A 72,089-nucleotide genomic window follows, 5' to 3' on the forward strand; every position below is an offset into this window, starting at 1 on the left:
GTCAATGGGCCTTTGCATCTCCATTCCATTGTGACATTCTTAGGCTCTCTTCTCCTTATAGGTTGCTTTTCTTGCTGATTGTTTGGTCGTTGCTCTATGCCACATTTTGCCCCACCACTAGAAATTTCTGGCAATACTCAGGTTTCCAGTCATACCTGACTAGCTATGTGAATTGCCAGCCATTAGGATCCATAACCATTAACTTTAGAGGCAACTCTTTAGTGATGTTTACTTCTATTAGCATCCTCGCAAAGGGCACTCTAGTTTTCTTTGCGGTACACTCATCTGCATAAATAGGAGTCCCAATTACACTAGCCATTCTACTTAAAGAATCATGACCACAACAGTTCATAGGAAGCTTAGGGAATTGGACCCACAAAGGAATTTCTGTAGGAAACTCCTCATTGAAATCAAAATCGGGTGTCTAAAGCTTTAAAATAATAGGTCTATTGTTGATCGTATATGGACCAGAATAATAAATTTCCTTCATGTCTGCTTCATTTTGAAATTTAATGATGTAGTAGCCCTCCTCATGTAGGTATAACGCAAGTTCAACAACATTTGCCCAATTCATCCCAATGTATCTCTTCATAGTGTTGTAACCTGGTACTTCCCCAATGATATTGATCTAGAAATGGAGAAGTGGAGAAGTGTTGTAACCTGGTACTTCCCCAATGGTATAAGCTATCACAACACTTCTCCACTTCTCCGTTTCTAGATCAATTTCAGCTTTGTCTAATTGCACTATAATTTGGCTATTAATAATTTGTGGGGGTATGTAAGATAACGACATACCATTCTCAACTGCTTTGTTCCTCTTAAATAGGTTTGTCCACGGTTTGGGCTTCACAGCAACTGCCTCATCAGGTTTATTATTCTCCACAATCACTGTTCCATTAGTAGCATGCACATGATTCACTGTTTCATTGCCAGAAATATTGTTTCCTTACTTGCATGTTGGATCTGGTGCTCCTCAGGGCTGTTGACTTCAGGCACTATTCGAGGAGTGTTAGATCTAGCCTCTTCTTAACACTAGAGCCTGTCAATGATAATCCGGCTTCACAGCTCGTTATCCCCATTGCAATTCTAATTTCCCGCACCACCTGTTTGTGAGAAGGTGTGCCTAATTGATTATTTTCCTTTTCATCAGCTTGGATTCAAGCACCCACAGAGCTACCATAGATAGCTATGGGGTTCTTCTTGGGCCTACCACGCCCACGTCCACGTCCCCATCCTCTTCCGTTCGTCATGGATGAGCACAGTCAACGCACATTAACTATTATGTGTCGAGAGCATGAGCGAGGAGAGAGGACAAACTTTCCCAAAAGGAAATTCTTAAACTTAAAAGGGACTTGCTAGGGAAAAACAATTATGGTATAAAAAATAATTTTGGGGTCACACACTTAAAAATATTTTAGGTGGTGATTACACTAGGGCTGTGCACGAATCAGATCGGATCGGATTTAGCACATTTCGAATTCGAATTTCGGATTTCGGATTCTAGAAAAAGCAATTCGAATCCGATCCGAATTATATCGGATTGGATCGGATTTTAAAGTTTGGATCGGATCGGATTTCAGATCGTATTATGCCTCAAAGTTGCAAACTAATATGTATATTTTCTTTGTAAAAGAGGCAATACATTAAGAAAAATTCATGTTTATGCAATTATGGGAGTACTATGTGCCAATATAACTAAATCTAGCAATTGTAAAGGTAATAACTTGGAGGAAGATGCAAAGGAAGTCTGGCTATCCGAAATAAAAGTGTAGTATTTATACATTACCTAATAATTTCGAATTACGGATCGGATCGGATTAAAATATACCAGTCTGAATCCGATCCGAAATCCGAAATTTTAATAAACACAATCCGAAATCCGATCCAATCCGAAATCTGAAATCCGAAATTGAATGGATCGGTTCGGATTTCGAATATCCGATCCGAATGAACAGCCCTAGATTACACTACATAAATACCCTTGTTGAGGTTGTCATTTTAAGACTTCGCTCTCATTTTCTCAACTTTAAATTCAACTGAGTGGTTGGTGAAAAAAGGGGTGCAAAATACATGCAAATTAATTGGCTTCCACCTAACAACTTCTCAAGATTAGGCCGTTAGGAGTTAAGATCCTGCATAATCATCCTTTAGTTATAAATTTCATTCGGCATCAAGCTCATTCTATTAATACGTCATTCAATTCCCAAAGCAAATAATAAAAAATAAATAATACAAAACATAGCTCACTAAACACAATTAACAAGTCAAAAATACATACAGGTATGCATGTTAAGTAAAAGGCAATCTTGAGACACTACATATCTGTATCTAAAAACAAAATAGAGCACTAGAATTCATCACAGTCAATAAAAATGAACCAAACAAATATTTTTCTCTCTCTATAATATACAATATTATATTTCAGATCAGTGTTTTAGAAGGTCTTTTGGGACTCGTCCGCGTGCACCCCTAGGAGGGGCACTATCAAAATGCCACGAGACTCACATGACGAGCTTAGTTTTGTGAGGCTTACGTCTCAAATGATCGTGTGTGCGCCCTAAACACGCCTAACGCTCAACGCTCGAGGCTCGGCCAATAGTTCCTACACAGATTATGTGTCGGATTTCATAGTTGGTGGTATTGACCTTCAAAATTCTTTAACAAATGAATGATGAAAGTTCTATTCATCTATAAAAACATGAAGATTGAGAGTAACTCAAATAACAAGCTATAATATTGCATATTTACTAATAAAGCATACTCCTTCCGTTCCAGTTTATGTGAACCTATTTCCTTTTTGGTCCGTTCCAAAAAGAATTACCCCTTTCTAAATTTGGAAACAACTTAGCTTAAACTTCCAATTTTACCCTTAATGAGAAACTTTTATAACTACACAAATACTCTGAACCCCTTTTTGACTTGTTTAGGACCACAAATTCAAAAAGTCTCCACATAATAGTGGCCTTCATGTCTTAGTTCTATGTCTCTCAAAATTATCAAACTTTTATTGCTGTTTGAAAGAAATTTTGTATTTATTCATAAAGTAGTAATATTTTAATTTATAATACTAGTAAAGCTTATTGATTATTTGTTATTAGGAAAGTAAAGTTACTATGAGATACAAATCAACTATAACATTTTTAACTTTAAAACAAACAGAAAAATCACAATTTCTTTAAAAGTGTTATCAAACTACACATTTTACCTTCAAACAACAATAACAACAAACCTAGTGACTTATTGGTTTGTGTTATTTTATATATATAAGTCAATTGTGGAGCACATGCTAAAGAGAAAAATATGGGATGTCGACTTTGTCTCTCACTCGAAGGCTTGTATGGTGCTCTCACTTTAATCGTGTGTATTCCTGGATGCTGATTTGGTATCCGGACAAACTTTTTCTTGGACACCTTCCTGTCTCGATCTGCCCTCCTCTGTATGTAAGTTATTGGTATATCATAAACATATAAAGTGAAATTTGTTTGATAGAATTTAATTTACTCGTACAACTAAGTTACAAATTTTTTAACATTGGATAATATCTTGTTTTTTGCAGCATAAATATGTACTACTATAGAGCATTGAGCAATATCCACGTGTTAGTCTACCAACCATAATGCCTTTTAAATCTTACACAATCACAAATGTTGCTTACGTTAAGTCTGTCAAAAAACTTTAGTTATTGGATTTTTCTTCTGTTAAAATAAATTCATATAGTTGATCATTAGATATTTTCAATATGTTTATGTATATTAGGCGAAGGAAGGCTAACGTGTATACTGGGGTGGATCCAAAGCATTACATACGATTATACGAATTCATCGGAATACAATAGCTTTTGTTTGTACCTTATATATATATATGGATCAAAATCCATTGACTTGCATGTACATATATTTTTTTGTTTTTGTTTTTGCAAATTTAGAAATATATTCCTTAATTTTTTTCAAATAAAAATAACATATTGAACTTTATATACTTATATATATATATATATATATATATATATATATATATATATATATATATATATATATATATATATATATATACTATATTAAAAGCACGAAGGCCCTTAGCGAAATATCGTTCGCCTTTTTTACCCTTTTTAAAATAGAGTTCACATTAGACAAAATAGTCATTTGATTATTTCCCTAATATTTAAAAATAATCATTTAATTAATTCCCTACTATTTAGGAATAATTATTTAATTACTATTCCTATAATACTTATAATTGACACACATACTAGGAAACATTTTCGTTCTCTACACAATAGGAAGTTTTCGTCCAACTCTATATTTAGGAGTATTATTAAATTTTTCTTTCTAATTTAGGAGGATCTTTTTTAGTTAATAAAAATTTGTCCAATTTACACACAATAGGAAGGTTTCAGTTTTCTTTAGTTAATAAAATTTAACTAATTCACATACTAGGAAACTTTTGATACTTTCAACTATATTTACATTTAGGAGTATTAAAATTTCTTTTGACTAATTCATGCACACACTAGGAAAGTTTTGATATAAATTTTTGACACTGAATTTTTTATAACTATATTAGATGAAGACGAGCTCTTTGAAAACTTATAAGAGTCTTTTTTTTAATAAAATTTTCACCCAATTTTATATATTCCTGTAATTCTATAAAAAGAAGTTACAATTTCACCTTCTCATCATCATAATTTTGCCTCGTTGGAACAACACCTACAAAATTAAGGGTTTTAGGTTTTCTTTCTTTGAGCATTTTTTTTACTAGCAGTTGAATTTTGCATTCATGTATTTGTATTAGTAGTTGAATTTTGCATGCACGTATTTAACCAATACATCTTATTTTGCTGATCTGGATTGTAAAGCTTGGTTGAATAGAATCCTTTTTGTATTAGACTGTATGCTTTAACCTTTAGTCAAGTTGTTTTTTTTACTATTTTTTCGTGCTCTTATTGGACCTTTTTGCTCCATTTTTAGTTGCTTTTAATAGTTATTATATTGGACAAAACTGTATTAAATTATTTTTCTTAAAATTTTAAGATTTTGCAATTAACTAAAATTTTAGTTATAATTTTTTTATTTGAACTACGTAGGAAGTCCTAATATTTAATACTCTAAGATCAATTAAGATTTTACCTTATGAAATTTTTAAAAATAATTTATTCATTGGAACTAAAAAGCACGAAGGCCCTAAACGAAATGTCGTTCGTATTTTTTACCCTCTAAATATAAAGTTCACACTAGATAAAATATTCATTTAATTATTTTTCTAATAATTAAAAATATTTTGTTTAATAGATTTCCTAATATTTAGGAATACTCACTTAATTATTCTCCTACTATTTAAGACTTTAATTTTTCTATTCCTTTTAGATCTACAAGTCGTGCTTTTCAAATCCATGTAGATTTAGTAGTATTAAATTTTATGAACTTTCAATTACCACTAGGAAAATTTCTGAAACTTTGTACCACTTATATGTTTAAGATGATCTTTTAATAAAATTGTCGTCACTTTTAAATTTCATTTAATTTTAGACTTATGATGGTTTTTCACTTTCTACCTCCACTTAAGTTTAGTAGTATTAAATTTTAAACACGATTTATCTTAGGAAAGTGACCACTTTGTAACTCCTTTTAGTTTTAGAAGGCTTTTTAAATAAAATTTTGACTCAATTAAATTTCAAGCACTTTCGTTTTATACTAGGAAAGTTTCGATCACTTTGTACTCATTTTATTTTTATAAGTTATTAGGTAAAAAATAAGCACTTTGAACTCCTTTTTGTTTTAGGAGTCTCTATTTTTTTAAAAAAAATCTTTATTTATTTTAACTATATATAATTTTACCTTACATAAATCTTTTCCTGTTTCAGTTATATATGTAATGCTTCTATAAAAGAAGCTTTACTATTCTACTATTTTTATCATCGAAACTTACACAATTTTACTTTAGAAAGTGTCAAAAAAATTGCACCGAACAAAATAGTTATTTAATTATTTTTTGAATATTTAGGACTTTAATTGTTTCTTAAATATTTAGGACGTCAAAATTAATTAAATTTATGTATTAAATTTTTTTCTATTCTGATTATGTACTATACCTTATTTGTAAAAGAAAATCACATTTTTAAATTTAGAAGCTTAAAATCCATATATTACAAATTCAAATTAGGACTTCCAAGTTCCAAGGCACGTAGGCCATATGCCTTGGAATCATACTTTTAGCTTCGAACATCAATTTTAGGTTCAAGGATCTTAATTATTATAGTTTTAAAACTTTCAAAGCGGGTAGACACAAAATATAGTTTCACCTTTCAATCAAATGTTATTCCTCTGATATTTTTATATAATAAAGCAAGTATTAAAACAAACTAAAGGAAAACTACTAGAATAGATCAAATTCCTAAACATGATTAACACAATTATCATTTAAAACTTATAATTTTTTGTTAATTCTTATATTATAACGTAAACACATCTTTTGAATAATATTTATGTTATTTTAAAAAAATTATTCTCATTAATACGAGGTAACACCCAGCGAACGTACAATAAGATGCAACGCGTACTTTTCATCTATTGATACTATATTAAAAGCAAGAAGTTCCTTAGCAAAATTTTATTTGCATTTTTTATCCTTTAAAATAGCTTTCATATTAGTCAAAGCTATAATTTAATTAATTCTATTATCTAAAATTTTAAAATCAAATAAAATTTTAATTTATTAAAACTTATTTTTTTCTTATTTTAACTATATAGAAACTCCTAATATTTAGAACTACATCGTCAAAATTTTCTTTCACATATTTGACATAAAACTTTACTCTCCAAAATATTGTTACTACAGTTTTTTTATCTAACATTAAATGTACGTACAATATTTTACTCCTATGATTAATATTTTTTTTATAGTAATTTACATGTATTTTTTCCCACAATAATATACATGCATATTTACTTTTAATATTCTTTGCTAAAATATTTGGCATTTTAGTAAATGCATCATAACAAACTTAATCAAATTATTTATCATTGTAGGTCCAATTATTGTAACTCTAACTATCGCATTAACTTAATAAACAAATGTTTGCATCTACTTTAATGTCCATTACAATTTTACATAACTTGTTCTTTTACATAAATTTTAATTGATTGACGCGATAAACACGTGCAACACACGTACCCTAAAGCTAGTATATATATAAGCAGTTTTGTATAATAGTTTTCTATCTTCTCTATTTTTCCTTCCGGAATCAATACTATCACATTACAAAAAAAAAAAAAAATAATTAATCTCATAAGTGTATGATTGTTTCGTAAAGAACATGCATGTCTATTTAATTAAGATATTTTAACAATGCAAGGAGGTAAGCACAAAAGGAAAGGAGAATCAAGCATTTTGATCTTCACTTTATCAGATTGAGTATAATAGAGAGAAACCCAAACAAATTAATCACGACTCCGAACAATCAATTAAACAATCCAAACAAATCACTGCAAAACCACCTGCCAAAGTAACCTTCCACCACAGAACAAAAACTCAGGCGAATGGAAGAAGGCACTCAAACAAACGAGGAGGAAGGCCTGCTTTCACGCAGTACTGGCCAAAAAACTGTGATGCATATACGGGAATCTAGGTAAGTTACAAGGATACAGTAATCGAAAAAGAAACCTTCACTGCCAGGGATTTTGATTGCAAAATCTTTAGCAATCTTGATTTAGAAGAGGAAAAGGAAAACCCATCAAGCCACCCTAACTTCATACCCATTATAATAGAGGAAATACTAGACTATATGAGTCCTGGAAACAGTCCCTATTCATCCAGCTATTGGAAAAACGTATGGGGTACAATTGTAACGATCTGACCGGTTATTTTGAGATCTAGCATGTCATTCAGCGATTTGAGGTCATGAGCAGCTTCACTCCAGGTATTGTGACTTGTACGCATGGTCGGAATTAAATTTCGGGAAGTCCGGAGTTGATTTGGAAAGAAAAGTCTCATTTCGGAAGCTTTAAGTTGAAAGAATTGACTAAGATTTGATTTTTGAGTAAACGACCTCAGAATTGAGATTTGGAGGTTCCAACAGGTTCGTATGATGATTTCGGACTTGATCGTATGTCCGGATCGGGATTTGGATGACCCGGGAGCATTTCAATGCCTATTGTGTAAGTTAGCATTTTGGAAAAAATTTCATAAGTTTGGGTTGAAGTGCATTTTAGTGTTATCGATGTCGGTTTGGGATTCCGAGTCTGGGAATAACTCTATATGGTGATTTTGATATTAGGGGCGCGTCCGGAAGTGGATTCGGAGGTCCGTAGGTCATTTTGGAATCATTTGGCTAAAGTTAGAAATTTGAAGGTTTTTGAGAAGTTTGACCGAAAGTGGAATTTTTGATATCGGGGTCGGATTCTGATTTCAGAAGTTGGAGTAGGTCCGTAATGTCGAATATGACTTGTGTGCAAAATTCAAGGTCAATCAGACGTGATTTGATAGGTTTCGGCATCGAATGCTGAAGTTTGAAGTTCTAAAGTTCATTAAGCTTGAATTGGGTTGTGATTCGTGATTTCGATATTGTTTGATATAATTTGAAGGCTCGACTAAGTTCGTGATGTATTTTGGGACGTTTTAGTATAATTGGTTAAGGTCCCGAGGGCCTCGGGTGGAATTCGGATGGTAAACGGATCGAGTTGAACTTGGAAGAAAAGTTGAGGTCTACTGTCATCTGGTATAACCGCACCTACGAGGTTTTGGCCGCAGGTGCGGAGCCATAGAAGCGGCCATGAGGGTCGCAGATGCGATTTTGGCTGGGAGTGCTGGGACCGCAGATGCGTTCATCTCGCCGCAAGCGAGACTGCACCTGCGGAAGAGAAGGCGCAAAAGCAGAAATGGGCTGGAAGCCCTGGACCGCAGAAGCGGTGTTTTGTCCGCACCTGCAGAACTGCAGAAGCGGTCAAGTGACTGCAGGTGCGAAGAATCGCTAGGCAGTGGGTTTGTTTAAAAGACGGGTTTTGGCTCATTTCATCTAAAATCTTTCATGGGAGCCGATTTTTGGAGCAACTTGGGAGTGCCATTTTCATCACCAAGCATGAGTCTTGGGAGCGTTGAGCATTGATTTGAGTTGATTGAATGGCTTGGGAGCCGGTTATAGAACTTTGGAGTGAGGTAAGTCTCCTTTCTAACCTTGTAAGAGGGAATTTTTTCCATAAGTGAAATAATTGAATATGTGCTTCTATTTGTGGGGGCTACTTATGCACGAGGTGACAAGAGTCCATGCGTAGCTACTATTATGCTTAAGTCTGGGTAGTCTAGGACACAAAAGCATGCTTTACTTGCCGTACTTGCAACTTTATTGATAATTTAAAAGGCTTAAATCATATCGAACTTGGTAAATAAATTTCAAAAGGGCTAAACATCACTTTCTTGGCTGTTAAAAGAGAAGTTGTCATTTCCTGGGAAATTGCTTCCCTGATGAAGTCTTGATTGACTGTTTGAGTGTGTGTATCTATGTGTACCTGCGTCGCATGTATGATTTGCGAGCGAGGTAATTCTTTTATTTATATTTGACCGCGTCGCATGTATGATTCGCGAGCAGGGTAATAGATGCATCTATGGTTCGCACCATTCTACCCTTTGGCAGTACACAGTTTAAATATTATGTTGGATCGGGCCGTACGACCTCAACATGATTTACGCATGACTTTCTTGATTGTTCTTTTGGAATTTTTGATAATTGATGTGGCCTCATTGGCCGGGGAAGTAAATTGTTAAAAGATGAAAATAAGTTTGTAGATTTCTATTAACAAAAGATATGTTTACCTACTTCATGATTAATGAAATTGCAGCCGACTTATAAAATCCACGATTTTTCACACTATTGATATTTTATTATTGGACTACTAGTAAGTGTCGAAGTCGACCTCTCGTCACTACTTCTCGATGTTAGACTGGATACTTACTGGGTACGCGTTATTGTCATACTCATACTATTTTTGCTGTGCATTTTTTTTGCATAGGCACACATATATCTAGTGGCCTCGTTGGGCACAGCGGCATGGTTGATACGGAGACTTAGGTGAGTTGCATCTCTTAAAATGACCCGTAATCAGCAGAGTCTCCTTCAGAGTATTGTATTTTCTTTTCTGTCCCATTTGTATTCCGAACATATGTTGTATAATTCTTAGTTGATGCTCATGCACTTGTGACACCGGGTTCTGGGATGACTATGGGATTATTCAGTATGTAAATCTGTTAAAGATATCATTATAAGGAAAAGAAATGGTTTCAAAAATACTAAAATGAGAATTTAATTAACTCCTTGGTGTTGTCTTGCCTGACAGTAGTGTCGGCGCCATTACGACCTTTATTGGATTTTGGTCATGACAACAATTTACTACGCACCAAAATCAAAAAAAAATTGGAACCCACCCGAAACCATCAACCTAATTGATCTAGGTAACAACTAATACCTTTTACGTTTCCAATCACTTGACCAATACCAAAAAGTCCATAATAACGGACCTTGGTTTATTAGCTCACAATACCTTAGTGTTAGGAAATAGACTCCAAAATTCAACCCCAATAAAAATCACATTAACTTTTCCACAATATGAATACAACTACAGGAATTACCTACAGAGTACTATGATTTTGAAATTCTGAAAAAGATTGGCCAGATGATTGGGGACGTTTTGAAGATCGACAACTGCACTAGGAACGTGACTAGAGGAAGTTATGCACGCTTGTGTATCCTTGCACCCCTAAGAAAATCACTACCAAGAAATTTCATGATTGGGAAATATCTACATGATATCCACTACGAAGATACCAATCCATTATACACAATTTGCAGATGCCTAGGAGTTCGGCCAAGAACACAACATCTATAAAGATAAAGGACAACTCTACATCAGACACGGCCAATGAACAGTGGAATACCGTTTCCTACTCAAACAAATGTTACACCACTACAACTCAAAATTCAAAAAATTTAGAAAAAGCAACTACTGAAAAAAAATCGGAAAAAAAAGAAGCAATAATATCAAAAAACAATGAAAAAGAAGAAAAACAGGAGAGGAAAAATCAAAACAAAACTCTTGTCGAAAATAATATTCATAAATGAAAACAAAAAGAAATAGGAAAAGAAATGATGACCCCTAATTCAATAACTTGTAGGCTATACACACCTACTTCTACCCCAAACTTAGGGACCAATAAACAATTCCCTATTCACACCTCTACCACCTCTAAAGGGTCAACTAGTTATGTACAAAGAAAACCAATTCTCTATCCTAAGTCAACTAGATTTAGAAAACAAACTGCCAAAAAAGGAAAACTCCAAACCTCACACTTCAACCCCATCATCAACGGCATCACAAGCTTACATCAACAAAAACAAAAAACCCGCCCCTTTCTATTTTCAGCCACAACAACAACATTCCCACCAACCGTATTACAAACAAAATATGCTTTTACAACAAATTACACTGTTGAGCCCACAAAATCACTGACAACAACACCCAAAATAGACACATAATAGGAGCACTTACAAGTTCTCGAGAACAGGAACAGACTTCTAAAATTAGAAAAAATAATACTACACACAGTGCGGAAATTAACGAAAATATCAGAAATACTACTCCTAAGAAACTGACACTATATGAAATCATTTCTAATTATGAAACCTACTCCATCCCTACCACCCACCCTACTAATGCCACTGTCAAACCACATCATCACACCCTTCATCACTCCACATCTATCACCCCCCCCTCACACAAAATGAAACCCCAACATACCACACCATCCGGTCAGCCCCATTATCTCACCTTCCACAATCCCGTCCAAAGACACTCTCTCCACTCTCCACCCTACTCAAAATGTATCGCCATTTTCACCACCGCCCCAACTACCATAACCACCGATGCCACCATCACCCATGCCATATCAGAGAAAACAACCACCATTTTCCATGCCACCACAATCACACACAAAAAAATAATTACTTTGTCCAAACAATAGTTATTCCAGTGCCAGTTCTAATAGTACCACAGATCTTAGTCATGCAACACCCACCACCAACCCCATGGTTGGATGTAGTGGGACTATTAAAACATGCCTAGTTCCTCTTGGACAACACACATGATCTCATCGACCAGCTACAGGACTGGAGACCTTACACAGAAGTAAGAATGGAAATGACGCAAAACCTAGAAGTAGCACCTGACCACAGCCACCCAACACCCGCCACTTTTTCAAGGCCACTACCAGCAACCTCCAGTGTAGCAACTACCAGTGCAGATACAAGAGACCTAGTAAATCCAGGAGAAACAACAAGTTCATACACCCCCACCAAACACCTGGTTGCTCTCTTCACCAGAAATGGAGGAAAACACGTTGCGGGAAAACCTAGACATAGAGCTCGAGCCACTTCCAGTGGAGTCATTGTCCCCTTTGAATCCGGAGGCATACATAATCATCCTAATGAACCCAGAAGTGCAGGCACCAAGTATCCTAGATCAAATGCTGCAACACATCACAATGCGGGAATCACTGTCGACCACACTCCACGAAAAGAGAAAAATGATACTTCATCACAGTTCCAAAAAATGTGCTTCTAATAGCAGTGAACATCCGCACCTACCCCTTCTCGATCACCCACTAGTTGCGCCCTTGCGCATGTCACTGGCCCCGGGTGGGAGCTCACGTATAACCAATGAACCCAAAATGAAGATTCTCATTTGGAACTACACGGGCTACAACAATCAGGAATTCAGGTGCAATTTCAAAGACATTGTGGACTGGAACAATCCATCCATCATATGACTCACCGAAAAGCACATGCAGAGCCATTACGGGCTCATAGAATTTATTGTTTGTACAGACTTATTTGAAATTAGCAAAAAATGGCTACTCTGGTGATGTTGTCCTAATGTGGAAGCATGAGGAGCCAGAGATGGATCCAGTGGCAGTTACTGATAAGGAAATCCATACAAATGTACACGTTAGTAGAACTTCAAAACTTTGGCTACTCTCTCTAATTTATGCCAGCACTTTATTAGCAAATAGGAAAACTCTTTGGAATATTTGTAAATAGATGCTAAAAATAACACATTCTTGTGACTATTATGTGGTGACTTTAATAAAGTCATAGCATCTTCCAAAAAGTTTGGAGGTAGGCCTATAAGCAGTAGTAGAAGTACTGCCTTTCTAAATTGTTTTGATGCTATTGATATGACTGACTTGAGTTTTGTGGGACCAAGTTTCACATGGACAAATAAAAGGAAGAAATGACATCAGTAAATTTTTGAGCGGCTGGATAGATTCTTGGGAAACTCGGACTGGGTGAAAATGTTCCCTAACGCTATTATCGCACACATGGCATATACCCACTCGGACCACTGCCAATTGGCTAAATCTGTCAAAAAATATTAGTAAACCGGCGCATGTTTTTTGCTTTGAAACAATGTGAATCTGTTACCCACTTTTTTCAAACATAGTTAAACATCACTGGAATAATAATCCAAATTATATTCATGCCATTTTTTCCTTCACAAAACATGTGGAAGAATGGAACAGGACCACATTTGGTAATATATATATTTTTAAAAGGAACCTCCTTGCACGCATTATGGGACTCCAAAACATGGACCCACTACATAAAAGCAACTTCCACATTAATCTAGAAAATAACCTTATTCACGAATATAACTTAATTCTCTAGAACAAAGAAGATTTCTGAAAATTAAAATCTAGAGTTCAATGGATAAATGACGGGGATGCCAACACAAAATTCTTCCATATTTTCGCTATCTAGAGGAACATGAAAAATAGGATACTAGGACTCAATGAAACAGTCGGTAATTGAATTTTTGACCCCAAGGGAATTCATGATAATATAATAAAACATTTCTCAAATAACTACACAACTGAACTTCAATCATGCAAATATACCCTACTACCTAACCCAAACCTGCTAAACATCCTCACAGAACATGATAAAGAAGCTCTCATTAGACCACTCTCAATAACTAAAATTAATACAGCTATAAAATCGTTTAAACTTCTTAAGGCACCGGGCCCGGATGACATACACCCAATTTTCTTTCAGAAATACTGGGCCGACACAAACTCAGCTATCACACACACATGTATTCAAGCATTTTCTACCCGAACAGTTATAACTGAAATTAATAAGACCTACGTAACTCTTATTCTCAAGGTGAAACACCCTCAGAATATCTTCCAATACAGGCCCATCAGCCTTTTGTAACACAATCTATAAAACTATAACAAAAAATTTTGTAAATCGTATTCGTCTTTTCCTCAATAATATTATCAGTCCTAATCAAAGTATCTTTATTTTGGGAAGGAGAGCAATTGATAATGCAATAATTGTCCAAGAAGCAACTCACTCATTCAAGAGTTATACGGGTAGGTCTGGGAAGATGTGCTGAAAATTGATCTTAAAAAGTCCTTTGACAGACTTGAATGGTCATCCGTTAGGAGCTCACTAATAGCTTTAAACTTTCTAGAGGACCTAATAACGCTTATTATGAATTGCAAATCTACCACTACAACTTCAATCATTGCAAATGGAAAACCTACAAATTTCTTTAAACTATCAAGAGGCATCCGTCAAGGAGACCCGCTTTCACCAGATCTTTTCATCATCTCTACACAACCCCTAACACGTTACATTGATCATGAAGTAGATGTTTTGAACTGAAAGCCCATTAAAATAAGCCATAATGGCCCATTCATATCACACCTCCTTTTTACAAACGACCTTATTCTGTTGGCTGAGGCAAACATTAATAGCGTAACTTCTATCATAAACATATTCAACTTTATTTCCCACTAATCAGGATAGACAATAAATTTCTCCAAATTCAAAATTATCTTTTCCTCTAATGTATCAGCTACGGACCAAACATCACTGTCAAACACTCTTAACGTAAAAATAAAAAATAATATGGGAACACAATTGGGATTTCCGATTACAAACTTATAACCAAAAAGTTCGGACTATCAGTTCATACTTGACATGATGAATAGTCGACTAAAAGGATGGAAAGCAAAACTACTCACTTTATCTTGAAGATTAACTCTTATAAATCAATTCTGCTAGCACCCATTTTATGCAAATAAACCTCCTTACAGCAAATACTGGGAAAAATATTGATCGCATCCAAAGAAACTTCCTATGGGGTTTTACAATGGACCAGAGGAAAGTTCATCACATCAATTGGAATAAGGTTGCATCCTCTAAAAAGAGGGAGGCTTAGGGTTGTACAAAGCAACAGAGAAAAATATCGCACTCCTATCAAATCTATTATGGAGATACCCACAAACCCAAATACTCTTTGGGCAAAAATCCTTAAGGGCAAAAATATTAGCACCCAAAAAAGGGACCCCATGATTTACAGAGCATATGACTCCTACATTTGGAAAAGCACAACCAAAACCTATTCTTTCTTCTCCAAAGGCATCACATGAAATATTGAAACTGGGACCAAAATACGAATTTGGGATAATAGATGGGTCATTGGCAATCACTCATTAAGGGAACTAATTAAGGGACCACTTACAAGGAAGATACAAATAAAAATGTAGCTTGCCTTATTAATAATAAAAATTGGTACCTACAAGACCTATTATACGGCCTACCAAATACGCTTTCCGACATTGTAACACAACCATACATTCCGTTCTCTGAGAATTTAAATAATTTATTCTTCTGGAAAGAAACGGAAGATGGGAACTTCAGTCTACAATCTCTTTGTTAAGCTAATAGAGGCACCTCAAAATTATGAAGCCTTCAGCCACTTCTGGATATGGAAAGCACATTGCCACAACAAACACAAAACCTTCCTATGGTTACTAACACACCAAAGACCGCCTACTACAGTTGTCCTAAGCCAAAGGAAAATAATTGAATACAACTCTTGCAAACATTGTAGAACAGAGGAAAACATAAACCACATATTCTTTTACTATCCTAGGAACACTTCAATATGGGAAGAGCTAAATATATAAACCCAACACTCAAACCAACTAGAATGGATAAAGGATATTTGTACCTCAATTAAGAACATCATTCTCCCAAATAACTCATCAATCCCATTGGCCATCATCACACCAATTATCCTTTGGCATATTTGGCTATACCAGAACCATAACATCTTTAATAACTGCTCAACACTAATTGATAGCACAAAAATTATTTTGCATGCAATGGAATACCTTTGCCTAACAACCCATAACTTCAAACATTTCATAACAACAAAAATCCCAATAAAACGGACACCCCCACTACAAAACCTCTACAAATGAACCAACTCCAGGCCTTGATTCATCCTCCATAGGGAAGAAATGAGTCGGTTACCCTTTTCATCTTTCGGTAGCATAAAAAAAATATATTTAGTGAGAAAAAGGGGGCAAGTGTACATTAGGCCATGTGCAACAAACAAAGTACAAGGGCATCGTACCCTCATAGTCCTCAATTTTTGGCACATCTGGATCGGGATCGGTGTAAACTCACTCGATCTGTGCATCTACTGGGGCACCATACTTGGTGCGTGCTCTCTTTATTCTGTAGATGCACTCCTGGTTCTTGAAATCTATCAATCCCCACTTCTCCCTCTCATATACGTTTTGCATCAGATGATGAGCTCATGTGAAAACTTTCTCTTTTATTGGTGCCATGCTGCTATTGATGGACTGGTGCTACCTCTGGATCTAATAATCATGGAAGACGTAATTAAAATATGCACCTGGAATTAAATCACATTGGTATAAAGAGTCAAAAAGGAAAAGATGAGGAAATAAGCAAGGGACTGAGCGACGAACCGAGGTTTGGAACCCTTCAATTACAAAGTAGAAGATGCCTCTCACAATGGGTAGGATTACTGCATTTCTTATATTTGACTCTTCTATTTGATAATATACATAGGACGTTGTAGGCACTAGAATGGAGTCCTTTATTTTGTCAAAAGCTTTCTAGCGGGCTTCATCCCATTTTTCTACTAAATTTTGGTTTCAAAATTTGTTTATCGGCTCGCAAGTGGTTTTACAAGAGAAAGTCAAAGTTTGATGGGACTATTGATCGCTACAAGGCTCGTGTGGTAGCCAAAAGCTACAACCAGCAATATGGTATAAACTATGATGAGACATTTAGCCCAGTTATCAAGATGGAATCAAGGGCAATTAGGTGTGACTTGCTTGATAAGGGAAAGAGAAGACGTTCGTTTTCTTCATCGAATAGCGTCTTACATTAACACTTGACTAGTAAGGGAAAAACGTTTCGCTAAACTAAGAAAACAGAATAGATAAGCTTTTTTTGCTTGTTCGTCAAGCTTTGAACAGCTCTTTCAACTGACGTCTAATCCCCCAACATGCTCAAGAACCGAGGCCGTCCAGGGACTGGACTGTCGGAGGGAGCTTTCTTATAGAAAGAAGATAGGCACTGTTGCCGCCATATGGATAGTAGTCTTCCTCGTTATGACTTTTCTTCATTCTTATTAGGTTCTATCTCCCTTTGGATTTAGAAGTGAAACTCTTTTTCTACTATATAACAAGGCGATAGTCCTAGTTGGAAGACAGGCGCCATCCTAAGAAGCAGATTCGTTCCCCCAAAGTGGATGATTACTCCTCTTTGGCAATCTATCCTAGTGGGTGAAAGTCGAAATAGTAGTGAAAATGAGGGTTCCGGTAGACGAACTCACATGAAGGGCAGTACCACGCCGCCCACGCCAATAGAAAGAGTGTTGCTACTAAGCTAAGCTGTTGTTGGGGAACTCGGTATAAGTGATTTTCTGTTTTCGCCTTTCTAGGCTTTACAATAGATCCCCCTTTTCTTTTCCTATTCCTTATTTTTGTTCTACTTAGGTGGAGCAATCCGAACTCTCGACATAATATAAAAGAACACCACAGGCCTGTATAAACACCTCAATGAACTCATATGGACACTCTTCAGCCCGAGGACAATCTCTCAAATACCAAAAAAGATTCACTTTAACTTATAGCTCGCTTAGCTTAGTGTAGGTTGCTTGCAAGACTTTTGATAACTGGCTCGGCTGAACAGAATCATCGATCTAGATAGAAGGGTCATTCACTCCCTATTCTTTGAGAGGTTGCTTGCGACGGTAGCATTAGCTAGGCAATGCAGGTCAAACCGATGTTCTAATATAACCTTACGATTATATGGTTCTCCCTGGCTACGAGGCCTCACACAGTTAGAGTTCGGTATTCCTTTGTCGATGGCTGACACAATTTGATTCTTTTTTCTATTTCATATTTATTCATTTTTCTCAGTCTTACAAGGAGAAAAATACGTGATTTAGAAAATTTTTGAAAAAATCTACAAGTGCAGGACTCCCCTATGTTGGGATGAAATAGGGGAGAGACAAATTCTTGGGCTAGAGATTGTACATGAGACCTCTTCCTTCGGCCCGGTTAGTACATAGTTCTGTCATTTACCTTGCGTCTTGTATGAGTCATTTAATCGAGTCCCTTTTCTTTAATAGGTGCTTTCAAGTAGCAGGTTTTGATTATCTTTTTACGATACGATTCCAGTATTAAATATCTCCGCCTCCCCATTCCTTTATCAAAGTCTGGTACTTATGGGCACAAGTCAGTCTCTTCAAGTGGAATCAATCATAGGGGGTTCGGGTCTGAGGTAAGCGTTCCTCTATCATTGGTAGGCAAAAAAAGGGTAAGCGAACATGGCTGTCTTTGTTAATAAGCAAATGGGTAAGTAAGCGCAAATAGTACGAATCTCCCTGTCTCAAGGTAAACAGGAGTTCCCGGCTCAAGCAAAATGATACCGACGCAAGGTAATTCAAATTCTTTAGTTTGTGGTAGAGAGTTTTAGAAGACTCTCGGTTATTAAGGATGTTACATAGTTGGTCCTCATCCTTCATAGACTAGAGTGTAATAAGAGCATATGTCGGCAAAAGGATCACCGTGAGATGATCATCTTGTGGCTATTGAGAACAAATTAAATCAGATAGTTCTATTTCTCAATCTTTCTAACTTGCTCCTACGAAACCAAGGTCGAAAACAGTGAGTGAAGAGATAAGGCCTCTCATTTCCATTAGGGCAGATGGATTCCCATTGTAGAGACGGCGGAGGGTGCCTCTCGGTCTCAACGGTTCTTCCGCTCAACCACTCTCGTTCTTTTATGGGGTCCCTACTTTGAGGAGCTTTCTCTCTAACCTCTTTCATGAAATTACATGTATCGAAGTTGACTATCGAAATCCATTGTGACTCTGGAGGTGATAAGGGGAGCTACGCTTTGTCATTTCCGGTATGTTAAGTCTACTAGTAGTTGGTAGGCATCAGCGGTAGGTAAATTTCTGTATGTGTTCCAGAGCATCATAGGCTTTCAAAAAAAAATCTTGTGGAATTTGTGGTCGTCCAGCGGAGCCTAGAAAAAGGTGACTCGCACAGACAACTGACTCATTTTCAACAGAAAAGAATAGCCAAACCAACCTAGTTGGCCAGTCAATCTTAGAGATTTTATCGGCTGGCAAACGGGAGATAGATGACCAAGGTCTCGGCCTTACCAGCAACGGAGGTGTACTAATCAATGAACCCATGAAACCAACTTTCTTTTATGACAAAATAAATCAGGCCTAAGCGGTTACGATATCTTGTTGATATTTATTGAGGAGTTTGATGGAATTTAGCTGACTGAATCCATCCATAAACTTAGACCGTGATAACCTTCATAACTAAAGCATCATGACAACATCCAAAGGTGACCTTTTGGATTCTTAAGTATGGGGCAAGGAGGAGCACATAGGAATTCCGACCACTACATAATCCACTAGTGGCTGAGAGAAAGCGAGAAACACCTTGTATAGGTTGGGCGGAGCTTAAAAAAGCAAGCCCCTATCAGAGAAAGCCATTGCGTGCTAGCCTAGCTAGCAAGGTAAAAAGAATTATTGATGGATAGGTAATATACCTCCTATTGATAGCTGTAATATATGGGATGTCATTGTACGTGACCTAGCCAGGGAAGACCGCTTGATTCTTCCGCGGAATTGCCACTTTAATTTTCTAGAATTTCTTCTGCTATTGCGGTTACTCTTTCAGAATCTCATCCTGAGATCTATGTATGTCATTCTCTTCATTAAGAAAGATCGAGCATCATAGAAGCCTTGACTTCAGGATTAGATCTTTTAAAAAAAAAGGGAACTAAGGAAACTTTTAAGTGTAGGAAAAGAAAAAGAAACTTCCGAGAGAGTTGTTTTTGCCTCGGTAATTACCTAACGAGAGAGAGCCGATACAAAAGTAGTCCTTTACGCGAGGAAATTGCCCCTTTTAAGATTATGTGATATAATCATTCTTATCTCAAAAGAGAAGTATACATTATCCCCACTTAAGTTATTAAGTATTCCCAAAGACGAGGCGATTTTTTTTAATGTTGAAACGTCCCTCTCGCTCTTTGATAGACATCTTGCGGTTCTCGGTTTCATCCAACGAACAAATTTAGGTCTTGATTCTGTATCCTATCCTTCCTTGCGGATTCCCGCTTTCTGAAAGAGTAGCGGCCTGTGTAAAGGTAACTTCAAATCCTCAAGCCCTTCTAGATACGTTTTCTTGGGATTTTTGCTTTCACTTTTCAAGTGATTAAATTTAAATATTATTTAATGGATTAAAATGGTTTTTTTAGTCCTGATCCATGTCGTAACATTATTTTAAACCTATTCAATTGGAATTGTATTTTCTCCATCAATATAGATAGTGCACACCAAAAAAACTCTAACACTAGAGGAGCAGGTGGAATCATTAGAGATTCCGCCAGACATTGGATTGATGGGTTCTCATGCCACGTAATGACCTCATCACCCATCCAAGCAGAAATTCTTGCCCTGCTAAAAGTATTGGAACTTGCTTTCACAAAAAATCGATTCTGATTATAATGGAAATAAACTGTCAGGTATTATTGAACCTTTTAAACGACAAATCCCACAACAAAGCTAATGCTAATTTTCTCCATGATTGTAGGTTCCTACTCGACATACTGGGCCAAGTGTATGTTAGGCATGTCTACCGAGAAGGAAATCAAGTGGTGCACACACTAGCGCAGTATGGGAGCCACTGTAACTTGCATACTAACGCTGAGTGTGACGAACACTTCCGGAATGAATCACCTTTATTTATTTTCTCTACTTTCCGCAAAGACTTACTTGAGGCTGTTTCGTTAAGATCAGTCCGGCACTGTAATAACTATCTCTAGCTTGTACTGTTTAATAATAAATCCAACGCCTTCAAGCAAAAAAAAATGCAAGTATCATATGCGGTCAAGACTTCCCGTTTATGTGTTTAACATATGCAGTTGCAGGGATTTAACTCGAGGGTTGTACACTACAATTTTCAATCGAGCTACAAATTTGATGAGGCTCAGAACATTATTAGGGATAGTGGCCGCATGCGGTCGGGTCGGTCGGATATGGATAATACAAAAGCAAATAATTTATTCAACCCGATCCGACCCATATTTAATAGGATAGAAAATGGGTTGACCGGCATATAATATAGATTTTCATATTATCCATGCTTATTGAATATGGTTATATTTGGAAGAATTCCTAGTCTCCCAAACTTGGAGAAATTTCCATTTGAGTCTTTGAAAATGTAAAAGTTAAACCCATTGATTGTTCATTTTTTAAATGGATAATTACGGATCTTATCCATATTTGACCTATTTTTTAAAAAATTTATTATCCAATCGATCTTAGCGGATAATATGGATGGATAACAATTTTTAATGCAATTTGCCACCACTAATTAGGGAGAGTTAATATATCATGTTTATTTATTTTGATTAATTTTTAGGATTGTCGTTGTTGAACACTAGAGTTGCACTACGTACTCGATATTAGATCCTAGATAAAATCGCGTATTTGACGATATAAACTTAATATTAGGTGTATTACATTTTATATTTGACGTTTTATCCTCTAAGAAGTTGTTTAAGAGGGACTATGTGATCTTGCAATGAAAATATTTCCACTTGTAAAGTCATAAAGAATCCTAAAATAAATCGATTAATCAAACTCTCTCTAGGACCCCACGAAAGATTTTTATGTATTTTTTTAGGACAAGTGAAATTATCAATCTACGTCCTTTGAAACAACTCAAACAGAGGAGTTCTGAGTGGGAAAAACTTTTTTTGCAAGTTATAATTTTTCACTTGCCTAAGTTACAATGAGTTTTAAAATTATTACTCACTATAAATATTTAATTTATTTGGAATGTTAACTTAAAATGTTAATGAAGTAAATGCTTACTGATCTTCCAAAAGAAGCGGCGGGGGAAGTAGCGCGCAGGCCACGACATATATTATCGAGAGTGACTCTGGACCCCTTTCCCTTGTACGTCTCAAATAAGCAAATCATACAATACATCATATGAAAGTTCCATTTATTCTTTTCAAATAAATCGAGAGGATTTTTTGTTTCACCCGATATTCGATACTCATATCGGGGCTCCAACTAGTATAGATTTACGGTGTACAAGGTCTTTTTTTAAATAAAAAAAATCATTCTTTGCCTAAATTTTTTTTATACTCAGAACTTTAACCCAAACTTCTGATTAAGAGTGGAGAAATCCTATTTATCTGCCACAAATATTGGTGATAGACAAAAACCAAAATAAGAGATAAGGAACCTTTGAGCACAAGCACCCTTATTTGGTCTTAGGGTAAACGTAAACACACATTATCTCTTATCCAATAATACATTAATTAATTAAAGAGCCTACTTATTTTTTCTATCTTATAAGATGTATGGGCCCTAAGCAATTATATACTGCCACACTGTGCTCTGAAAATATTTTAGAAACTCTTTAGCAGTCAATTAAATGACATATTTGTCATTCGAGATTTTTTCTTTCCTATACCATATATGAAACCTTATTATCAAAAATGTGTATAGTTTTTAATTTACCTGCACTGTCCACATTTTTTCTACAGTTATTATACCAATCATTAAATACTAATTAATAGTAGCTGAATCTTCCTAATTTGTCGAGCTAAAATTCAGGAACAGAATTTTCTAAAAAGATTTGGCGTAAATCAGATTAAATCATATCACAGAAATCCTTTATCTTCAATTTATAATCAAATTCTGTTCTTCGATATTCTCACAATCGCTACAAATCAAAATCTCAGTTTGTCGAAATCAGAAGCTCAATTTCAAATTGTAGAAATCAGTTCTGCAAATCTCAGTTTGTCGACTTTTTTCCTCAATCCACTAATCAAAAAAGCGACAAAATATTCAACAAATTCAAGTCAAATAGTAGAAATCAATTCTGCCGATTCTCTATTCTTCGTCTTTTTTTTCTTAATCCAAAAAATCGAAAAAACGACAAAATATTGAACAATACCTCAACAACGAGACGCAATCATGTCCAAAATTCCAATCATGCTACACTTTAATGGCAATTAGGATAGCTATGGCAGATTAGAGATTTTCAAGTTGATGGCATTGTACTTGATGAGGATGCAAGTTATAGTATGTTGATTTCTACAATTGCAGAGCAATTAATGATTGATACTTCGGGAAAAAATTGTAAAAATCAAATACATTATGAATGAGAATTGTCCTCCACTGTAGATGAGGAACAATATGGGGGTTAGTGTGTATATGGAGACAAAAAAGGAGAATAAAAACTTAGGATCGTATCCGTTACTCATAAGTGTATGAGATTTCAATATGGAATTGGTTATTACAAATGAGAACACAAGTGCAGGTTTGTTATGTGTCAAATTCTATGGAAGTCTGATTTTATGATAATATCTACAAAATTCCTACGTTTATCTACAAATAAACTACAAATCAGTTTTAGGATGTATAAGGCAATATTGTTTTCATGCTTATCAACAAAATTACTACATTTATACTACAATTAAGCTACAATCCATGTTGAAAAAAATTGACTACAAATTTTTTTATTCATTTACAATTTATCTACAAAGATTCTACAAAATTGTATATGACACTGTTTATCTTTATTTTCATGCAGGTTCGTTTGGGACAATACAGTTACTTGATATGCCAGCCTCTCCCGTCATAGAGGAATATCAAAGTGAAATAATAACTGAAGGTACACAAAGGGTTATCGAAGAAGGACAAGTGTATCAAGACAAGCAAACAATTGAAACTGCAATGAGGTACTATTCTGTCATGCACAAGTTCCAATTCAGGGTTAAAAGATCTAGCCACAGAAGGTATGAAGATATTAATTGTGAAAAGACCTTTATAAACAGTATTTTCCTTGTGATATGTAGATGAAAAATAGTTATATTGTATAATGTGTTACTTTATGTTAGAACAATCAATTTGTTAAATCTACATTGATAACATGTATTATAAATGTATTTTTTTGTAGCTACTGGCTCATATGCATTGCAGAAAACTGTAATTGGCACTTCAAGGCAACATCAATTAATGATTCTGCAATATTCAAGATCAGGAGTTTCAACCAACAACACACATGCACCTTAATGGACGATACATTCACACAGCGCAAATGTACTGCAGTTGTAGTTGGTAGCATGGTCATTCCAAAGTATTGTGATCCTAAGACAGTTTACACACCAAAGGACATACAAACTGACATGTTGTCCCAACACGGAGTGAACCTAAGCTACATGCAAGCATGGAGGGCAAAGGAAAAGGCTTTACAGTTGTTGAGAGGTCATCCGGCTGACTCCTACAACAAATTACCAAAATATTTTTATATTCTTGAGAAGACGTATCCTGGTTCAGTTGTTAAATTGAAGAAGACAATAGATGAATGCTTCTTATATGTATTTGTTGCTCTTTGTACATCAATAAGTGGTTAGGAATATTGTAGACCAGTAGTAGTGGTTGATGGGAGATTCTTAAAGACAGCCTACAGGGGGATTATGCTGACAGCAAGCACAATGGATGCAGCAGGTAAAATTGTATGCTAACAGCAAGCACAATGGATGCAGCAGGTAAAATTATAGTTATTTTGTAGGCAATTTATAAATTGTAGATATTTTGTACATATATATTGTAGTTTATATGTATTTGTGTTTTCATATGCATTTTCAAATCTGCCAGTTAATTATTTTTTTACTAATAATGTAGGTACAATATTGCCTTTGGCATATGCTGTGGTTGATTCGGAAAACGACGCATCGTGGAAGTGATTTTTTGAGCAATTCAAGCAAGCATATGGTGAAAGAACTTCAATGTGTGTTGATTCAGATAGGAATGAGAGTATCCTGAAGGCAACATCAATTGTCTATCCGGGCGTGCCACACTACTCTTGCGTGTGGCATATTTGGACAAATATAAGGGCAAAGTTCAAGAAGGGTCATCTACAATTAAATGAATTGTACTTTGCTACAACAGGATCATACACTCTGGATGAATTTAATGAAAGGATGTCGAAGATTGAAGGGATAGACCCACGTGTTAAATCATACCTCTATAATATTGGCTATCATAGATGGCCAAGAGTACATGCAACGGTGAATAGAACTTGGACTATGACATCAAACATTACCGAGTCGTTGAATGCTGTAACAAAAGAGGCAAGCGAGCTGCCAATATTTGATCTATTAGAGTATATGAGGACACTTCTTGAACGTTGGACAAAAGAGAAGTTATTGAAGGCAAAAGGGTACTTTCACATACCTTGGGTGCAAATTCAACAAAGAATTGGAGAAAACCAGTACATTATCTCAGAAACTTAGGGTAATATCTGTTTATTTGGTGCAGAAAATTAATTAATTAATATACATTGTTTCCAGATTGTAGATAAATTGTAGTTAATTTGTAGATTGTAGATAATTTGTAGATATAATTATAGATACATTGTAGATAAATTGTAGATAATCTATTTTTATGATTGTAAATATTTTTCTTTCTGTTTGTTATGTAATTGTAGGTGAGGGCTTTAACAGATCATATCCATACTGTGATAGATGGTGTGAAGTGGTACATTGTGTGTCTTGAAAGCAAGAAATGTAGTTGTGACCAGTTCCAACTTGATGAACTTCCATGTCTGCATGCTTTGGCAGCTCTAAGGCACAGGAATGAAACTTATGAAAACTATTTCTCTCCGTATTACACAAGGGAGAGCCTGCTGCGTACATATGAAATACCAGTAAATCCCCTTCCTGATAAAAGCGAATGGAATGTGCCACAACATATATCTGATGAAGTAGTAAATCCACCTACGGGAGAGAAAAGGCAACCAGGAAGACCTCAAAAGGAAAGATACAAAACATATGATGAACTAAAGTCAAAGAAGTACAAGGTGTCATGTGACAACTGTGGAGGTGAAGGGCATAACAAAAAATCTTGCAAGAATGCACCCAAAAAGAAATAAATATCGTGTAGTTAGAATAGTATTTCAAAATAATTGTTAGTGTGTTCAAGTTAACAGAATTTTGTGTGTAATCGTTTAAGTTTTGAAAGATCATAATGTAGTTAACTTCAATTTGTTTCTGTGTTTGTTAACATGTTTTTCTGTATTGTGTCAATCATCTACCTCCATTTTTTACATTCTTTACATAGCAGTTAATATTTATTATCTACAATATAACTACAAGTTAAAAAAAATTAATGTAACTTGAAATGATAGTTATATACAGAAAGTAAATACAACTGGAGGTATTCCCTACAAATTATATACATATTCAACTATAAAATTATATACAATCTCAACATTCAGTGTTTCCAGATTGTGGATAATTTGAAGTTTTTTTTGTAAATAATTTGTATTCTAACAATATAACTACTTTTAAGATAATGAAGAACATGTGCTGTAAATATTAAATAACTGGAGATAAAACCACCAAGTTATTTTCAAGTGAACTACTAAACTGGATAGAAATTAACAAAACAAAATGTCTGCTACAATAAAAACACAAAAGAAATGTTCAGAAAGTTGTGTACTATACTTCTCCTACAAACTAGCATCAACTAAATTACATGGACATGACACTACTTCTTCTTTCTCTGGACTCTTGTTTTCTCATTCAATGTAGGTGCACCCTTCCTCCTTGCTAGTCTGCATGTAACCTCACTTTCACTGATTGACCCATCTTCTTGCTTCTTTGTAGCATAGTCCCATAGGAGCGCTCCATAGCGTCTACGATGTTGGTCAATATCAGAAAGGTCTTCTGCGGAAATTGACAAATCTCCAAGGCTAACATACTCCGCAAATGCAGCAACAAATACACCACAATCACTGCAGAAACACAATTTTTTTTAAATATTTACCAAATAATTAGAAATAAAAAAAGAATTAAATGCATAGAAAGAGAGAATAGATCTTTTACAGTGACCCTTCTTTTTGCTGTGGAATCTCTGCAACCATCCATTGAATGTTAAGAGGGTCGATAACAGGTTTCTCGATGTATGCCTTTGTATTCATGAAGTTAATGTCCTTACGTTTCCCATAGAAACCAGTGCATGACAAATACAAAGGGATAATAACAGAAAACTTTTCGACACAGGATTCAACAACATGATGGTTGTGTGAAGAGACCATGGAATCATACGCATAAAGTTGCATGTCTGCAATGTCGATAACGACCAACACCCAATGGAATTTTTCTTTAATATTGACGGGCATGATGACATAGTCAATTTCATCCCATGCAACATTGGCAAGTAGTCTATACCCCAAAATATATTCTGCAACAACATCTTGGGGTTTAACAACTGAATACTTCTCTTGTGGAGGTGAATTTATGAACTTTTCATAAATTTGTTCTATCCTGGTCTTGAACACACAATCCGTTGTGGTAAACCTGGTCTTGTTATTGGGGCTATACTTGCCTCTTTTCCTCAAGTAATACATTATTACATTAATGTGCTGCACCCAAAAATAGTTGGCATATAAACATCAACTCAACTTCAAATAATCTACATGAAACCTACATTATAACTACAATTAACTACAAAAACAGAAACAAAAAATATCTACAATGATGTCTAAAAACAACTCTACAATTTAAACAAATTTACCTACAATTTACCTATAGTAAATGTACAATTTACCTACAGTTTAAGTACCTAATCTAAAAATAACTACAATTTACCTACAGTTACTGGGCAAACACGTAACACAACATCTACAATCATGTCTACATTATATCTATATTTTAAACTACAACTAATCTTGTAATATTCTATATAAACTACAAATAACTACAATTACACTACAAACAGTAAATACATCAATAAAACTATTCTGTCCACAAAATACATATAGAATTTATACTATAAATAATCTTCAAATATGATACATGACATGAAACCTAAATATTAATTACACTACATACAAGAAAGACAACATTTACAATCATGTCTATATAATATCTACACTTTATACTACAAGTCCTCTTCATATATTATCTAAAAACAGAAGACAAAATATCTACAAATCATATCTTGGGAATAGACTCCTTGATACTTATCGAGCCATTGAGGACTTGTCCGGGGTGAACCAGCGAAAAGAACCATTCCTTCTTATCAACCTTTTCCACTCCAAGGTCTAACCAAGGCTTAATTTGGTTATCCTTTATGGAAAACGGAGCCTTCCTCCTGTAACAACAAATAAATTACAAAAAAAATTGTAGATTGAATTAGATATGTAAAAGATAAATGCTGAAATGAAAGTGTCAAATTATGCATTACACCTCTTTGAACCTTTGTCGCTAGACTGGTACAACCACTTGTTGAAGTTTTCTAAAACATACGGATCTACATTTTCACCAATAACAGTAGTAAAAGGGTGCTTGAGGTAGAAAATTTTAGGTCCAACCGAACTGCTGCCCCTAGAACTGTATAGAGGGATAAATGGTGATCGGGCATACTTTCCCGGATGCCTTGTTCTCCCCGGATGCATAGGTGTTGCATCATCTTGTATGGGCTCGCCAAACATAACCAACTGGGATAAGTTGTCGGGCAACTCAAAATCATCTAGTGTGACCCTATTCTTCTAAACTCCTGATCCTTCTGAATCACCTAGATCCACATACTGTGCATCTGCACCTTCATTGTCATGTTCCTCAATAACCTGTTCTGGCTGAGCTGCTACTGTCACTCCGTGAATTGGGAACTGTGCATTGATATCTTCCGTAACTATAACACAATTCATATCAATTTTAACAAGAATGTTAAAATTTATAAACAACAAGAAAATATCTCTGAGTGACAGTATGATACCTGCTTTGTTTTCATCAACTGCAACTTGAAAATGTGTATATAAATCACCATGTGCTGGAAGATTTTCTTGACCAACTGCACCTTCAACATGTTCTATTTTATAATTAAAAATGGTAAATAATACTAGATAATGGTGGCTTGAAAGGTGTAGTATATGTGTAGCAAAATTGTAGATATTTTGTGGATAAGTGTAGATATGTTAATTATACACTGACACAAATTGTAGATATTTTGTAGGTATTTTGTAGATACCTATTTTGCTGGTACTTTCCTGCACTTGTTCCCCAATATTGAACTGAAAATGCTGATTGTTCAAATCTTTTTGTTGGTCATTGTTTTTGTTGAACTGCCAGCAAACTGAATGTTTTATGTTAGTTTGTATATATTTTTTCATTGTCTAAATTGTTTTGCTATAAAAATAAAAGTCAGATCTTACCTTTGCATCATTTTGCACATTTCTAATGTTTATCATTTGCAAAACAGACTGCACAGAATCATTTATAAACACTCGAAGGCTATCAAGTTCTACAAAGATAGATTTCGTAAAATCTTCAAGCTTTTTATCAACCTACATGTTACAATATAGTAAGTTGTTAACTTCATAATATGTCCTAACATACAATGCAAAAACATATGCAATTATATAAATATATATATAAGAATTTACAAATTTGTAGATATTTGGTAGACAGTTTATGAAATGTAGATATATTGTAGATAAAATGTAGATATATTGTAGTTTATATGTATTACCTGCTCAATTCCTTTTTGTAATTTACTGATCTTCTCAACAATAGACTCCTTATCCTCTTCTCCATCTGTTTGTTTGGGTTCCAACGTGGATCAGCATTAGGAACCTCAGATGTTTGTTCACCTTCTTGAACTTTGTACTCAATTTTGTCGGGCAAAATCAGCACTGCAATCTCTTCTCCAGATTCAACTATGTTGGTAAACTGAATGAGGAAAAATAAATTAGTTTGATCAAGGTAGAAAATGTAGAATACATGTAGATATGTTGAAGGTAAATGTATAAACGTAATAAAAGAAACTATACCTTTATCCACTCAGGCTTTATCATCTTCTCTTCAAAGGCAGTTAACCAAATCTGTCTCTTAGTAGCTGACCATCTTAGTATGCGAGGTATTGAGTTAGAACACCTTGTAGCTAGATCAGTGCTGACAGTAGAGCAACACTCATAAAGCCATACTTGCAATGCTAGTGAGCATCCCCGTATGAGATAAGAATGTACATACGGATTTAGTCTGTGCCTAACAGATTCCATCATCTGGGTGAAAGATTTAATACCCCATGGGTATGACTCATACTGCCCAGATTCTACCAAATAGAACCTAAAGTGATCTACGAAAGAAACATGATCTTTGTCCGAAGGACAAATGAAAAATTCTAAAAGATAAAGGATGCACAACTTCACCGCATCCTCATCGTTTACCCAGGATGTAGTGGTTACTATCTGTTTCAAATAAGACTTCTCCACTCTTAATTTGTTACGAAAATAACTGCTCATTATTTTGCTAACATAAGTAGGATTATAACCAAAATCAGTAACCTGGGTAACACATCTTAGACCGGTAATTAATGCAAACTCACGCAATCCAAAATTTAATGTTTCACCCTTTAACTGTACAGAAAAATATGATTCATTGGATTTGGTCAATTCATACTTCATTAGAAGATGAATGGCTTGATTTTGCATGCATATGGTGGGAAGAGACAATAAGTATCCAAAACACGTCTTTTTGAAAGATTCAAACCATTTGAGGATAGAAACTCTTTAATCTGACTAGAAATGCTAGGATCACATAAAGTATGGAATCCAAGCACCCCATAATCAACATTATGTGGGGCAAAAAACTATTCATTCTGCACAAATAATAAATTAATTCACATTAATAAAATGCATAAAAAGGATAAATTTATCTACATTTTATCTACAACATAACTACAAATGATTACATAATATCTACAATTTAAAACATTTTCTACAAAAAGGCAGCAACAAAAGATAACTACAATTCTGCTTCAAATATTACAAGTTACCTAACAGTATAACTACAAAAAAACTACAAAATATCTAAAACTATAAAAGCAGAACATCACAACTACAAATAATCTTCAAAATTAAGACAATTAATCTACACTTGTCTAAAAACGTAGAACACATGTTTAACAACATAACTACAATTGATTACATAATATATATAATTTAAAGCATTTTCTACAAAAAGGCAGCAACGAAAGATAACTACAATTCTGCTTCAAATAGTACAAGTTACCTAACAGTACAACTACAAAAAAACTACAAAATATCTAAAACTATAAAGGCAAATATCACAACTACAAATAATCTTCAAAATTAAGACAATTAATCTACAATTGTCTAAAAACGTAGAACACAGATTTTACCATCCTAAACTAAATAAAAAAATTAGAAACGAAACTAATAAATGTTTACCTTCGCCAATGATTGGTTCTGAACAATTTTAGGGTGTTTTTTTGAATGTTTCTTCATTTTTAGATTTTTCGAACTGGGAGACACCTTTGCTTTCTTTCCTGTTCGAAGATTAGGGACCTCTTCTACAAAGTCATCGTCTACAAAAATCTCTTTTCCTTTTCGTTTGACTTGTTTGACTGGTGTAGAAGTTTCTCCAGCATCTACATCGTGTTTTTGTTTGGTTCCCATCTCAGCTCTGATTTGTTGGGGAGATGAACTATGAGTAGTCTCTGCAATTGCATGTGGAGATTTGCCTTGCTTTTTGGGTGATTTTGGGGATAAAACACCCAAATCAAAGGAGGGTATATCAGCTACTGCTGATTTTTTAGGAATCTTTTTAGAAGCTTTGTTGTTCTTCATTGATGAACTTCAACTAGAGTAAAATGGGGAACCAATTTGTTTGAAGGGTTTCTTCAATTTTCTGTGATTTTAGAGGGAGATTGGGTGGTTTCAGAAGATGAAAAATGGTAAAAAGAACGTGGGTATGGGTAAAAAGAATGTGGGTACGGGGCAGAGGGTTTAGGAGAGAGAAAGTAAGGGATGAGTGGAGATACTGGAATTAAACGGAAATCCTTTAATTAAGGAGTAAAAAACATCTCATTAATTATACCCTTAATTAATTATGGTATAAAAATGGTAATTTGGTATACTAAGTGTAATTAAGTCAAACCTTAAACATTGAGGGTAAAAATATTTCCTATGTGGCATAGAAATGTAAAAATTCCTTAGGATATTAAACACGGATTCACACAATCATTTTGATATATTATTATGAAGCATTCCGACTTTTCATTTTTGAATTGGCATACATATGATTTTTCTATTCGCTGGCATAGTATTAAGGGATAAGGTAACTTTAATAAGTTGAAAAATTTCTCGTCTAATAAAGAAAATGGATGGGATATTCATAACTATGAATTTCTTATAAAGATCATTGACAAAATTGAGCATTATCGAAGAGAGTGTTTGAGCTAAAGCTCATCCGCCATGACTATGTGCCATGAAGCTCAGAGAGAGAAAGGAGAAGAAGGTTCGAGATCTTTTGGAGTAAGAGTAAACATTCTCATTGAATTGAATTAGAAAAGGTAGTGCCCCTATACATATATACAAACTACTCACTGACACTAACTAACAATGTAACTAACTACTTACAAAACTAGCCACTTACAAAACTAGCACTAATAACCTAACTAACTAACTGTAGAAAATGTGGCTACTAGTTAAATAATTACATTCAAGTTTTAATCTTAACACCCCCCTCAAGTTGGAAGGGAGGTACTCATTTCCAACTTGTGAAGCAGTGACGAATGTTTGATACCTGTCAGGGATTTGGTGAGTATATCTGCGAGCTGGTTGTCTGTATAGACATAGTGTAGAGAGATTAATCCTTCAACGACCTTATCCCTTACAAAATGGCAATCGACCTCTATATGTTTTGTTCGTTCATGAAACACTGAATTTTTGGCGATATGCAGGGCTGCTTGATTATCACAATATACTGGAATGGGAAGACTCAAGGGTATAGTTAGTTCCTCCAAAAGCTTAGACAACCAAACAAGCTCTGCAATTACCTTTCTTGCACACCTGTACTCTGCCTCTGCAGAGCTTAGTGACACAGTGGACTGTTTATTCGATTTTTAACTAATTGGACTGTATTCAAGTATCTGAGTACATGCATGGCAGCTTTGAGATGAGAGTCTCGAGGACTTTGCATGTACTGGCTGAGATGCTAGACACTGTAGGCAATATCAAGTCGTGTGTTGGTGAGGAAGTTCAGTTTTTCCACCAACTTTCTGTATTGAGTGGGGTCTGTGAGTAGGGTACCTTCAGTGGCTTTCAACTTTGTTGAGGGATCAAGTGGAGAGGCCATGCGAGTGCAGTGTGAGCACTCAAACTCCTTTATCAGATCAGTTGTGAATTTTTTTTGTGTGATTATTGCTCCATCATGTTATATAGTATCTCCAATCCTAGGAAATAGTGTAATCTTCCCAGATCCTTTATTTTGAAAGTCTCATGTAGGAAAGACATCAATGCCTTGATTTCTTCCAAATTTGTTCCTATCAAGAGGACATCATCCATATATACTGCTACAAAATAGCTGACTTACCCTTTTTCTTGTAGAAAAGGGAATAGTCTAGCATAGAATGCACATATCCTTTAGAGGATAGAGCCTCTGTCAACTTATCATACCACTGTCTACTTTCTTGCTTCAAACCATACAAGGATTTGTTTAGCTTACACACTAAGTTATGTTTTGCTACTAATAGTCCTGGTGGTACTTGCATGTACACTTTTTCATTTAGGTCTCCATGGAGAAAAGCATTGTTCACATCAAATTGAAAAACTTTCCAATTCTTCTTTACTGCAATACCAACTAATGCTCTCACAGTAGTCATCTTCACTACTCGAAAGAAAGTCTCAATGTAGTTAATTCTTGCTTGTTGAGTGTAACCCTTGACAACTAGTCTAGCTTTAAATGTTTCAACACTTCCAACTGCCTTATGCTTGATTTTATATACCCATTTACAACCTATTGCTTTCTTTCCTACAGGTAGTGGGACAAGGTCCCAGGTATGATTAGAGTAAAGGGCATCAAATTCTTGGTTCATGGCCTGTTGCCAAGCAGGTATAACTGCTGTTTCTTCATATGACTCAGGTTCACAGTCAATAGAAAGCTTTTCAATCTAATGCTGACTGCTGCCACTTAGAGCATTTAAGGATATAGGTTGCAAGTAGGGTACATGTGTGTGAAAAGAAAAGGACTGTGAGGGTGAGCTATGATCAATTTCTGTAACTTGTTCTCCAGTGGTATTGAGAGTGGGCACATTGCAAATGTAATATTTCAAATAACTTGGAGGTTTCAGTGTTCTTTGGGTCTATTGTGAGTTAGGATTGTAGTATGTTCAGATTGTATTGAGCTTGGTAAATTATCTGAAAAGGATTGTTGTTGATCCTGTGGGTGAAAGCTAGGCTCAGGTGATATGTTGGAGGTTCTATTCGGGCTGGAAGAATTTTGGTATTCTGGTGACCCAGATTCATGAGTGATAGGATTAGTATCATTGCCAAATGAAAGTTCAGGTGACATTAGTTGTTGATGTGGACTCTCACTGTTACTAGTGATAGTAAGATTAGCAACATCAAAATGACTCATACTTGGTCCTATGTGAGGAGAAGGAAAACATAAATGTTCATATTTAGATGCTAAATCAGTGTGGTTTCCATGCAATGCAAATGGAAAGATTGTTTCATGAAAAGTCACATCTCTAGATACATGAATCTTCCTTATGGCTAGGCTAAAAACCTTGTATCCCTTTGATCCAAAAGGGTATATTATGAAAATATGTGGAGTTGATCTTGGTTCAAATTTATCTTTGTGAGGTTTTAAGTTTGTAGGAAAGCATAAACATTCAAAACTCCTAAGGTGTGAATAGTTTGGTTTCTTCTTGTATAAAATCTCAAAATGACATTTCCTTTTGAGGGATGAGGATGACAATCTATTGATCAGTTAGGTAGAAGTTAGGATGCACTCCCCCTAGTATCTTATAGGTAGTTTAGACTGGTACAACAATGTCCTTGCAGTTTCAAGGAGGTACTTATGTTTTTTTCGACTATACCATTCTGTTGAGGGCTATAAGGACAAGTTTTCTGGTGTAAGATCCCTTTGGCTTGGAAAATCATGGTTGTTTCAGTATTCACAAACTCCAGACCATTGTCAGTTCTGATAGTCTTTATTGAGGCATTGAAATGGTTTTGGACCATTGCACAGAAAGCTTTTATGACATGTCGGGCATTGCTTTTACTAGTCAAGAGATGTGTCCAAGTACATATGCTATAGTCATCAACTAGGGTGATGAAATATCTGTGATTGTCATGAGTTGGTGCATGATAAGGGCCCCACATATCCACATGGATGAGTTCAAATACTTTGGTGGTGGAAGTGGTTCTTTATGGGAATGGATATCTATTCTGTCTGGCCATAGGACAAATAGAACACATAAAAGGTTGTTTGCTTGTAAAGGCTATAGGTATGGAATTGATACCCTTCATCTTGATAAAATGTACATGGCCTAGCCTTTTATGCCACAAGAGATCTACATGATTGTCACCAGGTCTACATGTACTGCTCACTGAATCTATTTTGTCAGAAGAAGTTCTATTGGAATTCAAAGGAACTCGTACACTTTTATTATCACAAACATGAGAAGGAATGGATGCACTAGGTACAAAATTACAAAGATGGTGCTGACAATGTACATTATTAATACTATGACTATCTGAGGTGGATGCACTAGGTACAGATCTGTGTGTGAGTGGTATGATAGAAGAACTGTTCTTTCTTGAATTTGAATAGTGAAGGTAGAGGCTGTCTCTAACTTTACCAATCTCCAGAGGCCTCCTCAGTGAAAGGCCCTGTAGAAGGATACGTGAAAACTTAGTGAATATGATGGTGCAATCAAGTTAAGCTGTCAATGAGTGAACAAAGATCAGATTGAACTTGAAACTAGATACATATAAGACTCTTTTTAGGGTAAATTGAGGACTGAGAATGACATCTCCAACTATTGTTACTTTTACTTTATATCCATTTGGCAAAGAAACTAGGAAAGGATAAACAAGAGTTTTGATGTTACTCAAGGAGGCCTTGTTGTAAGTCATATGGTTAGTGGCTCCTGAGTCAAGGATCCAGGAATCAGTATTCTCTTTAAAACTTTCATAAGACTGTGTACTGGGATCAACAAAAGTGTTACAAGCAGTCATACCTGCAAAGTTAACAGCACCACCAGTCATGTTGATGTTTCCTGAGTTGTCTCCATTATTTCCACACTTGAAGCTTTCCAATATGCTTAGCAGTTGTCCATATTGTTCCTTGGTTAGTTGCTGCATGGTTCTACCTTGCTCCTGAGAGTTTCCCCTTTATCTGTCAAGGTTGCTACATTGTCAGATGTGTCAAATACATTTGCTGACATTTTTCTTCCCCTATTACCATTGTTGTACTTCATGTTTTGTGGATAACCATGAATTTTATAATACTTGTCCTTGGTGCGCCCTGGTCTCTTGTAGAAATCACAAAATGGCCTAGGCCTATTTCCCATATAACCTCTTCCATAGCTGTTGTTCCCAGAGGAAGTACTCATGTGTTGACTATAATTGGTTCTAAAGCTGTTATTTCCTGGGCCATTGACATTCAATGATGTAGACTCAATTACCAATTGTTGATTGTGTGGCCTAACTTCTATTTGCTTCTCTTCTTGTATGAGGATAGAGAAGTCTTGTGCAATGCTTGGAAGAGGATTCATCATTAGTATACTCCCTCTTACGACATTATACACCTCATTTAATCCCATCAAAAACTGTATCAGTCTTCTGTCTTGCTCAGATTACTAGTTTCTGACACTTCCCTGTTATGAAGCCAACCTTATTCTTCACTAAGAGGGATCTAAGTACACCTCTCTTCCATGATTTATATTCTGTGCCATCAAAAGGTACATGAACTAATATAGAACCTGCACTTTCCGACGGATGCATGTATAGGGGACTTGAAGTATCTAAAGTGTCTTTGTTTACAGTATCTCCACCCATTACTTAAACTACAAATCTCAATTGATTTAAACCGTGAATCGAAGATAGGAAACGAGAATTCAACAGAGAAACCTTCGAGAACAGTTAAAGTTGCTATGACTTGTTGCAATCAAACCAGATCACAGCAAAAAAATGCAATTTCGAACAGGATTTCACAAGAGAGAAAAATGATTGACAATTTCGAGAAAGACCTAAAACTTCAATTGTGAATTGAAGAGAAAAACGAGACTGGAGATCGCAAGTTACCTCAGTAGATAAAGCCTTGCTCTGATACCATGACAAAATTGAGCATTATCGAAGAGAGTGTTTGAGATAAAGCTCATTCGCCATGGCTATGTGCCATGAAGCTCAGAGAGAGAAAGGAGATGAAGGTTCGAGATCTTTTGTAATGAGAGTAAACATTCTCATTGAATTGAATTAGGAAATGGTAGCGCCCCTATGCATATATATACAAACTACTCACTGACACTAATAATGTAACTAACTACTTACAAAACTAGCCAATTACAAAACTAGCACTAACATCCTAACTAACTAACTGCAGAAAATATGGCTACTAGTTAAATAATTACATTCAAGTTCTAATCTTAACCATCATACTATCTGTTTTCCCATTTTATTTATTTATCTCCTACTGTTGTTCCTAGAATGCATAAAATACTTGGGATGCCCCAATGACTTATTCTAAATGGATAATTTTTAAAAATAAGAAACATGGATAAAATTTCAACATGTTAGGTATTTGGTGGAGGTCATTTAAGTATGAATTGGACTTTGTATTTCAAAATTGTTTGTTGTTTACTTGTTTATATTGTTGTTATATACTATTTCTACCCTAATTTTTATATTTACAAAAAAAGAAAAGGACAAAGAGAGGTCATATTAATATCATCACCTTTAAAATTTACTTTCTAAAAACTATTTGTATGACATAAACTAAAAAAAAAAAATATGAGTAGTTTCAACTTCCAAATAATATACAAGTTTACTTGTAGTGTCAACAAAGAGACAATCTATCACGACAAAGAGTATGTTGGGAGATATAAAATCTATTCTCTCTAAATTATTATAAGTTCTAAGTTCTAAGTCTTGAAATTAATATAAAACTTCTCGATAGGAAGCATTTTTTTTCTTCATCAATTTATCTGGCGCAAAGTTAGATCAATCAAATAAGTGGACTTTCACTGCGAATGTTGAATGGTTAAATGGCTTAAAACAAAAAAGAAATAGCAAATTGATAACCTCTTTTATTCTATTGCAAATAGATAATCCACTACCGTAAAGTTTGTCAAAAATATCCTCATCCTTAATTAGAGATATTAAATTTAAATCTGACAAGAAAATTATTTTTTGTAGAAAATATTTTATTTTAAAAGTGGGACTTCACTGCGTTTAGTCGGACCAAAGAAAATGGAACAACAACAATAAATTAAGTGTAATTTCAAAAGTAGAATCCATAATATCATATAAAAATTGTAATTTTTGAGAAAAATATTATTTGGAGTTAAGTTGAAAAATGATATTTGGAAGTTGAAATTATGTTTGGACATGTATTTTACTTGAAAAAATATTACAGTTTTGTGAGTGGGAAATATTTTTTTTTTATGGAAAAACATATTTTTGAAAAAAAAATAAAACTTTTGTCAGGAAAAAAAAAATTATTATCCAGTAAACATCAGTGTGGGGCCAGCCACTAAAAGAGGATAAGAAAACGGTATTCAAGAATTGGTCCAAGATACTACTCTGCCCAGCCCCAGCACTTGAAGGAAACAAAACAAACTGCATACGTGAAAGCAAAGAGAGACAAATTATCTCTTGCTTTACTTCAAGCAATAAACAAACTCTCTTTCTTTCTCCCACCATCTTCAACTATATATATATAACAAAAATATCAGAGTCATTATTTATAACAAGACTTGCAGCACTGAGCTCACTCTATAACTAACCTCATCCATCTTCTCCTCTGTATAATCTTATAATACGTCAGAGCAGCAAAACCCACTAGTTTATTTGCTGGGCCAGCTCATTTCCAGGTGAAAAGATCTTGATATATTAATCAATTCCTCATATTTGGTCTTTCTTCTTTCTTGCTATTAGTAATTAAATTTTTGAGTTTTTCCAATTCTGTTTTCCTCTTTGATCACTGTATCCTATTCATTTCTTGATTAACTTCTTGTTCAATTAAGGGAAATGGAGGAGAGTGAAGGAAATTAATTGTGTTCCCTTGTTTGTTTTGACTGCAAATTAAAAGTTGGGTTTTTCTCTCGGTCAACAAGTTATACATCGACGGATTATAATATAGGGATAGTAGTACAGTTAATAATAAATACCATAGTATATGCATTGTTATTGGATGATGATTAATCTTATTAATATCTGGATATATATATTGTATAATCCAAACATTTGTTTACAACAACAACAACAGACCCAGGGTGACCCAGTGGGGTCTGGGGAGGGTAGCTTATATGCAGACCCTGCCTTTAATAAGGTACAAGAGGTTGTTTACGGAAAACCCTCAATCCAAACCTTTGTTTAAAAATAATAAAAAAACATAAATAAAATAGAATTTACAATTATCAAATTTTAGTATATAAAAACAAGCCTTATCTTGCTTTCCTAGAAGAGACATTATTTCATGACTTAAACCTGTGAGCAGAGGCGGACCCAGGAGTTGAAGGCCGTGGGTGCACTTTTGGATTCAAGCAAAATTTGCTTTGTATATAGGGTGCCCACTACTAATATATCACTATTTCTAAAGACATATACATCTATACATGAAATTTTTGCCAATTTAAGGGTGCCGGTGACCCCTCTTTTTATAGCATGTGTCCGCCTCCGCTTGTGACCTCCTGATCACAAGGTTGCTACTTTTTCCCTTGCATCAAGGCAATAGCTTCCGATCTTAAGCTCAATAATTTAGTGTAGCACAATAAGTTTGGCTTTTGAGCCATTATATCTAGCATCTCCTTATGAATTCAACTTAATGAGTTTCATTTGTATTATGGATTGGTCATTTTATCATTCTTCAGTTCTTCTATCATTTTAATCTGACAAAGCTTATCTAGTAACTTGGATACTTTGGGAACTAATGTATGAGCTAATAGACATAATAATATTTTCTCCTTTTTATGGCTTATCTTTTATGTATTGAATTGTATTCCTTGATTGCTGTTACTATCGTGCTAGTATAAGCAGAAAAATCCGACAAACCTGACTCTTATTGTTATTAATTCAGACAATAATCTTTTCGGTTCTGTCTTATGCTGACATTAGGTTGTTGTAAAAGGTAGCAACTTGATAACTTTATACTTCCATTAATGATCAAACTCTAACTGCATTTGCACCTTTCTCAGAGCTTAAATAGGCTACAGGCCTACAGCAGCAACAGCGAATAGACTGAGACGGAGATGGAGTCAAGGCATTCCCTTTATCACGTACTGCTTTTACTTTTCTGCGGTCTCTCTGCCCTGTGTCAGTGTTCGGCTACTGGGGTTGAAGCAAACCAGACAGCAGTATTGTTTGTGAATGCATCTGAAGCATCAGCAAGAAAAATACCTGATACTCTTTTTGGTATATTCTTTGAGGTGAGTTTAGTCATTTGGGTTCTCAATCTGTATTGCAAATGAGAAGTGTATACTTTCTAATATATAAAATGTATTAGGTGTTTTGTTTGCCATTTTCTTTTTCATGCAAACTCTTCTAATGTATATGATACTCAGAATCAGAACATCCTGCTTCTTGAAAACACATCTAGAATACATTTTGATTAGTTCATTCCATCAAGCCAAAATCCCCATTCTCAACTCTTGAAAAGATTTCCTGTTTGAACAGTTTTTGAACTAAAGAAGAAAATAGGATAAAAAATGACAGTGAAATTTTATCTTACGCCTGTCTATGATGTGAAACCTGAGAGTGTCCATCTTATGAACCATCAACATTTTCCAAATATCTGGAAGAGAATAATGCATGCCTTCTTTATGTGGGCGTAAGGGGAAAAGTTTTTAAAATAAATTGGACTTAATTTTCCATGAAATTAGATAATATCAATTTATTTAGTTTATAACACCTGGAACATTGTATTTCAGGAGATCAATCATGCTGGAGCTGGTGGATTGTGGGCTGAGCTTGTCAGCAACAGAGGTCAGCTTGACTTTATGGTTGCCTAAGAAAAGAAAATTCTCCAAAAAAATAAAATAATATATGCTTCGCTTCGTAGTGAGTAAGTAGTAAGGCTTTCTTTGGACTGAAAAAGAAAAAGGAAAAGAAAGGACAGACAGGAATTATGATGGAAAGGATGAAGTATTTATGTTTATGTTGCTCAAGCAGAAAATTAGAGTAAATTGTTACACGACTCTGTGCTGTATTTTCTCTTGGATTGTCATTATTACTTTTCCCTGACTGTTAACTTGGAGAGTTTTATACTCAGCATGCTACTGTGTCCAAGAGGTTACTTTTTGACTGATAAGAAGATTTTAGTCAAAATACTAATAAGGCACTTAATGTGAAATTTCTTGTTCTAATCATGCAATAAGAGTTTTACCTTCTATATATTCTTGACATTTATTTTATTTAAGTGTTAAATTTCTTGAAATCACTTTCAGGTTTTGAAGCTGGAGGCCCAAATGTACCTTCGAATATTGATCCTTGGTCTATCATCGGGGATGAGTCCTCAGTGATTGTCTCAACAGATCATTCATCATGCTTTGACCGGAACAAAATTGCACTTCGCATGCAGGTGCTCTGTGACCATAGAGGCACCAATATCTGTCCAGATGGAGGAGTTGGTATCTACAACCCTGGATTTTGGGGCATGGTATGTTTATCATGCTTGACTGAAACGTTGTTCATGCGTTCCTCTCTTCCTCTCTCAATAGTATAAGCACATTGGATAGTCACATCCCAAGCTCATGTCACATATTGTCCGCTTTAGTCCAAGAAACCTCACGGATTTGTCCCTTGTTGTACTATGCCACATCAAGCCGAGAAAAGCGCTTACCATGTGAATTTGTACTCTATCTTATATAATACTTCATTTCCTCTTTCTTTTTGATGTGGGATTTGCCGAAGGTATCATATGCACTCTTTCTTCAGAAGCCTGCCAATTCTTCTTTTTGACGTGTCCTCCTTCATGGGCGTGACCATACACCCTTGTAGGGACTCAACGTCTTCATTGAGTTTTGCCCTACCATTGTACTGTCGGAATTAGGCGTCGGTACCATATTTGTCACAGCCCAAGCCCATGATACGTATTATCCGCTTTGTCCCATCAAACCTTACATATTTGTTCTTTGTTGCACTATGCCACATGGAGACCAAGAGTATGTGAACATGCGCGCGCTATATAAGTGAAGTTCTATATAAGATAGTATATAAGTTTAAATGGTACGCACGCTTTTGGGCTCGATATGGCATAATCCAATAATGGACAAATCCGTGAGGCTTGTTGGGCCAAGGCGGACAATACGTACTATGGGCTTGGTAAGTGACATGGATTTCCTTCATTTGTATCATCAAGTCTTCACTTACATTTCAATCAGAATTTTATTACTATAAACTAAGATGCCGATCTAGGTGTTGCTTTCTTTAAGTATTTTTTGGTGCATGTTCTGTATTTATTGTCCTCATTTTTTGCTTTCCTGCAGAATATTGAGCAGGGAAAGAGTTACAAACTAGTGCTTTATGTTCGTTCACAAGAATCAATCAATGTATCTGTTGCTTTAACTGGTTCAAATGGATTGCAAAAGTTGGCTACTTCCAACATAGTGTAAGTATATGTCTAGTTACCTTTGTTTTCCATGTTTTTACAAAGTGCGGTTCTTGCACACAATTCATTCAACATGTTCTTGCAGAGCTGCCGATGTTTCAAGTTGGACAAAAGTGGAAATCCTGTTAGAAGCAAAAGGAACAAATCCCAATTCGAGACTCGAATTGAGATCAACTACAAAAGGTGTTATATGGTTTGATCAAGTGTCATTGATGCCTACGGACACATATAAGGTATGTAGCTGAGAACTTTCTTATAGCTATTCAGAGAAGGCTCAAAATTAATCAAGGAGATTGGCTTTAATGCAGCTGGCTGAGTTAATGACATATTTCTGAACCAAAAAACTCCTAAAGGGGATTCTTTTCTTGTTTATTGTATACAGGATGTGTAACCAGCTTCAGTTCTGTTCCGATATCATTAGGTTTATATCAATCAGTAAACTAACGTTTATCCAAATAAATTGGGTCGCCTATACATGAATCCTCTGTCAATTCTTCAGAGGATATTATTAGGTTTTACATTTGGGAAAAATTAAAACTTGTTGACCATGTAGGCATTGTTAACTAATAATGTGTATAATTTGTCAATGAAGATAAATTCACAAATTATTGCAACTGGTTTTTGCTCATTATTTGGCTGTAAATATTCAACAATCCTTTCGATGAGTATGACATTGTCTTCGATTATTTTTCTTTCATATTTTTCATTTTTGTAGGACATTGGTTGTATTTGTATGATAAATATGGTTTGTGGCAATTTTCTTGGCACAGGGCCATGGCTTCAGGAAAGATCTTTTTGGAATGCTTAAAGATTTGAAACCAGCATTCATTAGATTTCCAGGTATTCTCCATTTCAGCTTGTTCCATGCTGATGGACTGGGAATTACAGTTATTAGTATTTTATACCTGCTACTTATTTATAATTTTTTTTTACATGAGCCCTTCTGTCACAGTCTAACCAAATTAATCTGGAAATGAACGAATGCGAAAAGGAATTGGGACAATTTTTTGTTATATTGAAATAAAAGCAGAACTGAACTACAAGCTAAGGAAAAGAGGATTGGAAAACTAAATGAAACAGTAAATCTCCATGACTGAACTCTAGACCTGCAGAAGAGAGAAGGGACTGGGTTAGAGGAGGGAATCAGGAAGAAGAGAATTTGGGAGGAAGTAAGAGAAAGGAAATACCGTGTATTCGTTGCTCGTCTCTGCAGAGTTTGTTAGTTAAATAACAAACTCCTCGCCAGCTGGCAGAATCTGTTCCCTTGAGCTTCAATAAGTAACTAATGATCTGAGCCCTCGATTATGTGTTTAGTTAAACCTCCCCTTCTGATTCAAGATCGAACTCCTCTAGATAAATTTATTTAGTTAATAACTTCTGGGTCATAACACCTTCTTGACGAGGAAGTAAAATATTAGTTGAGAGGAATTATTCATGAGTAAATTGTAAACAGAAAGCACAATAAAAAGAATTTTATGCAGGATTTCTTAGAGATAAAAAAAAGAAGCCCATATATAACTGTCTTATGTATTAGTGTAATTTTTTCCCACAGGAGTTTCAGTAACATCATTTTTTCATTTCTTTAGACTCCGTTCAAACAGAGACCGTGTGATGTACTTCTATTAAAGGAAAATTTATCTTGTAAAGATTGAATTTAGGTGAATTGATAGATCACTAAAGGGTAGTATAGGTGAACATCCTCCCTAGACACTTGATGAAGGAGTATTCTACCTAGCATTTAATTGAGCAGAGGCTTCTAAATATTGGATGATTCCAGCTGCATATCTCATGTAAATATTTACAATTTCTGGTTTTTGAATTCCATGTATGATTCTTTTGATATACTTTATGAAATCACCTGAAAATTCCGTAACAGAACAATTCTACTAAGTGAGATAATACATCTTTGATTCTAAGACTGATCTTCGGAATTTCCAAGTCTGATCTGATTAATGGCATTATTCTGATCACATCTTTTTTTTTTGTTGTTGCTTTTACACTGTTAGATGTGGGATTAGTATCAGAAACTGTTCAACGTTTATCCCATATTTTTACTTCCAAATCCGTGACCAATTAATGCAAGTATTTCCCATCAGACTTCGACTTATGATTTCTCAACATATAGTAACATGTTTCCTTCCCTAGGGTTTAGCTTGAAGGAACTTAACTTAAAAATTTAGTTGAAATTCGGACTTTCTTTTCTTGTTTTGCTTTACTTCTTTGAAACAGACAATTTCTCCTTTTCATCTGTTAATCATTTGTATTCGAGCACATTTAGAATTTTAAACAACTAGCTTATACGGTGTTTGCTAGGAAAAAGGAATAGGACAAATATAGTAAAAGATCTCATCATTTAGAGGACTTAATTTTACCTCTGTGAAGTCCCCCTATCAATCTGCATATCTTCTATGTGAGCTTCTTAAAATAATCAGATTATCCAATGTTGATAAATCGTTCATGTTATCTGTCTCTAGGTGGATGTTTTGTTGAAGGTGACTATTTAAGAAATGCATTTAGGTGGAAAGAAACCATTGGGCAATGGGAAGAGAGGCCCGGGCACTTTGGTGATGTTTGGAATTATTGGACTGATGATGGGCTTGGCCATTTTGAGTTCCTGCAGGTAATATTCTATGTTCTATGGCCATTTTGGCTGGTCATGCATGCTAACCACACACACACACACCAAAATAAAAACAGAATAAAAATGAAAAGAGCACGCGTGCACACACTTGATGCAAACATTCGTATGCTTCTGAATGTGAATAACTCCAGCCCTTTTCTGCAGCTTGCCGAAGACCTAGGTGCACGGCCGGTGTGGGTTTTCAACAACGGTAGTCCCCCCACTTCCTCAAATGCACTATTCTTTGTCTATTAGTTAATTTCGTTTGTTTACTTGATTTAATTCTTCTTCCTTTTATGCTTCTAAATTTTCAGGAGTCAGCCACCATGATGAAGTTGACACTTCCGCTATTTTACCTTTTGTGCAAGTAGGTTTCTTGAATGTTTAGCTCATCAAAATATGATCTGAGATTTAATAGAATAAATATTATATAGATTTTATCTAGTGTTGTAAACCTTTCTCTTGTTTGTCAGCTGTGAATTCCTAGCGATTAAAAACTCACATCACTAAAAGCTTCATTTTAATGGCTATAATACTCGCAGGCTTGTGCATTAATAGGTTTATGGTGTTACATATTCAATCACCAAAGTAATTAATATTTTGAAATCAACTTACAGAGTAGACATCATTTTTTATTGTTGCATAAATTGGTTAAGAAAGTAAAATTAGCAGTGGAAACACTCTTGCTTCCCGCTCTGTAGCAACAATTCATCTTCATTCAGTCCATGCTACATTATGTTTATATGAATATATGTTGTGTCTATCCAGGAAATCTTAGATGGTCTTGAGTTTGCAAGAGGTGATCCTACCTCAACATGGGGTTCTGTGCGAGCCAAAATGGGACATCCGGAGCCCTTTGATTTGAAATATGTGGCGATTGGAAATGAGGATTGTGGAAAGTCAAAATACCGTGGTAGGCATACTTATCGTATTTGGAAGATCATATGTGTCCGTTGTTTCACAGGGAGCTTATTAACAGAGCATAAAGGATTCATATTTCGCATAACTTTCTCGCACATATTTTTTACAATTTTCTGCATAGGTCAACGCAGCGTACCTATCTAAGAGGAAAAGATTCTCGTGTGTGATTTCTGTTCCTTGTGATACAGGAAATTACCTCAAGTTCTATTCAGCCATCAAAGATGCGTACCCAGATATTAGGATAATCTCAAACTGTGATGGTTCTTCCAGTCCACTGGATCACCCAGCTGATTTATATGATTTTCATGTAAGATCTTGACGCTTTTCTGACTCTTTCAGTATATCTGAAGCGTTAACTTTGATTTGTTTTGTCTTTGCACAAGCTTTAACTTTGTGATGTTTCTATTGTTAGATTTATAGCAGCGCAAGTTCGGTATTTTCTAATGCTCGCCATTTTGATAGTACACGACGCAGTGGACCAAAGGTCGGTAAAGCTTCCTTTTTTATGATTAGTGAGTTAAATTACTAAGTGATGCTTGCGTATAACATATATTTCAACAGGCTTTTATAAGTGAGTATGCTGTGACCGGAAATGATGCTGGAAAAGGTAGTCTTTTGGCAGCATTGGCTGAAGCTGGTTTCCTCATTGGGGTAGAAAAGAACAGGTACCTGTGTAATATTTGTCTAATTTTCTATTTAAATTTTTTAACGCTTCCCATGTGTATGTAGTGTTTCCTCGTTATAGAAAACTTATGAGGGGCAGACCACATTCAGAAATATTTTGCAGGGATGGCTTTCACCCCCAATAGCTAACAGTATTGCTGTGTAGACCTTAGATCAACCAATTAATGAGATCATTTAGTCCTACAACGATAAAGGGTGATATATGATTTTTACTTTGACGAATTACTTATAGAAAGGGTGATATGTGATTTTACTTAACAAAGTCTACGTTGATTAACGCCCTTCTCTTTTTCATACGAAAATAACTGATCTTTCCTTTAGCTTTTCCTTGAAAATGTTTTAATCTATGCCGGTCCATCATACGGTGTACTATGTGGTACCTTTTATTTACTGTATGCCGGATGACTTTGATCTTAGAGGTCAGGCATAGACTATGCTAATCACCTTCAACTAATTGATATTCCATATTTTTCCCTTTTCTATGTTCTCATTTTTTGATGTTACTTGAAATTTTCCTCTGTTCAGCGAAGCAATTGAAATGGCAAGTTATGCACCCCTATTTGTTAATGACAATGACAGGAGGTATATCTGATTGCTTCTCCTCTTATTTCTCTCTCTCCTTTTTGTTTTTAAAGAAATTATCTTAATGTATTCTATCGAACAAAATTGTTCTTTCATGTAGGTGGAACCCAGATGCAATTGTCTTCACTTCTTCACAAATGTATGGAACCCCAAGTTATTGGATGCAGCATTTCTTCAAAGAGTCAAACGGTGCAACTCTTCTGAGTTCATCACTTCAAGCTAATCCTTCAAATTCACTTATAGCATCTGCCATCACTTGGCGAAATTCAGTTGATAACAACGAGTATTTGAGAATAAAGGTGTGGATATTTTCTTGTTTTGGTTCATCACTCTTTGAGGGTTAAGGTCGGCTAGTTTCTTATGTACGATAGCTTCTTCTTTGTTGGTTATCATTAGCACTTCAAGACTTTTGAATGGTCTACATTCACTCTTAACAACTATTTAGCGTCGTTTTATGGTGAGTACATGATAGTTCAGGTTCTTCAAAAGGGAAGTTAGATTTTATTTCCATAATCCTAAGATGCGCCATCGTCCTGACCATTTTGCATTTACACACTGTTCTCCACCTTTAATAGGTTCATTATTCATACGTTGAGATATTTTCCCCAGGTTGTGAACTTTGGGACCACCGCCGTTACTCTTAAAATCTCTATCAGCGGATTGGATCAGAACACTTTAGAGTCATCTGGAGCAATAAAAACTACATTAACATCCACCAATGTGATGGATGAAAATTCCTTCAAAGAGCCTAATAAGGTACAAACATCTTTTCATTTAATTCTTTAATATCCTAAAAAGGTTCGTGGTCTTTCGCGGAATATAGTATTTCCTGGATCTGCTGGCAAGATTTGTTGGTTTGGCGTAAGTTGTTTCACAATTAGCAGCTAAACTGAACTTTTTTCTTTCTTACTTTGCCTCGTCAATATCTACAGAAATGTTGTAATTATGGCGATAGCTAATTTAGAACTTAGGGTAATTAACAGAACTGTCACCTCTGTTAGTGTATGAGGAGCATGCTAAAACTATTATTTCAATTTGTAACCTTAATTTGTTTATGTGGTTGCTTTTCTTAAAATTTTGTTTTTTCTATTTAAGCAGGTATCACCTGTTAAAGCGATGCTTGAAAAAGTTAGCGAGAGCATGGATGTTGTACTGTCTCCACGTTCCCTCACTTCATTTGACTTGTTAAGAAAATCAATCAGCACTAGTGTTGATCCTGCTTCTGCACTTATAGCTTCATACTAAGACTATGTACCATTTATGAATGCGTGGTTATAAATCCATAATATCAATTTCATATATATTCATGCAGTTACTTCTTAATACTATCTCCTATATTTCTTTTTGTTGTTCTCTGGCACTTTGCTCAACTTCTTAGAGAAGTCTACTTTGTGAAACAATAGCGCCGGGAATAAATTTACTCATACTCGATGATTACATCAAACAATTAAATTCGCGACTGTACTTCCAGAAGGAGTACGTTCGGAGAAATAGTTTCTTAGATGTATTACCGTATAGATCCACTTTTTACAAGTCTGAAATCTTTAAGCTTTAATAAGTGTCACGCGTAACTATGATCTTTTTTCTCGCTATGATTGATTAATATATTTCTCACCTTGATTATATTTTAGAGATAAAGTACCCGTTAAATTAACTTGGTTTGATGCAAACACTGGATGTGAATTTTTCCTTCTTTAGCAAAGTAAAGCTGGCCCATATATTATCTTATTCATGAAATTGTAGCTTTCCGTGATCATATTACCCATACTTCGACTAGTTTATTTTTATGTTATGAAAGTACGGGGGGGGGGGGGGGGGGTGAATTATATATTTTTAATCTCAATCTCTATTAGTTGATTGGTTTTTCAATTAGTCGACTAGATGCAATAACCTAACAGTTATAATAGCAGAATATAAAACACAGAAAGTAAGTGTAGGAATTCAAGACACCGGGATTTTATACTGGTTCGGATTCAATGTGAATCCTAGTCCAGTCCTCTTGGGTTGCAAGGGAGTTCTCTTTAGTAAATGTGTTTCTTCGAGTACAATGGAATTATATATTTTTAATCTCAATCTCTATTAGTTGATTGGTTTTTCAATTAGTCGACTAGATGCAATAACCTAACAGTTATAATAGCAGAATATAAAACACAGAAAGTAAGTGTAGGAATTCAAGACACCGGAATTTTATACTGGTTCGGATTCAATGTGAATCCTAATCCAGTCCTCTTGGGTTGCAAGAGAGTTCTCTTTAGTAAATGTGTTTCTTCGAGTACAATGGAAATGCCGTGATAACTCAGTTCCTATAACACTCGTCTCTTTTGATACAATGCCTCACCAGTGTTGTTCTCTCTTTTTTTCTCTGACTTGTTACACAGCATGTCTTAGAGAACTACAATGTTTGTTTGCAGTAGAACAAAGAGAGGATTTTTGGTTCGATCAAAGTATATGTGTCTAAGGCTTGATGCTGAGTATAAATACTTTGGTAAAGGCCGTTTGCTGACGAGACTTGACAACCCAAGAGATTTGATCCTTGGAAAGAGATTGATTCTTTCCAAGAATAAGATTGCTTGTCGTTGCTCTTCCTTGATGAGAGAAAATTAACATCTTTCCTTCTACAGTTGTTGATGATGAGGGTTTACTCCTTGATTGTTGGTCCTTCCGAAATTAGCAGCTCAACTAATCTTCTTACAGAATTTTTGATGCTTTTTGACTGCTTCAATCTTCCGGATTGACTATGCTGGCCTTGATTGATGCCTTAAGTTTAGGCTTGCTTGATTCTTTCTATCGCAGCTGTCCATGATTTTGTAATCTTTGCTAATTGATTTCTTTCCTTAAGCATCCAAATTGGCTTCAACAATCTCGTAGTATCTCCTTGATTCCTTGATCTTCTCTAATTGATTTCCTGCACAGATATATTATTTGCATCATTAAAATTAGATCTAACAATCTCCCCCTTTTTGATGATGACAAAATAATATATATGTATAAACAACAGTTGAATTCCCTGTGTTTTACTCCCCCTCAATGTATGCAGTTGACAGGTTCATAGTACTCCCCCTCAGTTCATGCAGTTGACTAGTCCATTGTTGGAGTCGACTCCTGCCATGGAGGATGCTAATTTTGCCACAGTCAACTATACATGTATACAGATACAACATATACTCTTCTCCCCCTTTTTGACATCAATAAAGAGGGAACAAACCATGAACTAAACAATATATATATAGCATTAAACGACAGAGTTATAGTCCAAACAGAAATAACTAAAACAAAATAAAAACAGAAATTATCCAATGGCTGAGATAACAACCCAAAAATAGCACAACAAAAAAATTATCTTAAGCAATCACATTAACGACACAGAAAATAGGTAAGAGTGTTGCAGATGGCCTCCTTTAATTGTTTATGTAACGACCAGACCGGTCGTTTTGAGCTCTAGCGCGTCGTTCAACAGTTTGAGGCCATGAGCAGCTTCACTTCAGGTATTATGACTTGTGCGCACGGTCGGAATTGAATTCCGGGAAGTTCGGAGTTGATTTGGAAAGAGAATTCTCATTTCAGAAGCTTTAAGTTGAAAGAATTGGCTAAGGTTGGATTTTTGAGTAAACGATCTCGGAATCGGGATTCAAAGGTTTCAGCAGGTTCGTATGATGATTTCGGACTTGGGCGTATGTCCGAATCGGGTTTTGGAAGACCCGGGAACGTTTCAACGCCTATTGTGGAAGTTAGCATTTTGGAAGAAATTCCATAAGTTTGGGTTGAAGTGCATTCCAGTGCTATCGATGTTCGTTTGGGATTCCGAGTCTGGGAATAGCTCCGTATGGTGATTCTGGTATTGAGAGCACGATCGGAAGTGAATTCGGAGGGCCGTAAGTCATTTTGGAGTCATTTGGCTAAAGATAGAAATTTGAAGGTTTTTGGGAAGTTTGACCGAGAGTTGACTTTTTGATATCGGGGTCGGTTTCGATTTCGAAAGTTGGAGTAGGTCCGTAATGTCGAATATGACTTGTGTGCAAAATTTGAGGTCAATCGGATGTGATTTGATATGTTTTGGCATCGAATGAAGAAATTTGAAATTCTAAAGTTCATTAAGCTTGTATTGGAGGTCGATTCATGATTTTAGCGCTGTTGGATATGATTTGAGGCCTCGAGCAAATCCGTAATGTGTTTTGGGATTGGTTGGGTCCTAGGGGCCTTGGGTGGATTCCGGGTGGTTAACAGATCGAAAATGGAATTTTGGAAAGGTCTGAAGTTGCTGGTTGCTGGTGTAACCGCACCTGCGAGACTAAGGCCGCAGGTGCGGAGCCGCAAAAGCGGCCTTCGTGCCGCAAAAGTGGAAATGGACGGCTAGGCTAGGACCGCAGATGCGGTCGTTTTGCCGCAGATGTGGGACCGCATCTGCGGAGGAGAGGGCGCAGAAGCGGCATGGGCTGGGAGCCCTGGACCACAGAAGCAGCATTTGGTTCGTACCTGCGAGACCGCAGAAACGGTCAAGAGACCACAGATGCAGAAATGCTGGAGGCAGTGGGGTTCTTTTAAATCGGGGGTTGGGTTCATTTAAACCCCATTTCTTCCATTGGAGCCGATTTTGGAGTAACTTTGAGGTGCCATTTTCACCACTAAGCATGAGGTAAGTAATTTATACTAGATTTTAGTTAATTACATGATTATATACGGATTTGGACATGGAAATTGGTAGAAACGTGGGGTTTGAGGGGAAACCTAGAAAATTGATATTCTTGGATTTTGACAACGATTTTGGGTATGAAATTAAGAGAAAATCATATTGAGTTCGTGAGTTCATGGGTAAACTTTATCTTCAAAAAATTTTGGAATCCGGGCACGTGGGTCCGAGGGCAATTTTGCCAACTTTTCGATTTTATAAATTGAATTTTTTTTTTGGCAATCCGCTAGGCAAGCGGCTAGGGCTAGTGTTTATTAATTCAAGAAAGTACAAATACAACAATTAGGAAAAGTATAAATAAGGGGGACAATAGCACCGGTATTGTTACCCATATGCCTTGGCTATATAATTACTCATCTGCGCCTTATGATGGCAGCCTCATGTAGAGGATTCATGGTGTAGCTGCCGGCACAGTCTCACGAGGGCATATAATCTCATATCCGTGTGGATATTTTTCCAAAGGCATAGGACCAAGGCAACACAAACCTGGCTAAACCTTACCTTACTAATCCTATTGAGGCGTAAGAAGCCTCTCCTACTAGCATGCATGTAAAAAATAAGAAGTTGAGAGTACCAAATATTCTATGATCATCACAGAGTTTATAACATACTCTACGATGATATTACAAATGATTATACTAATAAAATGATAAAATATAACATAGAAGTAATTAAAATCTTGTCCTTTCTTGTCCAATCCTGTAACTTCTTCAAGTTGTACCTCTTTGTCTTGTTCATCAACCCTATTCAAAATGTGTTCGAGATTCATCATTATTTTTTTGAACGGTGTGACTTTGTAGATGTATTTTGGATGGCCTTTTTTTGTTTGGCAACTCTCATTGGAAGTCGCCTTACGTTTGTATCTTCATTCACCTTGCCGTCCCAACTTTTATCCCTTGTACGAGACTTCTTACTTTTTCCACTATGCATTGGTGATAAATCCCCTTTTCTTGCTGCCTCTGCCCGGCATTGATTTAGAATATCATCTTCCTCACCTTCTTCAAATGTATCTCTGCCTACAATCACCGGTATTGGTATGTCTTGATCAAAACCTTGTGGCACCATAGTGTTTCCCTCCTGTGGATTAACCAAAGTTGCCTTGTGTCGTGGTTGTTCTACAGTTTGCAATTTGTTCCTGCTTGTACTTGCACGCCCAGTGCTGCCAGCATTAAAATATATAGAATTCACAGGATTTGAACTTACCATTGCATCCAAGAGTCTTCTCTCTTCTGCTGAGAAAACTGTAGTGTTTGTGACCAATTGTTGCTGCCCAGGTTCTAGTTTTGGTGCTGATTCCACCCCACCAATAGCATTTGAGGTGGTTGTTAAAATATGGTGTTTCCCAGTCGAGATCACTCCATAGTTGTTTGCAACTTGCTGCTGCCCAATCGTCTTTGCTCCATTAATGGTTGCCTTCAATTGCTGGTCAGATGTTGTATTCAAATGCTGCTGCTGCTGTTCGATGAGTGATGTTGCTGCATTTTGTTCCACCACCTTCTGCAGCCGCCCATGCGTAATTGTTGCTGCATTTTGCATCAGAGAGGTACGTGTTGTGCTAGCTGCCCTTTTTTGGTTTGCACTTTTTGGCACAAATACTTGTGCTTTTGCATTGAGTTTACTGCTGGAATTTGCCTTCATGGAATTGCCAAATTGAGGAAAAGATGGTGAGCCTGCTGATAGAACCTCTTCGTCTTCACTCTCTTGGTCATCCTCTTCACTCGAATTCCCAAAGTACACATCACCATAGAGTTCCTCATCATCATACTCTCGTTGATCTGTCCATAGTTTAGATTTGATTGCCATCCCCCTTAAATTTGCCTTGATGTTCCTCCCCAAGCTGCTGTCGAAAAAATTCTCATTGTGCTGTGCATTTTTTCCATTGCTGGCTTTTGTGACTATTTGCTTGGACATCATATCCTTATTTTGAAAATCTGTATCAGGTTCACCATCTTCATCTGATGCAAGAAGCTCGAAGGTGTTTGTGTTGGAAACACTGCTAGAAGCTGTAAGAGCTGCTTTTTTTTCCCAGCTTTACCAACTAGTGCAACATTATGTTTAGCATCTCCAGAAGTAGCTATTGGAGCTGCTGATTTTCTCGCGATCTGCTGTTCCTTAACCCCATCAATAGTCCCAACATATTCTGCTGGCTTTTCTCCTGATACAATATTAAGCACATCCTTCAAAACACCTGCTAACGGTGATTTCACCACTGGAATAACAGGTGCAACATCTCGATCTCCATTTCGGCCTCGATCACCACCTACCTTGTAACTAGATTGCACAGTCCCATTAAGTTTGCAGCATTTGATGCAACAGTTGGTTCATTAGAATCAAGCAACTTAGCATCTCGTGCACATGCTGCCTGCTCTTGGGCATTATAACAATTCCCAGCTCCTTTAGGGACTGATCCTGAACTACTAAACTTTAGTTCAGCTATGTCCTCCTCATTCAACAATTCATAATTTGGCAATCTCTTTGTATCAGTTTTGGATCGAGCTGTAGGATACACAATCCTAGGTGCATCCTGCTCCATTGCAGTTGATTTCTCTGTTGAGTCCACAGATGCAACAGCTTGATCCCTATTTTGTTTTAATGCAATAGTAGCCTTCATATTTGCACCTCTACTAGTTGATTTTATAGCATCTCCTGTAGCTTGTCCTGACATTAGTTTCAACGGACCTGCTACATCACCTACTGATATCCCTTGATTCTCAGTATTTACATTAAAAACTTGCACATCTGGTCGAACGCCAGTTTCCTTTTGTCCTACAGTAGCCACCAGAACTCCTTCATTTTGCAAAACTTGCTGCTCGATCAAATTTTTTTGGTTTGCTGCTTCATCACCCAACTTATAGCCTGCTATTTCCATTGCTCTTTGATTCATTCTTTTTTGCATTCAGGTATTCCCTAGCATCACCTTGTAGCTTGTCACAAGTGCTCACCTCAACAACAGGCATATTACTTCCAGATGTCACTTCCTCTGCCCTTACATCCTTTCCTTCTTTTTCGTTCCTCACTCGACAAACATTTTCACCATGTCCTTGATGCTTGCAAAAGGTGCAGTATGTAGGAAGATTATCATACACCACCTCCTGGTAATGTACTATACTTTTACCCGAAATTCTGTCCACTATCAGTAGCTTAATCTTTTTAGGGTGTTTATCCAAAAGATCAATTATAACCTTCACCCTCGCTGCACTAGGTCGTGTTCTATCTTGTGTTGCCTTGTCAACAGCAAGCGATTTACCCACAGCTGAGGCAATGGACAATAGCGACCTCTTCGCAAAGAAATTAGGCGGCAAACCTGGAAACGAGATCCACACAACAGCCATGGATGTTTCCTCTTTCGGATTGAATCCTAACGTCCATGGAAAAGTTCGAAAAAAGAATTCATCACCTTTTTCCTTGACATATCCAGTTGATTTAGATAAGAACTGAACATAATCGTTGTGGAGGTCAAATCTAATCAAGAGATGACGATATCCCAGAAGCCCAATATTACAGCGTCCTTGAACATCGAATTGCAACGAAAAGATTTTACGAAAATCTTGAAGATCTGGTTTTCCGTATGAAAACTTCAGCACAACTGCTTGATGCAGTCCTTCTTCTATTGTAAACTCTTTAACCTCATCCATGGTGAATTCCACAGTTGGTTCCCCATGTTCAAACGTGACAGGCAGTAGGTTTATCTTCTGCGAAGTTGTGGCAGCTTGATTGGTTTGAAGTTTCGAAGCATAAGAAGGTTTTGGATTGTAATTAGGAGCTGTTTCGTTGATGTTTTGGATCATATCTCCCACAACCAAAGGTTGGGGAGAGGATACTACATTCATGGCTGCCTCAACACGATATCCTTGATGAAGATGAATCAGAAAACCAAATCTGGGACGCTGCTACAGTAACTTTCACGAAAAAATTCAGATTTGTAGCAGTTGGTTGATTATTTGATAATGAAACCAACTGGGATAAATTGGATTGTAATGAGTAATTGAACATATATTAATGGATTTGCATAATTATTGGCTAGTTTTGGAGCATTTTGCATCGATTCGAGTCTTTGGAAGGGCGTGGAATGCCGGTTATGGATCTTCGGAGCGAGGTGAGTCTCCTTTCGAACCTTGTAAGAGGGAATTGTCCCCGTAGGTGAGTTAATTGGTTATGTGCTCCTATTTGTGGGGGCTACGTACGCACGAGGTGACGAGAGTCCGTGACGTAGCTACTATTATGCTATTGTCAGAGTAGTCTAGGACCCAAAAGCATGCTATACTTGGAATATATGTAATCTTGTTGGTAGTTTAATTGCTTAAATCTTATCGAATTGGTAAATGAATTTCTAAAAGGATTAAACTTCTTTTTCTTAAATCGCTAAAAGAGAATTGGATTCTATTTGGATAAACGTTCCCCGATAAATTCTTAATTTGCTATTTGAGCATGTATCTCTATGTGAACCTGCGCCGCATGTATGATTCGCGAGCAGGGTGTTTGTTTATTTTGTGTTGACCGTGTCACATGGATGATTCGCGAGCGGGGTAATAGATGCATCTATGGTTCGCGCCGTTCGACCCTCGGCAGTGCACATTTTACATTTATGTTGGATCGGGTCGTATGACCTCGGTATGATATGCGCATGTTTGTATTGTTGCTTGAGATTTATAAATGTTGACATTTGCCTTTCATGGCCGGAGATAAATTGATAAAGATAATAAAAAGTAAATCTTTGGAAATCCATTATTATTTGGGAAGATGTTTACCTGCTATCTGGCTTTATGAATTATAATTATTGTTTTAATAAAATTCCCTACCACCTCACATTTTTACTATATTATCATTGGACCACTAGTAAGTGTGAGCACGTGATTTTTGCCTCATACAAATTACTCCAAAATAATCCCGGAAATTAGGTCTTTTCTTTAATTATGTGTTATTTTTAGGAAATATTGTACGGATTTCCTGATTGTTTGCATGTTTTTATGTGCATGTTTAATTTTATTAATGCATTAAAAAAATACAAAAATATAGCATCTGCACTTAGGATTTGATTTTTTATATTTTTCGGGTTAATTTAGTAAATTGTTATTTTACAAAATGAAAAATTACAAAAAATAACGTATTTTTGCATTTTAGTGTTTAATGTCAAATTTTTGTGATTTTCTTTTAGTTTGGTATTTAATTATTTGTGATAATTACTACTTAGAGTTAGTTAGTGTTTTTAGGATAATTTGGGAATTCAACATCAATAATTGAATAGGGGCTGCTAACAAATAATAGTGGTGCACTAGCTATTTAGGTAAAAGCACTAAGTTAATGGACAATTAAAGAATGAAAAGGATAATTTGGTAGTGAAAATAACACTAATTAGTGCCCTTTAAATGGTTGATCATCAGAGCTTAAAACGGAGGAAGGAGAAGGAGAAAGAACGGGAAAAAAAAATGCTGAAAAAAAAGGAAAAAAAGAAGAAGCAAAAGCTGCGCAAGAAAGGCCCTCCCTCTAGATTTGCGTCTCTATCGAGAGCCCCACTATTTAGGTAAAAATCCTCCATCATTATTCTCTTCTTCTGGGAAGAACTAGCAGCTAACACACAAAAAGAACCGAGAGCTGCATCAAGAGAGAGGATCAGATTTTAAACACTGAAAAACACCCTAACATTGAATTCTCTCTTTCTCGCCAATCTTGGAGCCGCCCACCACAAAAAGAAAAGATTATCAATTCAAGGGTAGCAGTTCCAACGTAGGTGCACAAAGAGTAACGAATGCTTGTATAGTTTTCAGAAACATTTGTGAACAAAGGAATTTTGGAGGGTGTGTTCAATGTCTGCAGCACACGAAACATGAGTATTTTCTTGTGAAGAACAAACTTGAAACCTTGTTGAGGAGTTTGAGTCCGTCGCCGGTCGCCGACGAGGTTCGGACAAACATCCGGTCGTAACACGGTCTGGGATCCTTGTTGATCTAAACAAATCTTAGCAGTTGAATATTCGGCGATAAAGGTCCTTTCTTTGTCTATTGGTTCAAATGCAGTATTATATTCGTTTTAGCTGGTTTGTTTAAATTAAATACTTCCTCCGTTCCGTTTTCTTTAGTTAGTAATTTTTGGATGTTTTCTTGTATTGAATTAGTTATTTTTTTTAAATCAATTTGAGGTATGAGTATTCTACTTATTCTCGCTATGAAATGGGATTTGGTTAGGTAAGATTTGGATAAGAAATAAAAAAATGATTTATTAGATGGTCATATAGTGAATTGAGTAATTCGGTATTAGCATTTGAAAGGTCAAAGTTTCTTGATTTAAGATTTATTTGATTTCTTTTGCATGAAAATAGTACTGTGTACCTGTATTGTTGTTATTCGGTGAGGAAAATGGAGTTTTGTAAAGAAAGGTGGGCATCATATTATAGTATGCTATAGGTGCTCTCAATTAATCTATCATCGGGATTGTGTACATGTTCGCGTGACATAATTGCGATCTTGAAAATAAAATTGGAGTATGCGTTCGCGCAACTTCGAGCAAACTTTTAATAAAAGGGGGTTCTTCGGAGGATATTAAATTAATTTCATATAACCCGAGATGTGCAGTTCACTATTTAATCATACAAGAGTGACGAATGTTCGTAATTTTATTTTAAGCACGCGCAATTTCGGCCATAATATATTTTTATAAAAAAAATATAAAAAATATTATCAATCGTATTGTGTACACGTATGCGTGACACGATTCTTTACATTTATAAAAAATATATAATACGAATATACGTACGCGTGATTCGTTTCAAGGAAGGTCTATAATTGTAAACAATCTAAACAAAAGCGGTAATAAAATCAGGTAACAAGAAAAAGGGTATTTAGTAAATCAAGATAATTAAGCCAAGTATAAAAATGGTTAAGCGACCGTGCTAGAACCACGGAATTTGGGAATGCCTAACACCTTCTCCCGAATTAACAGAATTCCTTACTCAGGATTTCTGGTTCGCAGAATAACAAACAGAGTCATATTCTCCTCGATTCAGGGATTAAAACCGGTGACTTGGGACACCTTAAAATTCCCAGGTGGCGACTCTGAAACAAATAAACAAATCCCGTTTCGACTGTCCTTTAATTGGAGAAAACTCCCTACGCGCCTCCCGCGGGGGCGGAAAAAAGGAGGTGCGACAGCTCTGGCGACTCTGCTGGGGAACGAACCCAGAATCTCTGGTTCAGGGTTCAAGAATTCGAGCTTAAAATAATTGTTATAGTTGGCTTTATTTATTATCTGATTTTTTTTACATGATATATGCCCAATGTGCTAAATGACACTTTTACCGCTTTAATATTATTTGAATTATGAATATATACAACTGCTACGAAACCCCCTTCTTTCTGAGTCTTCTAAATTTATGGTGCACACGTGCGCGTGGCCCACCTTTCTGTTAAAGTCATACCAAATAAGACGAAGTTGGGACAAGTAACTAGGCCGGGTAGACTTTCGTGCTCTCGGTACGTTGCCCCCGCTTCGACTCAAACTGTCCGTTTGGGTAAGCCAGGGCTAGATCAATATGCCTCAGGTTTTTTCACTTAGAATAACTCAGCTTCATGCCGGATCCCTAGTAGGAGCGATTGTTTGCATCACGTGCATTTGACTTTGGAGACTCAACACAGGGGTTGGGTCTGTCTAGGACAGGTGTACCAAAAAAAATGACCATCCTGATACATCTTACTTGCTGCTACTTGTGCATTTATTTGATCCGGATTTGTGTGTTGACTGACTTTTGAATATCATGAATAATATTTTAAAATTGAAAAAAAGAAATAGCGGTTAGGGAATTGACTGTTTATTTTTGAAAAAAAAATCAATGCCCAAATACTGTCAAAACTCTGCCGAAATTTTGAGAAAATGAAAAAAAAAATGTTTTATTAAAACTAAAGAAAAAATAGAAAGAAAAAAAAATCGTTGTTCTGTCTTATTTTTCAAAATATATATATATATATATATATATATATATATATATATATATATATAAAGGAAAATAGTTTGTCTTCCCCTGAAAATGACAATGAAAAAGAGTCTTACTTTTAAAATAGTTTTTTTATTCATTTCTGAAAAATTCAAAATAATAAAATAAAAAGAGTCGCGTTGAAAGTGGTTTTATTATTTGTTGCAAATATATATATATATATATATATATATATATATATATAAAAATCCAAAAAGTTTTTCTTTATTTCCAAAAATATATATATATCTTTATTTGTTGCAAAAATATTTGTCCTGCCAAAAAGTCTAGAAAAGTTTTTTTTAGACTCCCAATTTTCAAAACAAAAAATTCAAAAATATTTTCCATTATTGACTTCTTTAAGAAAGTCTTTTTAATTATTAAAAATATATATATAAAATAAAACAAATTCGAAAATATTTTCCTTCTTCTTTAAAAGTTGAAAAGAAAATTCAAAATTCAAAAAATATTTTTTTTAGAAAGCATTTTTTTTATTAAAAGGTAAAATTCAAAAAAAATATTTTCTTTCTTCTTAGAATAAGAAAAAACAAAAAAAAATCTTCCTTTTACTTTTGAAATTCTCAAAGTTCAAATCAAAAGAAAAGGAATTCTTAGAAGTCTTTCTTTCAAAAAGAAAATCAATCAAAAATTCAAAAAAAAATATATACTTCATTTCTTCTTTCAAAGCAGTTCTTTTACAAATTCAATAATAATAATTTAAAATTAGTTTACTTACTTTAATCATGACCTGCCCGAACTACGCGGGTTTGATTCTCACCGGATGTGAGATACGTAGGCAACCCTCATCGGGTCCAACCCCCTTTTTGCTAAAATAAGCCAAAAACCAATAAATAAATAAATAAAAAACATGTCAAAATTTTAATTTTTTCATAAATAAGCCGGGCAGTGTCCAGCCTCCACTTTTTGCTAAAACAAAATAGCCAAAAAAAAATATGTCAAATTTTAGTTTTGTCATAAAGAAGTCGGGTGACGCTGTTTTATCAAGACATAGCCGAATGTTCCCGAAAGGGGCGCCGGAAGGCTGACTTTGCATAAACAGCCACCTTTGGGTCATTTTTTAAAATTTGGTTCAGTTGACCCACACAGCCTTAAAAAATCTTCGTCCCCGAGGCGCTGAAGGGCCGTGTTGCAACACCTGGTTTTTATTGTAATTTGAGAAAAAAAACAAAGAGTCAACGGTCAGGTGAATTTTTTTTTAGTCAAAAATAAGTCGAGCTAGCTTCGACAGTGTCTTAAACCGTTCTTGCCGAAATAGCCCTAGAGTATCTTTCAGTTGTCGAAAGACTATTTTCGTAAAAGAATGGACAAGTTTTTAAAGTGTCATAAAATAATCCTCTCCGGCCTCAAAATTTGGAAGGGGCCACATTTGCAAAAATAATCGTTTGGTTGCATTTGTCAAACGGGGAAAGGAAGCTGGCCGTTTGTTTTTGAGTTTGTAAATCTTTTGATTAAAATATGTGGGTTGTTTGATTTTCGAGTTTGTAGGTCATCTTCAAACCATTGAAACCCAGTTTATTTTAATATGAAAATTGAAAAAAAAATGATTAGTATTGTTCATCTTTTATTGGTCCGAACTACGCAAGGTCTGATTCATGCGGGGTCATGATACGTAGGCAATCTCCATAAGATTCGACCACCACAATAAAATATTTATAATAAAATAAAATAAAATATAAGTGAATAAAATTTTCAAGAAAACTGGGACGACACAAGCAGTCGAGCAAATGCATAATAGAAAGGGGATATTTGTCTAGGAGCATTGCATCTCAACGTGTAATTATATATGTGTTAAATTCTCAAAACTAACAAGTTTGTTCATTTCCAGAATTCAAGCAGTTAGTTTCTCTAAAGAGTATACTGGCATATTATCATTATCACACGAGATCAAAAGGACCAATACCCGAAAGTATGTCTATCCCAGATGTTGACACAGGTATTGAGCTAGAGGAGATGGATGTCGGGAAAATGAAAGAAGAGATGTTTAAACTCAAACAGCAAATGGCTGAAATGTACCAGGCTTGGTCTACATGGCAGTTACCCCTATCTTACCCAACTAACCCTGCTCCATCAATGACCCAAACTCAGGATAATATTATCACTAAATTATCCCCAAATTTCCCCATTTACCAACACTACCGAGGAACCACCTCTCAGACACCGCAGTCTCCACCTCCAAAACCAGTTTCATACTTTCCTCCACCTGTGACTCCTGTTTTCGTAGCACCTCCCCCGGCTACATTCCACAAATCTCCTAGTGAGCCTACATTCCAGGCCCAGGACAACCAATATTACCCCCTGGAGCCCACCCTCAAAGCCTCCGAAATCCATTCAACTGCTCCTCATTTTGATATCCCAACCGAAATTGACAAGCCAGCCAAAAATGCTGAACAAGAAGAAATGTTCAGGAAGGTCAAAAGTCTAGAACAATCATTCCGAGACATGCGGGGATTAGGTGGGCAAGTCAGTGTAGCTTACAAGGATTTGTGCTTGTTCCCAAATGTACAATTACCAATTGGTTTCAAGATGCCTAAATTTGACCTATACAATGGGCACGGCGACCCAGTAACCCACTTAAGGGGTTTCTGCAGCAAGATGCGAGGAGCTGGGGGAAAGGACGAATTATTGATGGCTTACTTCAGTCAAAGTTTAAGCGGATCAGCTTTGGAGTGGTATACACGCCAGGACCATGGGAGATGGTACACCTGGGATGACCTAGCACAGGCATTCACACACCATTTCCAATACAATCTGGAAATCATCCCAGATCGACTATCTTTGACAAAATTTTAGAAGAAACACAATGAAAGTTTCAGAGAGTATGGCTTCCGGTGGAGAGAACAGGCAGCAAGAGTGGATCCTCCTATGAAGGAGAGTGAAATGGTAGACTACTTCCTCCAAGCCTTGGAACCAACTTACTATGCCCATTTGGTTTCAGCGGTAGGGAAATCATTCAACGAGGTAGTGAAGATGGGAGGTATGGTGGAAGAAGGCCTCAAGACAAATAAAATTATGAGCTATTCAGCAATTAAGGCAGCTACTCAAGCTATTCAAGACGGGGTAGGAGAAATCGGAAGAAAGAAGAGAGAGGAAGCAGCGGTAGTTGATTCAGGAATTTGGTCAGGACCCAGAGGTTCACCGCCTTACTATAATCAACAACGACCTTGCCAATCAACTTACCACCACAATTCATCCCAACACTACTATCACCCTTCGGAGCCTCATTCTTCTATTAACCAAGCCCAAACATACACTCAGCCTCCGGTTCGCTCGCAATGGCGCGCACCGGCTCCCCAGAACACACATACACCACTGCAAAACACCTATTCACCACCAAGAGCCTACAAGAACCCTCCAGGGGTAGGTTTCCGGGGAAATCAGGCTTTCAGAAATGAAAAAATACAAAGAACATTCACTGAGTTGGGGGAAACCTATACTGCCGTGTTCCACAAATTAAGGCAGTTAGGCTTGTTGAGTCCTGTTGAGCCTAGATTGCCAAATCCCCTTCCCAAAAATATGGACCACTCGGTAAGCTGTGAGTATTGTTCGGGGGCTCCCGGACATGATACCGAGAAATGTTGGAAGTTGAAACATGCAGTACAGAATCTTATTGACACCAACAAGATTGAGGTTCAGACACCAGAGGCACCCAACATCAATCAGAACCTGTTGCCAGCACACCTTGAAACCCACATGATTGAGCTAATGCACGAAGGAGGGAAGCCAAAGAAACCCTCACAAACAGTGATGATGATCCGTGTCGGTTCAAAAGAAATGTTAACCAGTGGAAAAGCGGTGGTATAGTTGGAAAAGGTGGATGCCAAGCCAATTATGGTGTTGGGAAAAGGGTCCAACGAGGCAGATGTGCAGTTTGTGGGGTTGAAAGCAAAAATCAACAATTGAATGGCTACTCCTCTTCCTATACGAAGGGAGTCTTGGTAGTGCGCTCTGATTTTCTTTTTGTTGTCTGGATTATTCCAGGGTTGTAATCCAGATCTTTCCTGTGCTCGCCAAAGTGTGAAACCTTGCTATCCCGTATTTTAATAAAGTGAAAGTTTTTTTTCTTTTCTCATTCCTTATTTTGTTTTAATTTTTCTCCTTATTTTTCTCTTCTGAACAGTTCTCTTTCTACTGGTTCTAATGACATGGCATGCACGACGGATCTTCAACCTAGTCTAAAAAAAAATCAATCTGATTTCGAACTTATAGTACAAGATTGTGATGATAAGTCGGAATACGATAAGGATGAAGCCTTCGAAGAAATTAACAGAGAGTTGAGCCAATTTGAAAAAAAAAAAGCCCAACTCAAATGACACGAAAGTCGTCAATCTAGGGGATGCGGATGACATCAGGGAAGCTAAGATAAGCATCCACATGGAACCAAACATCAGGGAAGAACTAATCAAAGCACTTACTGAATTCAAAACATTTTGCATGGTCATACGACGACATGCCGGGCTTAAGCACCAATTTAGTGGTTCAAAAATTGCCCACTGACCCGGCATTACCCCCCGTCCAGCAAAATTGAGGAAGTTCAAAACCAACGTGAGTGGGAAGATTAAGGAAGAAGTGACCAAACAGCTGAATACTAAGGTTATTCGGGCCGCTCGATATCCTGATTGGTGGGCTAATGTGGTGCCAATGAAAAAAATAATAATAATAATAAGAAGAAGAAGACGGAAAATCCGAGGTGTGTGTTGATTATCGCAATCTAAACAGAGCAAGCCCGATGACGCTTTATGATCAACAGATATCGAAGGGAAATGCGTCGACATGGCTATCAATTCTGACGCAGTTAAGAGATATTATGATTTCTGGTAATTATAATTGTTGTTTGTTTGTACTTAGCATTTATTAGAGAATGAAATGACGGAGGCAATTCTTTCTTCTATCCAAACACTTTGACCTTTTCTTCCCCTTTTGAGCCTTATTTACTCTTTCATACCCCTCTTTTGGAATCAGTAATGAAAACGAAAAAAGTAATGATAATAAGAACAAAAGAAAAGTCAAAAAAAAAGAAAAAAAAAATTGGGAACTACGTTTGACCTGATTCCTCAAAGAAGGATACGTAGGCGCCTCACGGCTCGGTCATAGTGTAACATAGTGTGCATAAGGTAACATAGTGTGACAAAATAAAAATCCCCGAGCAAGAAAAACTGGGGCAGAAGTTGGCGCTTGTAATTTTGTCAAGAAAGTTTGATTCCAAGAGTTGTACTATTTTACCCCTAAAAATTATTTTTGAACTTTGGATACCCCCTTCTCCTTTCAGCCATACACAAAAACCCCTATTGATGTCCAAAAAGACCTCCCGATCAGTATCTGAGAATTGCTAAGTCAATTCAAATGGAAATCGGGAATAACACTCTGATCCCCAGCAAAGAAGAAGATCATAAGCTGGAAATGAATTGATAGCCGAAAGAATCCCCAACAGAGAGAGTCATATCGGCAACACTCCAATCCCCAGCTAAAAAATAAAATAAAATGAGAAAGTCTTATCGGTGAAAACCTTCAGAGGCACCATAAGGCGACGGGAGTTGAGAGAAATGAGAGAGTCTTATTAGTGAAAACTCCTCGAAGGGCACTATGAGGCGACAAGACAAGATTGGCGGGAAGGATCCGCATTTGGCAAAGAGTTGAGTGCCTGTTTATCCCCAGCAACATGAGGCCGTCTGGAATTTGATTGATACAAATAGACTGGGTTGATTAATCCGGAATGCGCGATATGATCGTTGGAATCGGTTATATCATTCAGATAAGTTCTTTTCTTTACTTTTCCCTAGCATTTGTTCAGAAAGACTTCTTCTTTTTCTATTTTTTGAAATCATCACTTTTTCATTTCTTGGTTTAAAAGACTTTACCTTCCCAGCAGTTTGTTTTTGAAAAGGATTTTCAGAGCTTACTACCAGTTGCCAAAATGATGCAAAGCAAAATGCGAATAGGACATGCCAAAGATAAGGCAATAAAGAGAAAAGAAGTTGGTCGCAAGACCAAATGATGAAAGGGGCCTAGATCCCAATAGAACCAAATTTCCAAGGGAAGTTAGAGAAAAACAGGAAAACAACAGTTGAGAAAATTGTGGACCTAATTCCAAGAGGGCCCCCGGCAGATCATCGAGATGTAGGAGCATCCCCGACAGATTTTCGACCAAGTTCCAAGAGGGTCGGACAACATAGAGTGGGGAAGGGAGAAAGGGAAAAACCATCCCAGTATGAGTATCATAACCAACCACCGGGGTTTTAAACTAACAAATTTTGTTTGGTTTGAAACAGGTAAAGGGAATGGCAGTGAAGACCATAAGGGAAAATGCAAACTGGGGAAGAAAATTTTCTTTCAGTTAGAAAATTTTCTGGAAATCAGGTACCCATTTGGGGAAGAATAAAGATAGCACCAAGGAAGTGGTCTTTGAACCAGGGTTGCCCCCAACATAATAAGCTTCCAATGGAGGAAGTTGATCCCCAGCAGATAGAACAAAGGGATGACATTTGTGCTCAGAAAAGCAAAGAGCCATTATCCTCCCCAGCAGCTTCCAGAAGAATGAAGCATCGATTTGAAGGGATAAAATTCCCCAGAAGTGTTATCCTCAACAACGTTATCCCAAGAAGATAACACTTTTATCCCCAGCAGTGTTAAGAAAAAAAAATTGAATTTGAAGGAGGGAAAGAAAGGAGACTCCCCCAGTGGTATTATCCCCAACAGTCAGGCGTCCACCTAGAGAACAAGGATGAGTAATGGAAGTATTAGCAATCAGGCGTCCACCTGGAGAACAAGGAAGAGCAATGAAAGAAACATCAATCAGGCATCCACCTGGAGAACAAGGAAGAGAAATGGAAGTATTAGCAGTCAGGCGTCCACCTGGAGAACAAGGAAGAACAGTTGAAGTATTAGTAATCAGGCATCCACCTGGAGAACAAGGAAGAACAGTTGAAATATCAGAAGTCAGGCGTCCACCTAGAGAACAAGGAAAAGCACCAAAACTGGGGCAGAAGATTTTCTGCCATTGTCGAAAATTTTCTCGGAGGAACGAGGAAATCAATTCAAGTTTTAAGAGATAACAAGACAACACAATTCGAAGAAAAACAGTCGGAGGTAAGACAATTTCAAGATTTTGAAAATGGGATCATCCGCCCTCGAATAGGATATTTTGGGTTCATCCGCCCTCGAATAGGATATTTTGGGTTCATCCGCCCTCGAATAGGATATAATGGGTTCATCCGCCCTCGAATAGGATATATTGGGTTCATTCGCCCTCGAATAGGATATTTTGGGTTCATCCGCCCTCGAATAGGATATTTTGGGTTCATCCGCCCTCGAATAGGATATAATGGGTTCATCCGCCCTCGAATAGGATATAATGGGATCATCCGCCCTCGAATAGGATATTTTGGGTTCATCCGCCCTCGAATAGGATATTTTGGGTTCATCCGCCCTCGAATAGGATATTTTGGGTTCATCCGCCCTCGAATAGGATATTTTGGGTTCATCCGCCCTCGAATAGGATATTTTGGGTTCATCCGCCCTCGAATAGGATATAATGGGTTCATCCGCCCTCGAATAGGATATAATGGGATCATCCGCCCTCGAATAGGATATTTTAGGTTCATCCGCCCTCGAATAGTATATTTTGGGTTCATCCGCCCTCGAATAGGATATTTTGGGTTCATCCGCCCTCGAATAGGATATTTTGGGTTCATCCGCCCTCGAATAGGATATTTTGGGTTCATCCGCCCTCGAATAGGATATAATGGGTTCATCCGCCCTCGAATAGGATATAATGGGTTCATCCGCCCTCGAATAGGATATAATGGGTTCATCCGCCCTCGAATAGGATATAATGGGTTCATCCGCCTTCGAATAGGATATAATGGGATCATCCGCCCTCGAATAGGATATTTTGGGTTCATCCGCCCTCGAATAAGATATTTTGGGTTCAACCGGCCTCGAATAGGATATTTTGGGTTCATCCGCCCTCGAATAGGATATTTTGGGTTCATCCGCCCTCGAATAGGATATTTTGGGTTCATCCGCCCTCGAATAGGATATTTTGGGTTCATCCGCCCTCGAATAGGATATTTTGGGTTCATCCGCCCTCGAATAGGATATTTTGGGTTCATCCGCCCTCGAATAGGATATTTTGGGTTCATCCGCCCTCGAATAGGATATAATGGGTTCATCCGCCCTCGAATAGGATATTTTGGGTTCATCCACCCTCGAATAGGATATAATGGGTTCATCCGCCCTCGAATAGGATATAATGGGATCATCCGCCCTCGAATAGGATATTTTAGGTTCATCCGCCCTCGAATAGGATATTTTGGGTTCATCCGCCCTCGAATAGGATATTTTGGGTTCATCCGCCCTCGAATAGGATATTTTGGGTTCATCCGCCCTCGAATAGGATATAATGGGTTCATCCGCCCTCGAATAGGATATAATGGGTTCATCCGCCCTCGAATAGGATATAATGGGTTCATCCGCCCTCGAATAGGATATAATGGGTTCATCCGCCCTCGAATAGGATATAATGGGATCATCCGCCCTCGAATAGGATATTTTGGGTTCATCCGCCCTCGAATAAGATATTTTGGGTTCAACCGGCCTCGAATAGGATATTTTGGGTTCATCCGCCCTCGAATAGGATATTTTGGGTTCATCCGCCCTCGAATAGGATATTTTGGGTTCATCCGCCCTCGAATAGGATATTTTGGGTTCATCCGCCCTCGAATAGGATATTTTGGGTTTATCCGCCCTCGAATAGGATATTGTTGGGTTCATCCGCCCTCGAATAGGATATTTTGGGTTCATCCTCCCTCGAATAGGATATTTTGGGTTCATCCGCCCTCGAATAGGATATTTTGGGTTCGTCCGCCCTCGAATATGTTATTTTGGGTTCATCCTCCCTCGAATAGGATATTTTGGGTTCCTCCGCCCTCGAATAGGATATTTTATGTTCATCCGCCCTCGAATAGGATATTGTTGGGTTCATCCGCCCTCGAATAGGATATTTTGGGTTCATCCGCCCTCGAATAGGATATTTTGGGTTCATCCGCCCTCGAATAGGATATTTTGGGTTCATCCGCCCTCGAATAGGATATTTTGGGTTCATCCGCCCTCGAATAGGATATAATGGGTTCATCCGCCCTCGAATAGGATATTTTGGGTTCATCCGCCCTCGAATAGGATATTGTTGGGTTCATCCGCCCTCGAATAGGATATTTTGGGTTCATCCGCCCTCGAATAGGATATTTTGGGTTCATCCGCCCTCGAATAGGATATTTTGGGTTCATCCGCCCTCGAATAGGATATTTTGGGTTCATCCGCCCTCGAATAGGATATTTTGGGTTCATCTGCCCTCGAATAGGATATTTTGGGTTCATCCGCCCTCGAATAGGATATTTCGGGTTCATCCGCCCTCGAATAGGATATTTCGGGTTCATCCACCCTCGAATAGGATATTTCGGGTTCATCCGCCCTCGAATAGGATTTTATTTTAAAGTTGTTGAAGTCAGGAGCCCGCCTGAAAAGAGTAATGGCGATTATTTTCAAAGTTGTTGTTGAAATCAGGAGCTCGCCTGAAGAGAGGAAAGGCATTTTATTTTAGAAGTTGTTGTTGAAGTCAGGAGCCCGCCTGAAGAGAGGAATGGCGTTTATTTCAAAAGTTGTTTATTTGAAGTGGGGAGCCCGCCCAGATAACAGAGGCATACATTTCAGTCTTTAATTTTCAAGTATTGAAGTTGGGAGCCCGCCCATACAACAGAGGCATACATTTCAAGACCAAGTCAGAGGACAATAAAGCAGAGGAGTCCAACAAAGTCCCCAGCAGGAAACAACAAGAGTCCCAAACAGAGAGAAAATACGGGACACAATGAAAGGGAATGTGGAATAAGCCAAATGCCCAAGACTCACCAAGATATCAAGACAACAAGAAACACAAGGGCATGATCTAGATAAGATTTTATAATGCATGTACCATAGTCTAGTTTAGTTTTTTTTTATTACCTTTAAAGCAGGGTGTAATAAGGAGGTCAGCAAGCAGTAAAAGCAGCACAAAACAGCAGTAACATCACAGTCTCATGGTAGTCCCAGCTACCAAAACTCCCGAACTACATTGACCTGATTCCTGTTTAGCCCAGGATATGTAGGAAACCTTTGAAGCAAAGGTCTGGTCAAATTTTTTTTTTTTTAAAAAAAAATGCTTCCCACGGAGTATTCAAACAGGCAAAAATCGCTCGTATCCGCTCACTTTATCTTTGCTTGAAAACTCTTCGAGTTTCCGTACAAAGAGGGGCAGCTGTGAGCACGTGATTTTTGCCTCATACAAATTACTCCAAAATAATCCCGGAAATTAGGTCTTTTCTTTAATTATGTGTTATTTTTAGGAAATATTGTACGGATTTCCTGATTGTTTGCATGTTTTTATGTGCATGTTTAATTTTATTAATGCATTAAAAAAATACAAAAATATAGCATCTGCACTTAGGATTTGATTTTTTATATTTTTCGGGTTAATTTAGTAAATTGTTATTTTACAAAATGAAAAATTACAAAAAATAACGTATTTTTGCATTTTAGTGTTTAATGTCAAATTTTTGTGATTTTCTTTTAGTTTGGTATTTAATTATTTGTGATAATTACTACTTAGAGTTAGTTAGTGTTTTTAGGATAATTTGGGAATTCAACATCAATAATTGAATAGGGGCTGCTAACAAATAATAGTGGTGCACTAGCTATTTAGGTAAAAGCACTAAGTTAATGGACAATTAAAGAATGAAAAGGATAATTTGGTAGTGGAAATAACACTAATTAGTGCCCTTTAAATGGTTGATCATCAGAGCTTAAAACGGAGGAAGGAGAAGGAGAAAGAACGGGAAAAAAAAATGCTGAAAAAAAAGGAAAAAAAGAAGAAGCAAAAGCTGCGCAAGAAAGGCCCTCCCTCTAGATTTGCGTCTCTATCGAGAGCCACTAGCTATTTAGGTAAAAGCACTAAGTTAATGGACAATTAAAGAATGAAAAGGATAATTTGGTAGTGGAAATAACACTAATTAGTGCCCTTTAAATGGTTGATCATCAGAGCTTAAAACGGAGGAAGGAGAAGGAGAAAGAACGGGAAAAAAAAATGCTGAAAAAAAAGGAAAAAAAGAAGAAGCAAAAGCTGCGCAAGAAAGGCCCTCCCTCTAGATTTGCGTCTCTATCGAGAGCCCCACTATTTAGGTAAAAATCCTCCATCATTATTCTCTTCTTCTGGGAAGAACTAGCAGCTAACACACAAAAAGAACCGAGAGCTGCATCAAGAGAGAGGATCAGATTTTAAACACTGAAAAACACCCTAACATTGAATTCTCTCTTTCTCGCCAATCTTGGAGCCGCCCACCACAAAAAGAAAAGATTATCAATTCAAGGGTAGCAGTTCCAGTGTAGGTGCACAAAGAGTAACGAATGCTTGTATAGTTTTCAGAAACATTTGTGAACAAAGGAATTTTGGAGGGTGTGTTCAATGTCTGCAGCACACGAAACATGAGTATTTTCTTGTGAAGAACAAACTTGA

General features: G+C 36.5%; 3 protein-coding genes and 1 long non-coding RNA gene across 4 annotated transcripts in view; 3 read left to right on the top strand and 1 right to left on the bottom strand.

Moving 5' to 3' along the window:
* Positions 1-24,966: 24,966 nt before the first annotated feature.
* On the top strand, positions 24,967-26,364 carry LOC107788379 (uncharacterized). The gene is made up of 3 exons (XM_075253021.1): positions 24,967-24,979; positions 25,383-25,672; positions 25,921-26,364. The coding sequence occupies exons 1-3, from the start codon at positions 24,967-24,969 to the stop codon at positions 26,362-26,364; spliced, it is 747 nt and encodes a 248-aa protein (XP_075109122.1).
* Positions 26,365-26,981: 617 nt separating this feature from the next.
* On the bottom strand, positions 26,982-32,085 carry LOC142180917 (uncharacterized). The gene is made up of 10 exons (XM_075253022.1): positions 31,687-32,085; positions 30,268-30,852; positions 29,993-30,166; positions 29,650-29,781; positions 29,466-29,559; positions 29,214-29,306; positions 29,027-29,129; positions 28,493-28,589; positions 27,320-27,858; positions 26,982-27,228 (listed from the first exon to the last, which is right to left on the bottom strand). Exons 1-10 carry the CDS (start codon positions 32,083-32,085, stop codon positions 26,982-26,984), a joined length of 2,463 nt encoding a protein of 820 aa, XP_075109123.1.
* A 6,952-nt stretch (positions 32,086-39,037) lies between these two features.
* Positions 39,038-49,224, top strand: LOC107788380 (alpha-L-arabinofuranosidase 1). The gene is made up of 18 exons (XM_016610060.2): positions 39,038-39,338; positions 40,662-40,892; positions 41,394-41,448; positions 41,910-42,121; positions 42,951-43,072; positions 43,158-43,305; positions 43,843-43,912; positions 45,547-45,692; positions 45,858-45,903; positions 46,007-46,059; positions 46,461-46,605; positions 46,802-46,920; positions 47,026-47,097; positions 47,175-47,278; positions 47,823-47,879; positions 47,980-48,178; positions 48,489-48,635; positions 48,978-49,224. The coding sequence occupies exons 2-18, from the start codon at positions 40,716-40,718 to the stop codon at positions 49,122-49,124; spliced, it is 2,019 nt and encodes a 672-aa protein (XP_016465546.2). The 5' UTR covers positions 39,038-39,338; positions 40,662-40,715; the 3' UTR covers positions 49,125-49,224.
* Positions 49,225-57,529: 8,305 nt separating this feature from the next.
* Positions 57,530-72,089, top strand: part of LOC142181214 (uncharacterized) — a 14,859-nt gene continuing 299 nt past the window's right edge. The window contains exons 1-2 of the long non-coding RNA XR_012709723.1: positions 57,530-58,087; positions 71,280-72,089. The exon at positions 71,280-72,089 is cut by the window's right edge and continues 299 nt beyond it. This is a non-coding gene — a long non-coding RNA (uncharacterized LOC142181214). The remainder of the gene's footprint in view (positions 58,088-71,279) is intronic.

The sequence above is a fragment of the Nicotiana tabacum genome, chromosome 5 (assembly GCF_000715075.1).
Source record: "Nicotiana tabacum cultivar K326 chromosome 5, ASM71507v2, whole genome shotgun sequence".
Classification (NCBI taxonomy): domain Eukaryota; kingdom Viridiplantae; phylum Streptophyta; class Magnoliopsida; order Solanales; family Solanaceae; genus Nicotiana; species Nicotiana tabacum.

Excerpts from the sequence above, each read along its gene's own strand:
- LOC142180917 (XM_075253022.1), bottom strand. The coding sequence starts at position 32,085 with ATGAAGAACAACAAAGCTTCTAAAAAGATTCCTAAAAAATCAGCAGTA. Across the intron at positions 30,167-30,267 it reads TAAAGCCTGAGTGGATAAAG|TTTACCAACATAGTTGAATC; the intron begins GTATAGTTTCTT and ends TTCCTCATTCAG. Across the intron at positions 28,590-29,026 it reads AATGAAGGTGCAGATGCACA|GAGGAAGGCTCCGTTTTCCA; the intron begins GTATGTGGATCT and ends TTGTTGTTACAG.
- LOC107788379 (XM_075253021.1), top strand. Across the intron at positions 25,673-25,920 it reads GGTACTTTCACATACCTTGG|GTGAGGGCTTTAACAGATCA; the intron begins GTGCAAATTCAA and ends ATGTAATTGTAG.
- LOC107788380 (XM_016610060.2), top strand. The coding sequence starts at position 40,716 with ATGGAGTCAAGGCATTCCCTTTATCACGTACTGCTTTTACTTTTCTGC. Across the intron at positions 45,693-45,857 it reads GCCATTTTGAGTTCCTGCAG|CTTGCCGAAGACCTAGGTGC; the intron begins GTAATATTCTAT and ends CCTTTTCTGCAG. Across the intron at positions 46,921-47,025 it reads CTGATTTATATGATTTTCAT|ATTTATAGCAGCGCAAGTTC; the intron begins GTAAGATCTTGA and ends TTCTATTGTTAG.